This window comes from Musca vetustissima, unplaced genomic scaffold, assembly GCF_032173495.1.
Source record: "Musca vetustissima isolate MV318-11 ecotype Yass unplaced genomic scaffold, APGP_CSIRO_Mvet_v1 utg26128, whole genome shotgun sequence".
Taxonomy (NCBI): domain Eukaryota; kingdom Metazoa; phylum Arthropoda; class Insecta; order Diptera; family Muscidae; genus Musca; species Musca vetustissima.
In genome coordinates this window covers 112983-185071 of record NW_026875694.1, presented here as the reverse complement: position 1 = coordinate 185071, position 72089 = coordinate 112983, and the positions used below count along the sequence as shown (strand labels likewise).

The window sequence follows — 72089 nt, the reverse complement described above, 5'->3', positions numbered from 1 at the left end:
TCTATATATCTGTAAAGAAAATGGAGGAAAAATTACGGATTAGAAATACAAATTTATATAAAAAATTTGATTAGGGATTTATGGAGGATAAAATTAGAAATATTCTGCAAAATTTTATTTATAGATTTGTGGAGGATATACTCCCTATTTTAATAACCTCTATAGAATATTATAATATTGTGCAATGGCATTTATATCTCCAGTAGTGAAATCAATATAACCTGGCTTACATTTATACAAACCACCTCCAAAAATGAGCAGTAGCCAAACTCGGTAATGAATTCACAATTTTTTTGGAAGGAATATACCCATCTAGTTTTCGGTATAGTTTTTCATGTTGGTTATTAACCATCTACAGCCCCCATTTACTTGTATCATTGAAATCCTTCCCATCCACCTTCGCTAATTTCTGCAAGTATGTGCTGTTGCCTCTATGTTGTCAACAAAACTATTTGTGTTCTAAAAAAGATTAAACTATTTTTAATAGACCTGGTTATAGAACACAAAGAAAAAAGCAACAACGCACGCTGCTAATGACATACACCATGTTAAAGATGTTTCTTTTTAGATGTTAATTATAATTATGTATATTTGATTACATTACAACAAAAAAGACGATAACAACAACAACTGCACCCAAAAAAATTATATATATTTAATGGCATTCATTAAATAAACAAAAAACTATAAATTTTATGAATTTGCTTTATGTTGTGTTGTGTGTGTGGTTGTTGTCTTTGTTGGCATTCAATTATTTAGCATCAAGTTTGGTGTTGTTTTCTTTGCTCCTCTTCAGTGAGCAGAAACCTTGCAATGATGCACAAAATATGCAACTGCAACAAGAACAAAATCGAATGAAATATATAACAAATATTAAGTGTGAAATATAAAACTCAGTAGCCGCGCCTTTACGCGCCAGATGCAATAAAACAGCTGCATAAATACACCTGTGCCGCATCATTGTCACACACACAAACCCACACATCTACACATAGAAATTTATATTGCATTCGACACGACAATTGAGAAGGACATTATTTTTCAAATCTATGTATATTTTTTATTTATTAAATATCAAGGTATTTTAATAAAATATTTTTTCTTCTTTTTCATATTTTCAAAGAAATATTTTAAATAAAAAAATTTGAAGATTTGTTTGTAAGATTTTTAATTGGTTTGTGTGTTACGTATTAATGATTTTTAACATTCTTATAGAGGCGTAATGGAATCTATATTTCTTGCTCACTAAGATTGTCTTTAATATTTATATCAATATATATTCTTATTTGCCAAATTAAACTCATAGATAAGAGTCACCGACAAAAAAGTGTCACCGACACACTTTTTCACTGGTTTCAGTGCAGAATTTTTTTAAACCCATTTATAAAACCACGAATACATCGACGAAAAGTGTTCAAAACATCTAATGGCTTAAAAAATAAACTGTAATTTTTTGGATGGTCAAACCCAGGATGTATCGTTGCAAATATCAAATAATATATCAAACACCAAATTCAAGCATAATGGGTTAGAAAAATTCAGGTAGATCCTTATTTAATATTCAGAAATATCGGAAACCCATGCAAAAACATACGTTTTTTGACAAAGGAGATATGTCCATTAGTGAATATGAAAATTACATATGGAGGAACTTCGGGTAAAGTGGACCACCATTTTCCATTTTTTGATATACATATAGTTAAAACACGTAAAACGGCGAAATAAATTCTTGGGCGGGTAATGTGAAGCAGTAAATGCGCGTAATGTGGGCCCGTAAGTTAAAAGTTATTTCAATCTTGAGTAGCAATCCGGAGAAATGAGCTAAAAATCCACCATAAAACTGTTTTAAACCATTTACACAAAGCTGGATTCAAAAAGAAGCTCCATGTTTAGATGCAACACCAATTAACAGAAAAAATAGGATGGATCGAATTTCCATCTGCGAATTTTACATGGAGAAGGTGATCGGGCCAAAGAATAAGCATGCCTGTATTGATAAGGATCGGTCAATTTTTAGCGGGTCAAATGGGCTCTGACTTTTGTTTGAAAAATTACAAAATTTGTATTCTATTGCCTATATACTTGCCCCTTTAAATTGATACCAATTATATGGTCGTACGTACTCAGATGTGGGAGTTACACTTAAATATTTAAAGGTGCTTACGTATTCATATATTATATAGTAACCTATTACCACATTAGAATCCTTTGAAATTTTCCTTGACGATCCTGGTATGGTCAAGGACAACGCCTATAATTTTCGGTGATGATCAGAAAATAATATTGGGTTGAAGTGGAACGAAAACTTAATTTTTGTGTTTTTTTCGAGTCGATATATGGGCCACAATTGAAAGCCAAACAACACAACACAACCCACGGCGAAGGAAATCTGAACAAGTAATTAGAAGGGCTGTACTGAATATTAGTCATAATAATATTTGTTGACCTCTAGTCGTCAAGATGTAAATATCGTGAAGTATTGCCCAAACTCAGAATGTAGTACCAAAGAAAGTTAGATTTTCGTGGAAGTTGTGTAGGGTATCATATGGTCGGCCACGTTCAACTATACTGCTCCGCTCACAGGTTTGGATTTGTTTTTCCCCAACCTAATATTTTATGTAATATATTATAATGTATATATGGGCAAAGTTGTCTTAAATTTTAATTTCGGAATTTTGCACATTTGTTTTTCAGGTATTTAAGGGAACCCCTCTATTTTCGATTTAAAATTGCAGAAAAGTCTCTCTTTTCGAAGGCTAGCATGATTTCCGATCACTGGAACGTCCGCGTCCGAAAATTCCAACAGCATTCGAAAGGGTACATGTCTGGCTTATACCAGAGCGAAGGATTATTAACATCGCACAAAAATTACCAAAAATATGTTGTTGTTACTTGATTTTCCACACTAACTTTTTATTATTATTTCAATTTATTTATTTATTTTATTTTTATCTAGTAGTACGTTTACATTGTTCCGAATTTCGTTAACCCAGTGGGTTTCAATTATCAATTCCCTTGTATACATGTCAAATAAATCCTCATAGAGTAGGTTTACCCGACAAAAAGCTCTAATGTAAATGTCGTTTACATCTCTGGCACTTTTTAACTAATATTGGAAATTTAATTTTTAAACACTCTGTACGGCAAAAATGTGCTTCTTTATACAATTTGGCGTCGATTTATTTACAAATATCCATCTTTCTTTCTGACTAGCTAGTGTGCACGATGGTCAAAATTTTGCCAAAAATTAATATTAAAATATCGGGCGGACTATCCGATATGAACTAAACTGCCTGTATAATTTTTGAAGATGTTACTTATTGGTCCACTCTTTCTAGTGCCTCTTCCACAAAGGATCAATATTTTGAAAACTTGTAAATCTCATATTAAGCGAAGGGAATATCCACGTTCATCCAAACTTTGCACACAATAATATTTTCACAAGGCAAGGCCTTTGGTGCAATTAACGACTATATAAGTCCATCATGACCAGTGTTGCCAATTAAGCACTTTTAGTGCTAGATTAAACACTTTTTAAACTTGTTTAACACAACAAAATTGATCTAGCACCTAGAATATTTTTTAGTATTTTTTTTTCTGGCACTCTTTATAATTTTCGGTATTTTCGGTTTCAAATATCTGCATATAGCCAGTCTCCAAAACTCCACAATGTGAAATTGCAGTTACTTTGGTGGGAAGCTGTGGTTATATCCTTCAAAATACCGCTACCGGTATTAGCTTTTTGACACCTCATAGAATCAAAAGTATAAAACTATAGTCAATTCGGTTAAAAAAACGTTCCCGGCGATACCGCTCTGTTGCGCTACCCCGAAACATGGACCAATATTTATAATTCATTGTGCCAATAAATGTACAAAATATTAAATTGAAACAACTTTGGTTGAAAATCGTGCCTAAAGTTACCCAAAAGCGAATAATGGACGTACCGCTTTATGGGGACTTCGTCCTATAATGATAATTTTGTATAGGGAAAATGTTTACCCAATGAAAATCCGGGTAAAAAATTCAGTTGTAAAACATTAGCATAGTTCACGTTGAACGTTCACAAATATTAAAAATTTTTAGTAGGACGATTTTCTACCCAGGGAGAATCCAAAATACCAAATTAAGGCACATTAGATTTAAAACCCTGCTTATGGGGACCCGCCCCATTTTCGGGTCAATTTTTTTTTTTATTTAATTCAATTCTACACTAATTCAAGAATGTCCCTACAAAATTTCAAGTGAAAATCTCAAGAACACTTGAAAATATAGCCGATTTATTGTGTCAGCATCAAGTGACGGTTAAAGGGCTTCTCAAACTTTAAACGCGTTTTTCTCTTTTGCGAATGGCGGGCACGATAACTCAAAAACTAATAACCCAATCGATTCCAAATTTTTACACGTTTCTCTGTGAGTGTATAACTATCGTATGAACTAGGATCAAGCCAATCGGTGAAGATCTTCCTTATTTTTTAACTTGGTATTTGGTCAAAAGTCGGCGATTTTCCAAAAATATTTTTTCAAAGGTCCACCATTTTGTTAATTTTAGAGCGAACTCAATAATCCTAGTTCATACGAGAGCCAGACATGTACTCTTTCTAACACCGTTGGAATGTTCGGATTCCGATGTTCCAGTGAGAAGTTATCATGTACGCCATCAAAAATAATAACAAAATTTTTTGTAAATTACACTGCGCTACAAAATAACAAAAAATTTTTTTTCATGTGTTCTAATGTACCAATTCTGTTTAGTTGGAGTCCCTGGACCACGAAAATACCTTTGGTCTTTCTGAGACACTTCGAAAATTAATTTTATAACGGTAAATATAAAGAAAAACGTGGTTTCATGGATTTGCAATTTGAAACTTGAATAACTTATTTACTTTATAATGGATTTATATTTTTCTTCGAAGAGTTAAATTTTTCCTTTCAAACAAGATATATATTTGGTAAATCGGTTGTGGATTGACTGAGTTACAGCGGTTGAAATGTAAAAAAATACGCATAAAATGACAAAATTTATTTTTCTTCGGACTGTACGATGAAATTATGATATCAAGCCATATAAGTTTTATTATATTACGGGGAAGAAAATTAAATTAGCTTTCGAAAATGATAAAAATAAAAAAAAAATCGGTTAAAAAATGTATGACTTATACACATTTTTGTATTGATTCTATGCATACTCTCTAAAGGAACTATGTGTCAGTGGACTGAGTGTATATCAGTTTAATTTGGTACTATTCAAAATTTTTTAGCACTTGCTGTCATTAAAAAAATCGATTTTTTATCACCAAAGTTTTGGCAACACTCATCATGATTATATAGGTCCATCATTATAAATGTAATAAAACACATCGACACATTATATATCAATTCCGCACACCACCGGAAACCATAGGCTTGGCTTAAGGTATATATACATTTTCTATGAGAGACAGACTATCGGAAACACAGACACTTATTAGGTATATCACCGGAAATAGCACTGTCACTGACCTCTTCCACTTATCACTATTATAGCACTTGATTATTTTTGTTCACCCCTGGTATTTGTAACAATTTTTTGGTTTTTTTCTACAAAGGGGTAAATTTAACTGTGTTTACTTTTTGTGGCGGAAGTTGCACATTTCACTGCACACTTTTTAAAGTATAAGTGCAATATTTTAAAAAGTGTGCAGTGAAATAAAAAATAATTATTTTACTATTCTTTATGCTCATGTAAAAAAACCTATTTTTAACATTTTGAATTATTGCATATTTTTTGTCGACGAATTATTTTCGAAAAATGCCGCTTTACTGTAAAACGGAGTTTGTGGAGCTTCTCCTATGTAAAAATAGTTTTAATTTTTATTTATTTAATATTTTTGTTGTTACTGGTAACCTGTAATGTATTATTTTTCTTGTTGGATTCGTTTCGGCTTTAGGTTATATAAAAATCCGTATTTTATTTTCTGTTTTTCTAATATCTCAATTGTCTTCGACAGACATCTTATTTATTTGAATTTGTAAATTTTGACTACTTTTGAAAAATGTATTTTGTTTCTAATTTTCGTACCGTATTTTGATTCTAAATCCGTTTCACTGTTAAAAGCTGCCAGTAGTCGCTGTTGTTGTTGTTGTTAAATTAATTCCGACGGTGAGAATGCATTTCATGCATATGTTCGAAGTTGATGCAGCTCAGCTGCAGTTCAAAATCAATTTGAATATAAAATTTCTTTTATTCCAAATCATATTCAGCATCAAAATAAAATTGAAACCGAAAGAAGTAACACGCACACACGTAGATTATTGCTGCTGGGGGCACTATGATTCCATCAAGTTGTTTTTGTTTTAAATTTGATTCATCATCTTCTTCTTTTCATACATTCTTTTAATTTCTGGATGAGAAATTTGTTTTTGTTTATAGAACTGGTATTTTCTTCAATACAATGAAAGTTCACATACGCACTCACGCATAGATCACTGACATGATTTTTTTTTTCAATATTTTCTTATTTTTTTTCTTGTTAGTACGTTTTAACAAAAATAAATCAAATTTAATTTATATTTATTTTTTATATAAATAAATCAATTTCATTCTTTTATTTTGACTTTAAGAGATTTAAGTTATATCCAATGTGTTCTGGGTGCAAATTTATTTAGCATCTCAATTCCACAGATTATTTTTGCATCATAAATTTCCTTTTGTTTTTTATTTATTTTCTATTTATTTAAAGAATAACAACTTATTTCACATTCCCAATTGCACTTTTATTCAATTATTTTTTTATTAAAAAAAATTCCATTATTTTCTTGTATTAATCCTTATTCTGTTAAAATTCCTTTGAAGTGGTCAGTCACATTGTTTCCCGCACTTTTTCTTTTCTATTTTTCCGCCACGCTATGTTATGTTCTCTCCACGAATGTTCACGTTCAACTGAGGCTGTGTAATTTTATGTTTTTGGCTATTGGCTCTCTCTGACAGTGGAGCTGCTGTTGCTGCCACTGCTGTCATTGGCAAGCAAAGCAAGGTGGTGGTGTTTTTGTTGTTGCTGTTCTTTTTTTTTTGTTGGGAACCATACCATTCTTATATGCAGGGCTGCCATATTTGCCGATTTATCGGCATTTTGACGATTTTTCACTCTAAAAATGGAAAATGCCGATTTTCTGATTTTTACCTCAGAATTGCCGATATTTCAACAATCGACACAAATTGTCTAACTTTATAATTTAATACGGCGTTACCATAAAAAACATATAAAATTGGCAGCTTTAAATCATTATAACTATCGGCGACTCGCCGCAGCCGTTTTCAATGGCTTAGATATCTGCATTTTTTGTCAGATATATTAAAACGTTTTGATTTTAATTTACATTCATTTAAATGCTTAAAACTTATTGATCCTGGAAGAGTAATGAAGAAGGGCAATAATTCTTTTCTAGATATTTTAAAAGAATTCCCCGATTTTATTTTTGAAACTGAGAGGCAATCTTTAGACTCCGTGTTTAGGGAGTTAAACTTTCTGAATTTTGAAGAAATTTTTGAAAATGCAGAATATAATTTAAAAAGTTTTTGGAAAAAATTTTCCGAAATTAAACGTGGGGACTCCAATTTAGCTTTTCCAGTTTTGTCTAAATTTGTACAAAGAATTATGGTTCTTCCGTAAATCTGAAAGATCTCACTAGTGTACATAATAATTACTATATTTTAGAAAAATCTACAATTTTTGTAGAAAAATGAATCTTTTATGTTATTTTTTTATACAGAATTGAATTTGTTATATTGTTTAATGTAATAAACAATATTGATTTGTTATAAACCAAAAAAATATGAATTTATTTATAAATTATATGCTGCCGATTTTTAAAAATACAAATGCCGATTATGCCGATTTTTTTCTGAAAAATTGACGATTTTTCATGAAATTTAACTGGCAGCACTGCTTATATGTCTCTGTTGGTGGTGTTGTTTGGTAGGGGAGTGCGTATTTGTTTTCTCATCACCGTCATCGTGACAATATTTAATAGGGTTGCCATTTAAATGGGGAAAAAATGCCATGTCATTTAAAAGGGATATTATATTTATAAAAAATTAACAATAGAGTCTTAAATGCGTCTGACAAACGGCCTTTATCTATAGAAGACATGTAAAGGGTTTAGTAAAAATCAAGGAAAGGTCTGTAAAAATCATCTATATAGAAACACATTCTAAAGCTTTTAAGTAGTAGTCATTCTATATATTCTATATATGTACGTCCTGTAAGAGACTTTTTGTAGAAGGTATTATATTGATAGAATATCCGAAGAAAGGCGTGAAGAAGACTATATGATGGGTATTCATCCTGAAGAAGGTGTTCAATCTGTAGTAGACCCAGATATTCCTTTATCCGAAGGTAAAATATGTAAATAAGGACATCTCTCGAAAAAAATATCTAGAAAAATGTATATCTATAGAAGATAAATTAAAGATAAATAAATTATTTCATCTGATAAAGACCTGATGAAAGTCTTCCACCTCAAGAATATCTTTGAACCTATAAATTTCAATTAAACTACTTTGTTATTGTAAACAAAAAAGTGTCAATCGGTGTTGACGACAGATATATATCGATCAGCCCCAACTTCGTATTCGATCTAGGCTAGGTAAAAATATTACGATGTGCATGATTTAGATAAATTGGATATTTCATTCGTTTCATATGAGATTTATATGTTTCAAATATTGACCCTTTGTGGGATAGGTAATATAAATAGTGGACCGATATGTCCCATTTCCTAACGCTATACAGGTATAGTTAAAACATTGGTAGTGCAAAGTTTTGTTAAAATCCGATAGTCCGATCGCATGATATTATACAATTAATTCTCAGCAAATTTTTGAACATTTTGTGTGGGAGGTATCAGAAGGAATGGACCGATGCGTCTCATCTTCGAACTGTGTTTAAGTTTGAAAGAAAGAATCTGATGCACACATGTTGTATAGTTATTGGATTACTAAATTTTCAAAATTGTGACCCTTTGTGAGGAAATACTAGAAGGATTGCGCCGATAAGTCCCATCTTTCAACACTATACTGGCTTGGTAAACTTATTAGATAGTTTGAATACAATCGGATAGTCCGTTTCCATGATACAAATTAAATTTTCAGCAAAATGTTGACCATTTTGTCTGGTACGTACCAAAAGGAATGATCTGATCCACATCTTCAAACTTGAACAAATTTTGGAAGAAATATTACAATGTGCAAAGTTTGGATGAAATCGGTTACTGGCCAGACAAACAGATGGACGGACATTTTCTGTGTTTTTAAGGTATTGGCCGTAATTTACCACCAAAGTGGCTTTATGTCAGCCTCCAAAAACCCGGAATGTTTTTGGAGGCTGACATAAAGCATACATACATCTATGCAACCTTTTCTGCAAAAGTGTCCGATATAGATACAGTGAGTCACAGTCAAAAGTGAATTCAACAATGCAATTATGTGAATTCAATAAATATAATAATGATTGTTAAATAAAGTTTTTTTTTTAACAAACGGATCTTTTGGATGGTTAATGCTTAGTATGTTATCTTTTACAGCTTTCAACTTTGCATCGATTTTACCAAGTTTTAAGTGTAAAATGTCAAAATTTCCCCCATTCTACTAGTAAAACCTTTTTTAGACTTGGTTCTTGAGATGTTATGGCTTCTAATAATTTCTTCAAAATACTTCACCTGAGAAGGTGTTTGAATCACTTTTGGACAATTATAAAATATCGATTCTGGAACGAACTGGGGCTTGTGTTTTGGAGTCACTATTTTGATAAAATTGAAATGTCCGAAACCCCAATTTTCCTGCACTATATTTCCAATGAAATTTTAAATTGTTTATATAAAAAATCTTATCCATAATTCCTTCAATAAAAACGAGATTTCCTACTCCGACAGCGATTATACAGCCACATACTATTCCTCCGGGATTTACGGTCGGAGTTGTGTGCTTATTCCGATCTGCGTCATACGTTAAATGGTCAATCCGACCCAAACATGATAAATTTGCTTTCATCAGCAAAAATAACAGATTTAAAACCCAGTAAGGAAAGTCGGACGGGGCCGACTATATGATACCCTTCACCACTTTGGGTATATTCAACAGATGAAACCTAACAGACGTCGCATTTTTAAAGGACCAGTAAAATGAAATTGGATCCGTAAACATGTCATTCCGCAACCTATGCTAAATTTTTCATTTGGTCAGATATAGAAGCTATATCTAAATCTGAACCGATTTCAATGAGTTCAGGAAACTTAACACACATCATTCTAGACCTAATTGATTACGCTGTGCCAAATTTCGTGCAAACCGAAATATATTAAGGGACTTTGGTACACCATTTACCTTAAATCGGACGAAAATATATATGGGAGCTATATCTAAATCTGATCCGATTTTCAGGAAACTTAACACACATCATTTTAGACCTAATTCATTACGCTGTGCCAAATTTCGTGCAAATCGAAAGATATATAGGGACTTTGGTGGACCATTTACATTAAATCGGATGAAAATATATATGGTAGCTATATCTAAATCTGAACCGATTTTCAGGAATCTTAACACACATCATTCTAGACCTAATTCATTGCGCCGTGGAAAATTTCGTGCAAATCGAGAGATATATAGGGACTTTGGTACACCATTTACATTAAATCGGACGAAAATATATATGGGAGCTATATCCAAATCTGAAACGATTTTTCCCAATTTCAGTTGGGTTTGTCCTTGGGCCAAATAAGTGAGCTATGCCAAATTTCATCCTAATCGTATCATAAATGCGACCTGTACTTTGTTCACAAAAATACATGGACGGACGGACATGCGTAAATCGACAACACTTCCCACAACTACCTAGCAAATGATAAATCATTCATCTATCGCTATTCTTACATTTATATGGACCCCCTTCACATATTGGAATTAATGCGAACTAGCGTGCTGATAAATTTGCAAAACACGCAATAAACCCAGGATGCAGTATTCAATCTCAGCTATCAGTCAAAGATGGATCCAGACATATTTACAAAATTCTATCTGATGAATGGACTCACAATTATACGGAACTCTTAAAGACAAAAGGAACCTACTTTTTCCAGTTTTTTCCTCAAATACCTAAACTCCATTGGCATTCTTTAACTCCCATTTCGCCAACAGATATCAAACTCATTAACAGACTTTATACAGAACACACGTATGGTAAAGTCTATCATCACCGAAAGAAAATATCAAGCACAAACATCTGCGAGTGCAGCAAATATAATACAGTCAGGAACGATTTTACTTCTTCAGAGACTTTGATAACTTACCCAGTCTATTAATCACAAAATCAACTAGTTTACTACTTTATCTATGTAAATTCATACACAAAGCTGAAATTTGGTTATAACGTTCACTTTGTGATATGCCGATTAGCAGAACCCTACTAACTCAACCTAAAACAGTTGTGGTTCATGATTACTCTTTATTTATTCTTGTTCCCCTATATTTTATGAAATTTCCACTTATTGGCAACCCTAACTGATCGCAAGCACCCATAAGAGACCGCATTTTTGCAAATCCCCAAATGGGGGGTGAATTTCCACTTTGATGTCACATTGTGTGCGTCGTACGTCGTTTGAGATCCGCAGCACTAAATATCTATTCAAAATTGAGATCGTTCATCATTGTTGTAATAATAGCAACAACAAGAATAATTACAAATAAAACATGTGGTGGCACCTACAAAAAACAATGCGAAACAAAATACCGAAAGATTTTCTATTGTCCTGAGTTCTTTTATTATTGTGGAATTAGATGCCAAAATTATAAGGGCAAAGAAATCGCTATTATTTGATCATATGGTGATTATTTTTAAACGGGCACTGTCTCCTATTCATCTCAAATTATTAACTATTACTTTTCCATTGTTTTCTTTTAAAATTTCTAAACAACAACTAAAGGAGATCACATTTTTCCCGCCAAAACAAAAATCAGAGTAGAACTACATATGTTTTTGCCGTCATTGTCTCGGAGAGGATGGGGAGGTTAATACCGTGTGTCATTATTTACTCACTTGACGACTCTTAGGGGTCGTGTTTTGTCTTCGGTGTATTTACCGCTCCAATTAGCATCTCTCTGGAGAGCAGAGAACTGTCTGCATACAAAACGATGAAGAAGAATAATCTTATAAGAACAACATCCAGCTGTAAGGAATTTTCAAGTAAAATATTGACAGTGACACTTTTAATTCAAATAAAATAAAAAATATATATAAAAACAAATTTGTGGCCCGGTGTTTTCAAATTGTTCATAGGGCCAGATTCAATACTTATTGGTGGTAACATATAAGTGTTTTTGTTTTTCTATTTTTGGAAACCCAATGCTCTTGTTCTAGTCTAAAATTGGATGCTATTTAGGTATGTATGTATGTATGTTGTTGTTGATGGGCATCTTTCGAACATGTTGTAAGTGGAAACATACATCAGCATCACTTGTTGCATCGATAGTTCTCCAAGATCAATGAACTCTTGCATGGTTCGAACAAAAACAACAACAAATAGGCAGGTATGGTAGGGGATGAAAGGCTAAAGACAATTTTTGTGACGAAAGTTTTGAAAATCAATAAATTCGAAACGCGGTGCTTATATGGAAAAATTCAGATACGGTAAATGCTACATTAAGAATTTGCGCATTTGAATTTTCATTAGGGGCATATTTAAACAAGTAACAAGACTCGTTAAGTTCGGCGGGGTCGAACTTTTTGCCCTTCACTCACTATGAGGTGAACATTCAAAATACATAAAATCGATCAGAACTTTTGTAGAACGATTTATAATGCAAAATTATAGCCACCCACTTCGGTCGAGAACATTCCTAAAACACCGAATAATATGGGGCCTACTCCGAAACATGAGTCAATATTGGCAAGTTTTTTGCCCACTTAGGATCCAAAATACTACATTACAGCTATGCGAGTGGGACCCTAAAATGTGAATCAATGTTGATAAAATTTTGGTTTTGAAAACCCAACATACCAAATTACAAACAATTCATTTAAAACACAAGCCTAAAATACAGAATACAGGTGAGATAAAAAACACCATAATTTTTACATTTTATTTTCTCATTTTATTGAATTGTCGGAAATATCATTAAATTTTAGAATACGTTTTCATGTGTTCGAATTGGTAACCTTTGGCACGAATTATGACATTCAAACGGCCAATGAAACCGTCACACGCTGCCCGAATCTTGCTCTGCAGTATTTTGACCTATTCCCGACGAAGCGCTTGCTTGAGGTGATCGACACTTCGATATTGTTTAGTGACAACCATTCTTTCCAAAATACTGCAGACACAATAGTCCAACGGATTGGTATCCGAAGATTTTGTTGGCTATTGTGCGCTGGAAATTAAGCGAGAACCTCATTTTGTAACCATTTTTGCGTGTCGCGTGCTGAGTGCGATGGTGCTGAGTCCTGTTGGAATGTCCAAGGTCTGCGGCCAAAATGTTTGCCCGCTGTCTGAGGCTTTAATACACCCTCCAGAATATTTTCGCGATAATATTCGGCATTTATTCTGATGTCACGGTCGATTAATACGAGCGTAGAGCGACCATCGGCTGTTATGGCGGCCCACACTTTCACCATGGCCTGCGCTTGGAGGTGCCGAAGGTGCAGATTTTCAGCTGACCTCATTTTGTTTGTTTACAAACTGCTGGACAACGAATGTTTTCTCATCGGAGAAAACCAAATTCGGCAGTTCACCACATTCGGCCAAGCGATGCAACTCTTTAGCTCTTTTGCGGTATTTCTTTCCGTTGCGGTATAAGTTCTTGCACTTTTTGGAATTTCAATGGCTTTACCCCGAGCTCACGTTTCATTATTTGCCGAATGGCATATTGCAATTTTGTTCAGCTCTCGAACCATGTCAATTCCTACACGATCACGTAGCCCCAACAAAACTTGGGTACCAAAAACCACCACCAAGAAACCCATGGTACGATCAGGAGTGTCGTAATGCTACTGATGTGAAAAAACGCAGCGTATAGGACAACACTGCAGACAGTAGCAACACGTAATGCGATGGAGAATTATCGGGAGAAAAGGAGAAAGAAGAAACGTATTTTCAGAAAAAAGAGAAAAAACAAGAAAAACATGAGCGTGAGCAAATCGAGATGTACAGGAATCAGAATTAAGTCCGCAAATTTTTACCAACGAGTAAAACACCAAACCGAAGGCTTTGGTGCAGGCACATTTTCCTGTAGAGATGAAGAAGGTAACAAATACAGACAGCGTGTTGAGGATCTGGAACTGAAGTCAATGGTCAATGACATTGGACCATACCAATGCAGCTTCAGGACTGGAAAATCCACCATTGACCAGATTTTCACTCTGCGCCAGATCCTGGGAAAAAACCCACGAAAAACACATCGACACATACCACCTATTCATCGACTATAATGTCGCATTTGACAGCCCTATCCGTTCAAAGGTGTTTAAAGCCATGTCTGCATTTGGCATTTCTGCAAAATTAATTAGGCTATGCAGGATACCTTTAACTGGTACAATATCAGCAGTTAAAGTAGGAAAGAACCTCTCGGAGCGCTTCAATACCGAACGATGATTCAGACAGGGTGACAGGTTGTCGTGTGACCTGTTCAACATCCTGCTTGAAAATGTCATACGAGATGCAAATGTGAACAGAAATTGCACTCTGTACACCAAACAGCATATGTTACTCGGCGACGACATCGACACCTTTGAACGAATTGAGAAGGAGTCTGCCAAAGTGCGACTGGCTGTAAATGGCGAGAAGTCCAAGCTGATGGTATCAACGCGCAAGACGTATAGTAGACTCGGACCAACTGTGGAACTTGAAAACTACAGCATCGAGGTAGTGAACGATTTTATATACCTCGGTACCGCCACAAACAAAACGAATGACATCAGTTTTTTTTTTTAAATTCGGAGAAGGATAGTTATGGCCAATAGATGCTACTATGGTCCGAGCAAACAACTCAAAAGCAAGGCCACCTCTTGTCATACCAAACTCACACTCTACAAGACGCTGATACTACCCGTGCTGTTATATGGATCTGAAGTATGAGTACTTGTGCAAGCAGATGAGGCAGCTCTTGCAGTGTTTGAGAGAAAAAATCTCCAAAAGATCTATGGGCCGATCTGCGTTGACGGTGAATCATGGGTTGTACCAGCTATTCTCGTACATTGACATTGTTAGACGTATTGAGCTGCAGCGACCTAGCTAACGTAGGTCATGTTGTGAGTATGGATGAAGAGGCCTCAGCCCAGAAGGCATATAAAAGCGAAACAGCTGATGGTTTACGCAGGAGGGGAAGGCCAAGAATATGATGGAAAGACCAAGTGGAAGACGACATTGCCGAATGTGGTCTTTCAGATTGGCGCAAAAGACCGACGCGCCTAGAAATCTTTTTTAAGCTCGGCTTATGGAACGAACGTTCTGTAACAAGCCAGCTATGTAAGTAACTATCCGGTAACTAACAAATTTCCAACTTCCTGGCAATTTTCTATAATTTCAGTTTAATATGTTTAATTAACATCCATCTAAGCTATTCAAAAAATTTTAAAGAAAAAATAGAAAAACTGTTTTATTTCACGACTTACATAAAAATGTACATAAAATTAATTATTTATAATTAATTGTGCACTCAATATTTTTTTCTTACTCCCGAGAGAAAATTTTTCGAACAAAAGAAAAACATAACATAAATCGGCATTTAATTTGATTAACTTGTATCATTGTTCAAGAATGCTTCACCAACAGCTCAAGAGCATTGTGTATGCCTTAAAAGGAAAAAATAAATCTCAAATATATGCTATCCACTTAATAAAAATACATCAATGATCCCACTTAATGAATCTGAATCTGCAGGTTAATTCACTCGGTGTAACAATAAAACAACAACAACAATGAACAATTTTTGTTTGTTTTCCAATACTCAACACTAATTGAGATTTAATTCAATCATAATAACGAGCCCCCGCAGGCCAGAGGGATGAAGATTGGAAATTAAAATACACACACTCTAGGAAAAACAAAAACAACAAAAAGAAGAGATCGGTAGGGAAAAAAATCTCTGAGCTCTTGACGTTGAATGGAATTTTTTTTTTCACTGTACTAAATTAATTCTGAATATACCAGGGATGGATCTCCAATTGATTTTGTATACGTACAAGACACCATTGAATTTTTGGCGGGACTTTTATTTTATTTATTTTTTTTTTGTCGACGACCTGTTGTGAAAAATAAAACCTTGCATAGAGATACGCATACCTATGTATGTATGTACTGTTAATCTCCTTTTGAATTTGCAATATATTCCCTATGTATATTCCGGTATGACATCGTCGGGTCATTGTTCCCAATAGTTGCTGCCGCTGTTGCTGCTTTTTTTCTTCCTGTATAAATTTTGTATATAATTCTTTTGCAAATTTGTTGTTGTTGGTTGGTTTTTCGCATGAGTGGAAATGTCAAATTGGACCCTTGTTATCATCGATTTTGAGTTCTTCGTTTTTGTTTTTTCATCTGTAGCCATGATGACAAGGTTTCAGAAATTTTATTTTTTTTTATTTGTTCTAAATTTATTCTGCCTTTTCCAATGATTAATGAAGAAGCTCAAGCTTGTCTGTCTGTTATCAGCAAGTGGTATGGCTTAGCGTTAATATGTGTGCGTCTGATTGTGTGTATACCAAGTAATTTAAAATAATTTCAATTTCAAATCGCTGTTTTGAAAATAATTAATAAATTCAGATTAAATGTTAGTTTTTTTTATGAGAGATGCTCTAATCTGGAAGAAATGAAAAAAACTTACACAAAGTAATAAAAAGTATGAATTAATATTATTAATTTGTTGTTAGGTTAGAGGGTCACACAAATCGAATGTAATTATTATAGTTTTTATTATTATTTTTACGATTATTTGTTCAAATTAAAATGTAATAAAAAATAAGAAATTGACTTGGGCTACGAATAGTCAAAGATGGAAAGCATTCTAATCAGAAGAGAGAGAGTGTCTCAGAATTATCAAGTGAAATATACCACCATAGGTATATAGACACTTAGAAGGTCCCAATCATACGTGGAACAATGCTACACCGAATGAGTTTGGAAAGAGTGGCTAAAACCTCTGACTATATGATACCCTTCACCACTTTGGGTATATTCAACAGATGGAAGCCTAACAGACGTCGCATTTTTGAAGGATCATTAATATGAAATGAAACAGGTCTTTCTGCAACCTATAAATTTTGGTCAGATATAGAGTTGCTTCTTACAATAGGACAAAATTATGTAAATTAATTTAAAGCAAAATATCTAAATGTAAACCGATTTTATCGAAACTTGTCACATTTTAGGTTACACTTATTTTTTATGTTTCGCGCATTCGGCCACATTTTGAGTTCTTTATTCTATATAAAAACATATAGGGGCTTTGGTGCACCATTTATTTAAAATCGGACAAAAATATATATGGGATCTATATCTAAATCTGAACCGATTTTTACGAAATTAAAAACACATATTTCTAGACTTAATTCAGTACGCTATGCCAAATTTCGTGCAAATCGAAGGATACATAGGGACTTTGGTGCACCATTTATCTAAAATCGGACGAAAATATATATGGGAGCAATATCCAAATTTGAACCGATTTTCATGAAATTTACAAACATCATTCTAGACCTAATTCATTACGCTGTGCCAAATTTCGTGCAAATCGAATGATATATAGGGACTTTTGTACACCATTTACCTTAAATCGGACAAAAATATATGAGAGCTATATCTAAATCTGAACCGATTTTCATAAAACTTAACGCACATCATTCTAGACCTAATTCATTACGCTGTGCCAAATTTCGTGCAAATCGAATGATATATAGGGACTTTGGTGCACCACTTACAAAAAATCGGACGAAAATATATATATGAGCTATATCTAAATCTGAACCGATTTTTATGAAATTTTACACATATTATTCTAGACCTAATTCATTACGCTGTGCCAAATTTCGTGCAAATCGAATGATATATAGGGACTTTGGTGCACCACTTCACACATCATTCTAGACCTAATTCATTACGCTGTGCCCAATTTCGTCCAAATCGAAAGACATATAGGGACCGTTTACATTAAATCTGACGAAAATATATATGGGAGCTATATCTAAATCTGAACCGATTCGTCGTCCTTGGGCCAAACAAGTTTGGCATAGGTCAAATTTCATCCAATTCGGATCATAAATGCGACCTGTACTTTGTTTACAATTTAACATGGACAGACAAACGGACATGCATAAATCGACTCAGAAAGTGATTCTATGCATATTCTATCTCGTTTCCTTTTGCCTGTTACAAACATATGCACAAAGACATAATACCCTGTACCACAGTGTGGTGAAGGGTATAAAAAGGCAGGAGGGTATAAAAAGTTAATTATGTACACACATTACGGCAAATGCAATGAATTTCGAAGGTTCGGCGAATACAAGAAATTAAAAAAGGTATTTCTTTCTATTTATAAAAAGATTTTCAGGCCTAAACCTGTTGTGAATAGCCGCATTTTCCAACCGAAGTTGGCGTAGTTCGCCTTTCCGGATTCTTTGAGGGTGTAAAATTTGTTGCAAACAATGTTTAATATAGGTCGATTTTTCACACAGTCAACATATATAAAGGTTCCTTCCACTTTTGGCCACTCTTTCCAAGCAACTTGGCTGTATTTCCAATGTATAGAGGGAGTACAATGTTCGTCCGACTGAACTTTACATCAAATTTATTCTTTTTTCCTGAAATTTCGAAGTCGTTATTAAGACACCGGTTATAACGAGCATTTATTTATAGATAAAATGTTCCTAGTCCCGTGGTTTTAAGACATATTTGTCATACAAATTTTTACTCTTATAGTGAACTACGGGTATAGCGGATTTTTTTTTAATGGATTAATTATTCGGTTCCAACTTTCAGTTTTCATTTATTTTAATGATGACAATGAAAAGTTCATTTAACGCTGGCAACCATTACCAAAAACAAAAATAAAATATTCAATTGTAAGAAATAAAATATTCCAAAACCCAAAAAACAAAAACTAGCAAAACATTTTTGAAAAGATTATACCCTGTTTTTGTTGTTTATGTAATTTAATGCCAATAAGATAAGACGACAGCTGTCATTCTTAGCTACCTCGTTGACAATAACAATAACGCAGAGACAGACAACCTCAAAATGCAGCAAATTCATATTTCTAAATAAACACAATTACTATAAATAAATATTGAAATATGAAAATAATAGAAACTATTTCAACACCATTTCCGTTTATAAAAAAAATACCCCCGATTTTTTTTTATAAAGTAGTATAAAGTATCTTGGGGTATTTGGCAGTCGGAATATGTTCTCTTAGCCGTCGAAGTATGGACAAATTGATGTCGGATAATTTAATATTCTTCAGATAGGATAAACTCCGAATATTAGCTATGTTGACGTGTATACCCTCCCATAATTCTCATTGATGTTTGAATTAAAGCTACAAAATTGTCTATCAGACTTTATGTTGTGTAGAAAATGAGGATGAATACTCTTACACACTCTTCGATTGGAAATTTAAAACGCATTTTAGATTTTTTCATTTATGGTCTTGCAGAAAATGAATGAATTTTTTGAATTCTACATATGTTGTTATAGTACTGTGCATTTTACGGAATCAATGTTGGTGTTGGGCTGCCGGAAAGCCGGGGCTGATGCAGTTGCGCTTAAGCATTACCATTAAAATTGCGTTCAGATTGGATGGGAGGCTCCAACATAGTACACTCCTCTACGACCTGCCACTCTAGGAATGCTTTATAAACTGTCGATTAGTATCTGGAACTATCTGACAACCTTGCTGGATTCCATCCAGGATTCGAGAGTGACACGACCGTTGCCCTTAATTTACAATTTTGCATTGCTTCAGGTGGTCTAGCCACTTTTTTCTTTTTTTGTACTCGCACCTTGACTGTTGCCTTTTAAGTTCTGCTAGATTAAGTTCTCTCACTCTTGGGTCTTCAGGGGTCATGCATCGATGCTCGTATCGTTCGTTGGTCAATATCATAGCCTCTGCTGTAAGGCTTGATCTTACTTCGGTTATTCGTCCAATATTTTCCCGAAATACTTCTCAGCTACCCGAAGATCGGCTATCCGAGGATCTGCCCGAGGTAGCTCTCTGAATTAGTGATTGAAAATTTCTCTTAAATCGTGCCAATTTGTATTCTCATGGTTCAGGGAGTATGGCGATCAGATATTATGAAGTCTCTGGTGATCTATGTCGCAGCAACAAGAAAAAAAATTCGACTCATAAACTCCACAATTTCGCTGATTTTGTTCAGGAGACAATCGCAGTTAAACTGCGGGAACGATGCGTATTCGAGACATTGAACCGGAAAATGTGGTGTTGCATATGTAGATGATGATAAGAAGTACATGCTGATCTTGAGGAACCTGCTGCATTGCCTCCTATTCCCTCCGACGATAATTAAGTCACACAGGGAGATGTACTGGGGCAGCATGCTGCAACACAACTCCTATCACAATGCTCCTGTATACATTAAAAACGGGAACAGCCTCAAAAATGCACGCGTTCGCCACATCCATTGAGGTGGAGCGGTTCTCACAGACTATTCAAGAATTATTTACGTACTTAGTTGGCTCGAGACAGAAAATTTTTTCCATAAGCCGATTTCCAGTCGCATTGATCCTGTGCGCAGTTTTTCCAATTTAAAAAATCATGTTCGGCCGAAGATCTTTCGTATAATTTTTCTCTCAAACATCCCAAGAGCTGTCTCATCTGCTTGCGCAAGTACCCATCCATATACCAGCACGGCGTCTTGTAGAGTGTGGGTTTAATCTGGCGAGAGGTGGCTAAGTTACACTATAATATCATATTTTGGCAAATAATATAATTCTCCGCATGAAAAACGAGACTAGGCCTTGAAATACCTAAACTTTATGTGGGGCAAAGCATGGACCTATATTGAAACGTGGAAATTTTGGATGAAGTAATCACTTTCGAAATGTTCTAAATTTTTCCACATTTGTGGAAACTGTGTAGTGTTTTCGTTATTTAAATTAAATACGTGGAATACTAAACCGTCTTTTCATAATTACAAAAATTATGTTTGACACAACTGTCAGCACCATGAAAGTCAACGGTGGCGGCGACGGTGTTGGTGGTGGTGGCATAATTTTTCCGCCTGAACTCATTAACCATCAGCTGCTAGCTGTAGGCGCAACCACAGCCAATGCAATAGATTTCTGGTGCAGTAAAATACCACAACCCTGCCTCTCAAAAAATATGATTTTCCTGCTGTTCTTCGACATCGTACAATTAAAATTGTCGCATGAGTGCAAGATAAATGCAAGAAGATATCAAAAATTGTGTTTGAACAAAAACAGTACCATCGAAATTTTAATATTTCTTTGTGAGTTTTTGTTGTTTTTGTTCTTTTTTGGCCACCTTCGCATAATCATAAATTAAATTTTTAATAAAGTGTGAACAATATGTGCTATAAATTTACAATGCCATAAACTAATCTATGCTGGCATGTCTAAGCAAAACTATTTATTTTAATTGTTAGAACAAAGAGGCCTAAGCGATGTACGAACTAAAGACTATAATAAATAATTCGAAGGGAAGAAAATCGCAATGACGTATATAAGAGGTGAATTGCGGAATGTGTCCCAGAATAATAATGAAAATACTATATTAATTAAATCGGGAAATGATTTTAAAGAGTGATACCTCCATTTTGCAAGGTTTGTGTATTCCTAGAGATATTAAGTTAATGCCATGAGTCCAATTAACAGGAAATCGGTTGGGACTATATATTGAAGCTATATTTAAACTGAATCGTTTTTCACAAAACTTAAACACCACATTCTAGTCTCAATTGGGAAGATAGTGCAAAGTTTCGGGTTAATTGAACACACTTTCGGAGTCTACACTCAGTAGAAGAAGTCTGCGTACAAAAGTTCTATTAATTAAAGATATGAAGGACTTTCTATGATATCCAGCTTTTTCAGAATTTTTCGAATTGCGTCAGGGCAGATGGCCTTGTAAAACGTTTTTTACGCGTTCATCAATTTGCGATGCTGAAGGAGTTGGATTTTGTTGCACACTTGGCAAAACTTTGCACGTTTCACGGCTTGTATGTATTGGCGGTCCGCCAGAACGTGGACAATTGGATTCGATTGGAAATTTTTACCACTCTTTGTATTGAAGAATGTGTTCTACCAATAATTCGATCAATTTCACGGCATGTTTTTTCTTCGAGGGCATCGTTAATTTTCTTGTTATAGAAAGTTTTTAAAAACTCAAGAACTTCTTAAAATAGTTACTTCTGTAACATCGAACGAAGAAAATGCGCTTGTTCAATAATTCGTGTAACTACAATGCGGGGAATCACTATTTCACTCTTTGTACGCAGACTTTTTTCTATGCAGTTAACTAGGATTTTTTTCATAAACTAATCGATTTAAACAGTGTTGCCAGATCTACAACTATACAAACGCCATCGATTTTTTTGAAGACCTAAAATCAAGCGTATGATAAAATTTTGTATAGAAACTTGGTTTTCGAGTAAAGGGTAAGGTTGTACTCAGACTTATTCTACTGAGTGTATATCAGAACTATATCAAAATCTTTACCGATTTTTGTCGAAACTAAGGCTACTTTGGAAGCTAGGGAGCATTTCAGTATAAGTACTCAGCTTATCGCCCTTGTAATGCGTATGTTGTGAAGAAAACAGGTGTTGCTATAAATGAGTTTTATTATAATAGGCTGCGAACTATTCAATTGATCCGTTAGAAGGTTGAATTTCGGAACTAAAAATTTCATGAGTTTAATTCGTTGCAAATCTGATTTTGTATACCAACAAGACAACTATGTTGTCAGGGTATTACAGCTTTATATGGTCCCAAGAGTTAGTAACGTCTTGAAATATTGCTCCTAGACACACCTTTTAGTAAATCGATATAGACATGTGTGTCCGTCCGTCTGTTCATTATAATTTGTAAACACGATACAGGCCACAGTTATGGTCCAATCTTCACGAAATGTTGGATGTAAGACCGTTTCCGGCCAAACAAGACACCTACTGGTTTTTTGTTAATGATCGGTTAATATTTAGGGGTCATCCCAAAATCGTTATTTTTGTCTGTTTTTCTGGTCGCTCTAGAGGATACGAAATTTTACACGAAGGCTTGAATCTGGCCAAAAGAAAATGTATGACTGATGTTTTGATAGAGATCGGTCAATATTAAACGGGTCAAATGGACCCAGACTTTTTTGTGAAAAATGAAAAAAAAATTGTATTCTGTAGCGTATATATTTACTCCTGAAGGACATAGATCCGAGGAGTTGATAGTATATCCAAGGAGAGTGGTTCACCTTTAAAATGATACCGGCGTAAATTATGCGCTGATTGCTAGGATACTTTGCCTAAGGTTCCGATTATGGTCAATGTCGAAGACTTTAAATCGGTAATGATCAGATGGTATTTAGGCGATAACATTGAGGGAACATAACAAATTTTCCATGTCAAAGGGAATCTGGACAACTAACTAGAAGGGCTGTTTTGATAATAATCGGCCAATAATCAGCGTATCGAATCAACCAAGACATTTCTGTTTAAAATTAAAAAAAAAATAATGTTATGGCGTAAATATTCACCCCGAGAAAACTAAATTCGGTAAATATGCCAGGGTAAGAAAGAGGAGCTCTAATCAGTCAAGAGGGTGCAAATATCGCAATCACAGATCTTCAGGATTAAATCAGATAAATTTGGCAGGGCAATTGAATGAGTGCAGTGTGGTATGAGGTTATCAATCTATGCCCAATCCGAATTGAAACGAATACACCATCCTTAACGTAATAGGGTCAAACAACGGTATTCACTCTGTATTCGTTCAGCGCTGCGGCAACTGCATTAATATGAATGCTATTCAGACCTGCACGATTGGTAACATGATCTAGAACTCCCTTTTTAACGTTCGACCTCTCTCTCTCTAAATCATGCAGATCCTTTCTGACGTGCCTGGGTGGAGGATTCTTATCCACCATATGATGGTTAGGATGATTGTTCCTGAAGCAGCCGAGCAGGAACTGCCATGTAAGCATATTGCTATGCTGATGTAAGTCAAGGACCTTCCTCTCATTGTGAAGATGGTCCACTGGTGTTATGAGCAGGCACCCTGTCGCAGTTCTCAGGGCGGTGTTCTGACAGATCTGAATACTTCTCCATTGCGTAACACTAGTATTCGCAGACCACACTGGTACCGCACAGCTAGACCGCAAATCGACCTATAGCTTTGTAAGAATTCAACAAGGTTTCCATATCGGGTTCCGTGATAGTTACGTAGGGTATCATATGGTCGCCCCCGTCCGACAATACTACTCCGCTCACTGGTTTTTTAATATTTTCAGGGACCTAATGTAATGGTGGATTTTTATATATGGTATTTTTTAAAATAATTTTTAAGGACCTTATAGCCCAGCCAAATTTGTTTTTTAAAGACAGACGTAACTTATTAAAAAATATATTTTCAAGGACCTAACACTAGCGAGAATTTTTTAAATAATTTTGCAAAGCCCAACGGGGATTTATTAACATTTTGTTCAAGAATTCTGGATTTATATTTTTAAAATACATATATTTTTTCAACGACTTAACATAAAAATTGATGTTGTTTAAAAGAATACTTTTCAAACCTATCCAACAAAAACGTGAATTTTGAAATACCTATCATAAGAGTAAAGTTTTTAAAAATGTTTCCTCAGGGACTTTAATAGGTCAAATATTTTTATATATGACTAATTATATGCGTGGAATCTGTAAACATATTAACTCAAAGGTTTAACAGAAACTTGAGTTTTTAAAAAAATATATTTTCAAGCACACACAAGGACCTATAACAAGTTCGGATTTTTTAAAAATACTTGTTCAAAGTGGTGATGACAGCGTGGATGTTTAAAATATATTTTTTACAGATATTAAAAAAAATTATTGTCCTTCGTAACTATGATTTTTAAGTAGGGGAGACTGGGGCACCTTCGGCAATCGCGTTTTCGATATGAAGCTCTCACCGTACACCTCTAGTTTCGATACATAGGTATCGAATATCGAAATAAATAACTGACACAAAGTTTGAAATTTCTAGCTAATAAGCTTATTTAGATACAGTATTTTTCATTGAACCTACGGTTGTTTGTATTTTTATAGATATTTCTGTAATATTTTGATTTCCATTTTCAAAATTCATGTAAGTATTTCCTTTTACTTTTCACCGGTTAATTGCATAATAATATAAAACTTTTTAAATTTTAAGACAATATTATTAAAAAGTGGTTTTGTAACATTAAATTTTTTTAAATCATTAGTAGTTCCAATTATACGTGATGTGTATTATTATAGAAATATTTAAAAAAAAATATAATGTTTTTATTTTTATAGATATTTCAAAACTGATCGAAAAAAAAAAACAATGAAAAAAATAGAAATATTTAAAAATATAATGTTTTTACAAAACTATAAAAAAAAAAATGTACATTTCGGGGTACATTCGGCATTTTAAAGTGGGGCACATTCGGCCATATAGAGATTGTGCAATATTATTTCCTTAAAATGTTTTTGAGTTTGTCTTTAAAACTAATCCTTTACTATGGCTCGAAATTGCATATATATAAGATCAAACGTGCTTGTATTGACGAAAATGCGATAGAAAACCCCTATTTCTGATGGTGTGTGCGACCTTGAGATGTAAACGTTCGCCGCTAGAAAATAAAGCCCTATAATTCATAAATAAAGCCCTACATTCAAATTTCAACCAGACGGATAGCGATGACAATTACCCGGCTATGACTATGGTGCCGAATGTGCCCCATCAAATGCCAAAGCTACCCCGGGTTGGGGCACATTCCGCGAATTTGACTTTTTTTATAAAACTGTAAAATTTGTTAACTAATACTATTTTTTATATCTTTTTGGTACTATTTTTTATAATTAAGTGTCAGAGGGCAATAATCAGCTATAAAGTTGTTATATATGTTGAATAAGTACTGAGATATAGAGCTCTAAAAAAAAAGTGCCGAAGGTGCCCCAGTCTCCCCTACTTTCCATTTACAATTTATTTTTTTATAAGAACAATGACAAGCGCCGATTTAAAAAAAATATGTTTAAGGACAAACATTAACCTTTATATTTTTAAAATATTGTTTTAGAATCTTTATTAATTTTTATTTTTTTCCTCCACAACTTCCCACCCACATAGTGTATACATTTTTCTTTCCCCCATTAAAAGTTTCTTGTCTCACATCTCCTCAAATATGAGCAACTAGTCAATCGGAGGAATCATATAATAAATGTTTATTATAAACTAATACAATTTTATGAAGGGGGATGTTTGTATATTTCAAAACTACACATAATAATTTATATTTAGTTTGAAAACTTTTAAAATAAGCTTCAATGTTATTGGAAAACAATCTAAAACTACATTTACTAAAATATTGAGTGTTAAAAGTTTTTAGAGAAATAGTTTTGAAATAGTTGATGTTTATTAAACATAATATACCCATTGGAAGGGGCGAAAGGGAAATATTTTGAAATCATTACACTAATTTTATGACGAACAAAGTTTTTTTTAAATTGTTGAATCTTCAAAATAAAATACATACCTGAGTATTTTAAATGAGATCCATTTTATTCTATCTGCAAATAAAAAGATTTTTTCCATTAATAAATCAAAACTTAAAATTTCAAAATTGTGCGCTTGAAGTGTTGACAATATTTTTCTTTTAAGCTATTTTAAAAACAGGAAAATCATCCCCATTTCTTCTTTGCTTTTAATGACGATAATGACAAGAAAATGATAGAAAAAGTAAATCATGCAGAACAAAAAAAAAAATGTTATCGAATGAAATAAATTGCATAAAAAGGTCTGCTATTGTCTAAAAAATTTGAGGTGAATTCGTATTCTTTTGGAAATCGTATATAAAAAAACTTATTTTGTTCTTATACCATAAACGATGCCCCTTCTTAAAGACTTCCGGCTTTTAAAATATTTTTGGGGAAACAAAGTATTTGAAAATTTTCAATAGGACGATTTCTAAAATCATTCAAGCGTGAATTAACAATAAAAACAGAACATATCTCAAGCAAGGATTAGAAACAAATTTCCAAATATCTACGCTTTTACCAATAACAATAACAATTGATTACATATTTTTGGCCAATACAATAATAAAAATTTCCACAACGTCCTGACTCTACTAAAAAATTGTTTAAAAATATTCTTTGAAAAATTCACATTTTAAACATATAGTGCTGCAATCGAATACCACAAAATCGTAATAGAGTTGTCATAAAAACATGACATTTATGTCTTTCAAAATGTAGCCCCGGCTGAATGCTAACTAATAACATATGTCAGAAATCTTTCAGATTGCCAGAGATGAGTTGCGGTAATGAAATGAAATACAATTTACAGTGAAACCTGCAACAACTTGACATATATTTTGGTCTAATTTTCTATGCATATTATATAGTCCTTTAAGAAATCAAAATCCTATCTAAAACCTGCCCATTTGTAGAGCAGTAATTGCTCATATGTGCATTGCCCCCTTTGTGGGTGTGTCCAAAAAAACAAAAAAGTTTTACTGTTTATTGTTGAGAAGGGAAAATTGTTTGTTTTCAAACTGGTTCTGGAATTTTATAATAAATTTTCAAAAAAGCAAAAACAAAACTGGCTTAACTTGCATTTTTAAAAAGGGAGGAGAATGCAAGCCATTGCAAAACCTGAAAGGCAAACAGAAAAATTAAAATTGTTTGCTTTGCTCATTTTTCCTGCGCACACACACACGACGTCTAGTGTTACGAAATTCATATCTAAAATTGCATATCTTTTTTTTTTTGTGCCCACCCTGGCCAACGACAGCCTGCCTGTGCCCAAGATTCATAATGTTCCACATGAATGGTTATAAAAGCTGTTGCAAACAACATCAGATATTCTGATGATGACGGCGGTGAAGATGTGGTGGTGAGGTGTCTTCTCGTCCTCAGAAAGAAGGGTGCAAAATATGAAAAAAAAAACAATTGTTAAACGTCAATGTTATTACTTTAATGTGTCTGCTTTAAGATGGTTCATGGCAGGGGTTAAATATCCTGGGAAATGTTGATAATTTATATATGTTTTTAAAGCTTTGAAAACTTTATGTAGAAATTAACACTTCTAAATAAAAAAATATTGTGGGTTGCATGTATTAGATCTTTGACAAAGATATTCTTAAAAAACCATGCATGTTTCATATGTCCTTAAAAAATCTTCTTCAAAAAATTCAAAAAAAAAATCCCTCAAAAAAATTGAAAAAAAAAAATCTAGGTATTTGTTTAGGTTGCGGAAATATTCTCTTCAAAATTTATTTATTTAAACATTTACGCCTGTAATAGGCTATTGAAGAATAATATAATAAATGAAAAAGCAGTAAGGAAAGTTCAAAAGTCGGACGGGGCCGACTATATGATACCCTTCACCATTTTGGATACATGCAAGACATGTTAATATCTACATCCTGTGGATAGAAAGGTCATAGAATCTTTGGAGGACCATTGAGATAAAATCGGGTGAAATCAAATGTGCTATCTAGGCAAATATTTGAAACAATTTAAAAACCCCATACACATACCATTCTGAAATCAATGAAAAATTGCATGTCAAACGGACAGACTTGGATTCTTTGGTGTACTATATATCTAAATCTGAACCGATTTTAAAAAATCTTCTCAGACATCAGTCTGGATCTAATGCAATACTCTGTGCAAAATGTTGTTCCAATCGGACAAATTTTTGGGAGTTTGGTGTATCATTCACAAAAAATCGGACAAAACTATATATGGGATCTATATCTAAATCTGAACCGATTTTTCCCAATTTCAATAGGGTTCGTCCTTGGACCAAATAAATGAACTGTGCCAAATTTCATCCAAATCGGATCATAAATGCGACCTGTACTTTGTTAACAAAAATACATGGACAGACGGACGGACATGCATAAATCGACTCAGAAAGTGATTCTATGCATATTTTCAAAAAGAACCATGTGTCTATCTGGTTTCTTTTTGCCTGTTACAAACATATGCACAAAGACATAATACCCTGTACCACAGTGTGATGAAGGGTATAAAAATCGAAGCAAGTGATAGGTCACTCATAAAATATTAAAAAACCAGTGAGCGGAGCGGTATAGTCGGACGGGGCCGACCATATGATACACTACACAACTTCCATGAAAATCTAACTTTCTATGGTTCTATATTCAGAGCTTTGCCAATATTTCGCGATCTAATTCTAATATTCAGTATACGTGTCCAAATTCTCTTTACCATGGGTTATGTTGTGATGTTGGGCTTTCAATTGTATGCTATGGGTCGAAACGAATAAAACAAAAAAAAATAAGTTTTCGGTCCACTTCATCCCAAAATTATTATGTGATCATCACCGAAAATTATAGGCATAACTGGAATCTAATGGAAAATTTCAAGGCGATCAGCGCTATATTTCCGCCTTCTAGTGTGGTAATGGGGTACTAAATAATATCTGAATACGTAAGCACCTGTAAATATTTACGTGTAACTCCCACATCTGAGTACATGCGACCATATAATTGGTATAAATTTAAAGGTCAACCACTCCTCTTCAACATACGGTCAACTTCTCGGGTATAGGTGCTTCATTAGCAAATATATACGCCATAGAATACAAATTTTGTAATTTTTCACACAAAAGTCAGGGTCCATTTGACCCGCTAAATATTGACCAATCCTTATCAAAATAGGCATGCTTATTCTTTGGCCCAATCCCCTTCTGGAGCGACCGGAAAAACGGACAAAAATTAAGTATTTGGTCCATTTCATCCACTAAATATTAACCGATCTTTATCAAAAACAATAGGGGTTTTCATTAGTCAGAATCCATCCTACATGCAAAATTTCGTGAAGATTGGTCCATAACTGTGGCCTGTATCGTGTTTACAAATTACGGACGGACACACATGTCTAGATCGACTCAGCTAGTCGAGATATGACGATCGGTATACTTAAAGGTGGGTCTAGACCCATATATTTCGCGGCGTTACAAACTCTTGGGGCTGCACAAAGCTATAATACCCTGACAACATAGTTCTGTAGGATATAAAAACTACGATTTAAAATAACGGCAATATTAGTTTCATAAAAAATATTTTTAAAAAATCTACGTCAGTCGTATGTCATTACAAAAAGATTAAAAAAAATACACGTCTGTGAAGGATCTCGAAAAGATATTAAAAAAAACATACTCTTATGTCGAAACTTTGAAAAAGTATTTAAAAAAATCATCATCTCTCATAGGGTATAGAAAAAATGTGTATATGGGCAATATTGCCAATTTTTTAACATAGCTGAAGCGGAGGTTCACTCCTTTATAACTCGGGAAATACTTAAGTATATGAAAAAAGTGAATAGTTTTGGGTTAATTGAACTGTCGTTGCAAACTGTTAATGATATTGACCTCCTAAGTGTATATGCGTGGAAGCTGTGTCTACTTCAATGTAAAAAAATGTGAAAAAACAGGTTGAGGCGAACCAGTTTTTTTAAGGTTCTCTATCGATTTGTGATTAAGCCACTCATTTCAAAGTAAAACTAAGAGCTAACAAAATGGGGACTACGTCCCTTTTGTATCATTTTTCAAAATTTTAACTGCATCTACATTTAAATGATGCTGACATTTTGAAGCTCGATTTTGACTGTTTTTGAATTTTACTTCTAGTTTTAATGCACAAACAGGAATTTCTATAAATCGATTATAAGATTATTGTAGTCGCGAATCTGAGTAATGTGATATATATTTTGTGTGTGTATTATGCACAGCTTCAGAGTAATACTCACCGAAGGTGGAAGTTTTGTGCGATCAAATTTCTAAAAAACCTATTTTTCGGGCCAAATTTTTAGATCTGTCAACTGAATGATATGGGTACCCGCGATCAATAAGGTTTTTTACGTTTCGGATGATATAAAATCTTCTTGGTGAAAATCCATCTACTAGAACGCACTGTGGGCGAAATGGACGATCTAGCGTCGTTTAATTCAAATTTCAAAGTGTTTAATTGCGCCAAAATTGTATCTCTATCGATTACTACTATCCCACTGATCTAATATATCGATTCTATTCTGATTGATATGATCTAGTTGAACAGCTGTGAGCTGTCAAACACAACATATGTTTCAGCCAATGCATAACTAAGCTTCAACACGTGTTTTCTTTGCATTGCCAAATTTTCTCTAAAGTTGCATTTGTCTCAATTAAGTGAATGCAAAGTTGATTTATTTATTGTTAGAGGTATGTATTAACTAAAAAAAATTTTGTTTGTGACCTGTGCTAAAGTGTTGTAGAAAAAATATAGTTCAAGTGTACTATACCACTCATCTGCTTGAAAAAATCCAAAGTAAGACTTCCGTAGACCGGAACTTCTGATATTCGTGTGTATTCGCGCTAGAATGTGTTTTTTTTAATTACTATGTCGTCTTGTGATTGTAAAATGTCCAAATGATCTGCAGCCACCTGCAACTTTACATGATATTGCATTTTTTAGGAAAAATGTCGATGCTCAGACGAGAAGTTTATTTACTATGGCGCAACGAGCCTATGTCTACTAAAAATTTTTCTGTCATTGAAACTCATATATTTAATAATATTATTAATATTAACATGTGCGATGCTAATAAATTTCATCTAATAATAAAAAAATAGAAAATTTGTAGCAAAATTGGCTGAGAAATGGAAATTCCATCGTAGAAGCAGCCACAAATTTGAAGAAAACAACAAGTAGTGGTTAGACGGATAACTTTTATTAGTTAATCCACTGACTAATCGCGGAACACCCGATAAGAAGTTTGACGAATATTCCATCAAAACGAAACTAACATGTTATCCAAATGGAGTCCAATTTACGAACTATTCAGCTCAAGTGCCTTTAAAAGATATGGTAGATCATATTGTTACGCGCCTCGAAGAAGCTCATTCTTCTATCAGAATTTAATGTTGGTGAACGGAGTGAGCAGAATCTCATTTTTTGCGGGCTCAAAGTCGATATTGAATCTTTTAGGCAATATGCTTTACAGACCGCAGAACTTACTGTATCCTTGGTTTTATATGCGGTGTTCCATACATAAAATCTTAATACATGGAGCCGATATAATTAAAGTATCACCACTTCAATTAGGAAAAATGTCGGAAGAAGCGTTAGAAGCCCGGAGAAGATTACCGCAATTTCCGTGAGCACCATACGCGAAAGACATCCCGATTAAATAAATGAAAGACTTAATGCATCCGCTTTTGTGTTTATCAGATCCCTTGATTTCAAACTTAGGCAAACCACAAGGCAAACAAAAAAATGTGTATCCAAATCGGAATAAGAAACTATTATTACAATAGTAATAATAGTTTCATATTTCGATTTGTATTTTTTCCTTTTTTTGTATTTATAATTAAATGTTTGTTATGAAAACAATTGAAATGTATGAAGTCTGAATAAGGCCAAAAATATTGTTAAAAAAATTAATAAATAAATGTTTAAAAAATGTTTTTATTATTAAAGTTTAATATATTTTTAGCCCCAAAGAATGAGAAACATTAAATATTCCAACTTAATCATGTTTTCCTGAATGAAATAAACAATGTCTAAAAAATTAAAAAATTGCAACTTAAAAAAAATAAAATTTAATATATATATATATATATAAATTAAATTTTAATTTTTTTTTTTGGTTTAAATCTGTAGCTTAATCTATTTTCAACTAAAAAAAATATTACAAAAAATAAAAAAAAATCAAAATCCCTAAGCGCTAACGGCGGGAACTTTCCAAAAACACGAAATTTAGCAAAAAATGTTTTTGAAAATATCGCGGATTTATTTGCGTTTTCTGTGGATCATTTCCGCTTCAATAAATGACCTCATACGGATTTTGATCTTTTTCGAAAAGAGAACTTTAAAAACTTCAGCCGAAAGATAGATGTACCCAATTTATCTCAAAAATAGTGCGAGCTGGCACATCCATGGTTCTTAATCGGTATAGATCGATGTATTTTTTTGGTGCAGACCGAAATCGGATGCGCTTTAATGGCATATGGTATGGAGTTTTTGGAAATTATGTATTTTTTTGGTGTGTGTGTGTGTGTGTGTGTGTATATCATTAATATAATGAAAATATTGATGTAATCTCCTATATTTTTTTATTTTTCTCATATTTTGCGAAGATGTGCAACTTTATCGCCATTATTATAATATATTCATATTCTTATTTTACGGATGAAGATATATATCAAAGTTTTTTTGTCAATATAATTAAAAAATAAACGCCAGCGTTAAATGTTTGAAAAAATATTTTTATATATTATGGCCTGTGTACCAAAAGAAATATTTAAAAAAATTTACGCCGGTAATAGGTCTTTGAAAAAATATTAAAAAAAAAACCAGTGAAAGGCCCCTGATGAAATATTAACAAAAAAAAACTACGTATATTTTAGTCACATTAAAAAAAACATCATTTTAAAATCCAGAGCTGTATTAGCGCTTTAAATAAATCATATGTGTTTTAGGTCCTCAAAAAATACAACCAAGGTCGTGCCGCTCCTTAAGGGAACCCCACCCATTCTCGATTTTAATTTTTCAAGATTTTCAATGGGCTGGTAAATCAATACCAATGCTTGTTAAGGTTTGTAACTTTGCACATATATATTTGAAGATTTAAAAGAGAAGAAAAATAATTTACAAAAAATTTTTGTTATTGTTTTGTTGTTGTTTTTTGTAATTAAAGAAAAGTCCTTATTTTTGATGGCGGGCATGATAACTTCTCACTGGAACATCGGAATCCGAAAATTCCAACGGTGTTAGAAAGAGTACATGTCTGGCTCTCGTATGAACTAGGATTATTGACTTCGCTCTAAAATTAACAAAATGGTGGACCTTTAAAAAAATATTTTTGGAAAATCGCCGATTTTTATCAAAAACCAAGTTAAAAAATAAGGAAGATCTTCACCGATTGGCTTTATCCTAGTTCATACGAGAGCTATACACTCCCAGAGAAACGTTGCAAAATTTTGAACCGATTGGATTATTAGTTTTTGAGTTATCGTGCCCGCCATTCGCAAAAAATGTTGAGAGAAAAACGCGTTTAAAGTTTGAGAAGCCCTTCAGCCGTCACTTGATGCTGACACAATAAATCGGATATATCTTCAAGAGTTCTTGTGATTTTCACTTGAAATTTTGTAGGGACATTCTAGAATTAGTGTAGATTCGAATTAAATCAAAAAAATGTTTGACCCCGAGAATGGGGGGGTCCCCTTAAAAAGCTATTTTTCCCAATTAATAAATAATTTTGGACTAATTTGGACTTAAAAAGAGTGTATTTAAGAGCAGTATTTTTACGCTAAAATAAAATTATCCAAATAAATGCAAAACTCTGTTTTTAACAGCTAATAATTTATTATTTTTGAGGTCTATCCTTACACACGTAAAATGTGAATTTTTTCTTATTGAAAAAAGAGCATTTCTTTGGGCGAAAATGCAAAGAACAATAGAAGTTGAATGTTGTAGCGAAATACTCTAGGGATGGGATGTTGACGACATTGTGAGAAAAAGAAATGGAAGAAAAAAATCATCACCTCCTGCTGAGTATTTATTTTTGTCATTACTTGCACTTCATTTATTCATTGACATATTTTTTTTTTTTGTAATCATTTCAAAAGAGAAGTACAAAAAAAACGGAATTTTAAAAATGTGTATGTACCACCAAAACTCAGATAATAATTAAGTGCAAAATATATGTTGTTCTTATGTGAATGAAATCATTCTGTATTCTCTTTAAAAGCTTCTTCTTAGCTGGCTTGGTACAGAACATTACGCCGAGCTTAAACAAGATTTTCTCTCAAACACTCTGGCTTGGTACAGAACATTAAGCCGAGCTTAAACAAGATTTTCTCCCAAACACTCTGTTTGCGCAAGTACACATGCTTCAGATCCATACAACAGCACGGGTAGTATCAACGTCTTGTACAGTGTGAATTAAGTCTGGCGAAAGGTGCCCTTGTTTTTCAATTGCTTACTCAGACCATAGTAGCATCTGTTGGCCAACACTATCCTTCTCCAAATTTCAAAACTGATGTCATTAGTGTTTATTTATGGCGGTACCAAGGTATATAAAAGTTTTGACCACCTCTAAGCTGTAGTATTGAAGTTCCGCAGTTGGTCCGAGTCTACTGGACGTCTTGTGCGTTGATACCATACCAGACCTACTTTGGCAGACTCATTTTCAATTTGTTCAAATGTCAATTTGTTCACTATGTCGAATCCTCGTTTCGTTTCGAACGCAGACATGGCTTTAAACACCTCTGAAAGGGCTGTCGATAAGCGGCTTTATAGTCGACGTATAGGTGAAATGTGTCGATGTGTTTTCCAGCTGAATAGAAAGAAGACTACGACCAAATGTTGCCACCTCATCCAATAGGTGAAAGTTATTTGTATTATGGGGGGGGTGGAATTATATTCCCGAGTGACTAAAACACCCACGAATAGCCGCTGCGATCCAGAAAAAATCTAACCGAGGACGATGATTATAATAGTATGCAGAAGCATCGAACGAGAAGTGTTGTACTGCCATAATAGTGGTGCTTAATGCCGATGTATGGCTTTATTTACCGCATTTAATTATACTGTTAGAAGATAGTAACCGCCAGGGAATATCAATGCCCACCATAAGTTATGGCATTTTGACTAAAGAGGTACAGAAGCGTTTAAATTACGTGGGTTTCTACCTTCCGGTCTTCTCTCTCATCAATAAGCATATAATGCTTCAAATTCCAATATAAAACTCCAGATTTTCTATTAGTCAGACACCCTTTTGCAATTCAATTCCACGCCAATACAATCCAGCAAGATTTCCTCTACGGGCGCAAAATCGAAACCTCTGGCTAGACTCGTAGACCTAGGGACCGACCCTTGACACCTGTGTTACCGAAAAGCTTCTGTGAGGTTAATACTCGGAACAGCTCTACTTAATAGCCGAAGCAGACCAGAAGGGTACAACGCTGGCCGAGAACATTTATGACCTGGCAACTCAACCAGACCAATTTCCTACAATCATCTTAAACAACAAACCTCAAGACTTTAAACACCGTACATTCCTGAACCATGAGATTGACATGCTGATTGACAAAATATCAGAGATCGGATGAGAGGAATTTCCGTAAAATCATCACTACTGCTGCCCCTAAGAAAAGAACAAACTCATCATCGATCGTAAGTCGTAAAAGTGTTTAGACCACAGAGTCTATACAAACTTGTGGAGAACGGTTAAGTCTCTCTCTCTCTCTCGAACCATGGAAGAAGATCAAAATGACGACTAGAAGGCCTTCGATAGGAGATTTTAATGCAAAATATTTTTGGTCCCATTGTCGGAAAATTCAGCCTCCATGAAGAAACATCAGACAACGGCATGAGGTTGATTGACTTCGCGGCAGGAAAAAACACCGGATTCAAACATCTCGATATACACAAGTCCATCTGGATTTCTCCCGACCTATAAGGAATATTTTACAAAGCTTCTGGTATAGAGGAATTAGCCTTCTTCTTATCAAATATAAAGTGATATCCAGTGTGCTGTGTGAACGGTTGAAGCCAATGTTCAATGGCATTATTGGACCATACCAATGCGGCTTCAGACCTGGCAAATCCACCATTGACCAGATTTTCACTCTGCGCCAAATACTGGAAAAGACCCACGAAAAACATATTACCACATACCAACTGTTCGTCGACTATGCATGATAACTTTAACTGACACAAGGTCAGCAGTTAACTTGTGGAACTTAAAAACAACAGCTTCGAGGTAGTGAACGATTTATATACCTCGGTACCGCCATAAACAAAACTAATAACAAAAGCTTTGCAATCCGTAGAAGATTGGTGTTGGCCAACAGATACTACTATGGTCTGAGTAAGCAATTCAAGTACAAAGCCACCTCTCGGCAGACCAAACTCACACTATACAAGACGCTGATACTACCCGTGCGGATTTATGGATCAGCAGAATTGGTACTTTTGCAAGCAGATGAGGCAGGTCTTGAAGTGTTTGAGGGAAAAGAAAAGATCTAAGGGCCGATCTGGGTTGACGGTGAATATCGCCGTCGAATGAACCATGAGTTGTACCATCTATTCTCGGACATCGACATAGTCAGGCGTATCGATCTGCAGCAACTACGTTGGCTAGGTCATGTTGTGAGAATAGATGAGGATGTCCCAAATCAAAAGACATATAAAAGCGAACCGACTGATGGCTCACACAGAAGGGGAAGACCTCGAATTCGATGGAAAGATAAAGTGGAAGACAACATTTCGGAATATGGTCTTTCAAATTTAAAGAGCTGCGCACCTACGCGCCTGGAAATCTTATTGAAATAAAGCTTCCACTAAATATAATGGTTGACCACACATTACCCACGATATGGGGTGTAACATTCGTCATCCTTTTACAATTTTAAGTCATAAGATGTGAAATAGGAATACACTCATCATGTCGCTGATCGGCTGTATTGGGAGGCTGAAAAAGAGATATTGTTATCCTCTTTTAGAAAGTAATTGGCAGCTCAATGGTAAGCTATGGGGAGCCAGTGTGGTTTACTACTGTAACTAAGGAAATTGTGTACTCCTGAGTACCGCCCTGAAAAAATCAACATCTCATGATGCCACTGCGCCATCTTCAGGAGTTGCCCGTAGACACAACCAAATGTTGTCAGCTCAGAACCAATTTGCGCATTATTTTTATTTTTTTGTCCCATTTTATTGCACTATGATGTCCCTTCGAGTGGATCATTACGAATCTTCTTGGTTATTTTATAAAAGAGGTTTATCTGGCCAACTTCTTCTATTACAAATAACTTCTGCTTCATCTAACAATATATGGCCGGATTTTTACCTCCTCATTTTCCTATGAATAAACATATAATTTAATTTTAGAATTCTGCCCTTAATTTATCTATATTAAATTTATGCAAATTACGTCAATAATCATATTTGCCAGACATACAAATGCAACAAACAAATCACATGATATACCTTGAAATATGAACAACAAAAATACGAAGCAGATGCAACAGTAGCAGCAGCAACACTTGATCACTCATTTTGCCATCAAATGAAATCCCAAACATTGGTCATGTTCCACTTGGTAGGATCTATATGGGTGGTAAAGGGTAAAGGAGGAAGAGGATGATGATTCCTCTAAAGATGTAAGCATTTGTTGTTTATAGTTTTTTTCGTCTTCTAAACAAGTGGACCGCCCAAGTACCTAATCAGAGAGTCATCTGCAGCAGCAGCAACATCGTCATCATTGGCCACCATATGCATGCCTGAGTAGCAGCAGCCAGCCAACTTGTCGTAGAAGCATTTATGTGAAATCAATTTATGAATTATAATGGCCCAAAAGGTACCACACAACAAATACATAAATCACTCTACCAACAATAAACCTAATCATGTAATTTAGTCGTGTGCCAAAAATTTAGACCAACCAGAAATCAACCAGCCACCAACAACAACATAAAAGAAAACCCAACAAGAACTAATCTTTTTTTGAGCGTATTTTTTCGCATTCGGAATATACTAAAGCAAATTTAATGAGGACTCTTTTGAGAATATTTATTTTTTTCATTTTGAATGTTACATTGAATACCTATAAATTACAACATAAGTGGAACAAGGTAATACATTGAAGAAAAAATAAAAATATTATTGTAATGATTGCGGAGTCGACCATTTGATACCCTATAACACCTTTTAAAAAAAATCACTTTGATTTAAATAAAAATCCAGGATGGATGGTCTTCTGGCGTAGTACAGGAAATAGACTACAAACCGATGTGTCCCGGTTTCAAATCCCAGCGGAGGAGAATAATTTTCGGATATTTGTAAAAATAGACTTACATCCTACTCTAGCTAAAAATCGTCCGAAGCTTCCTGCCATTCTAATACCCAACCTCGGCTCAACATAAACATATGATGACAATATCAAATAGGAATGACAAGGAATAACGCCAGCAAGAGGAAAATTGCAACATTAAATAAGCAAAGATCTCAACCACCGCACAATATTCAAATTTGTGTTGACTCTAGGCAACGATAGATCCATCAGTCCATGATATGACTAAATAGCCAATGACTCCAACCACTGGATAGCTGACCAAGCTGGAAAACAGCTGAGTGAAAAACAGCTAAGTGAAAAATAACTCACTAAGCAAGGACCCTAACCACTGTAGAATATTTAAGTAGCAGTTGTCTCTAGGCAAGGTTAGGTGGCAGCCCCATCATCTGGGATATGCTACATCAAACCGATAAAAATACAATGAATAACGAAACTAGGAATGACTGGAAATAGTGCCAGCCAGAGGAAAATGACAATAATAACTAATCAAGGACCCTAACCACTGCAGAAAAATTAAGAAATATTTTTTTATAGACAACGATATATGTTAGTCCTATTACCTATGACAGCTAATCAGGCAATCAAATTGTGGTGTGCCACTCAAAATTGACCGCTATATGCTCAAGAAAAACATGCGACAATTTGCTTCATAGAGCTTGTTACATGAAGAAGTTTCGTTGGAATTATCTCGTCTTCGAAGACATAAGCCGTAAACGCCTCCAATAGGGGACTTTTTCCCTGTTGTTATGATATCGTAACAATTTTGAGGTAGACGGCGTTCAACACAATGCGCCTTATCCTTAGTCTTCTCCAAGCCAACCACAAAAAGAGAGTCCTTTTTTCGTTCTCCTCGCTGTGGAATACTTTTAATTTCTTTACCAGAAGTGTCCTGTTCTGCAGGCCAAATATTTGGAGCATGCATTCTTTCGTGAAATCGTGTCCCAAACTCTAACGAAGATCGTTGTCTTTTATAGTTGAATAATGTCTCTTTTCCTCACCTGCTTAAATTTAGTGGTATCATTTATGGAGACGATATTTTCCTAATGGTTTCTATGATAATTGATGACTCAAATTATGGCATTAGATAGTCCCCTTTGAATTTGCAGCTATTCAGATCGATGTGCTCGACCGCATCCATCATATCCTTATGGATCTATTTTTTTTCGGATGAACTTCTCTCGTCGATCACTACATAGCATAACTCGTCTCTGTAGCGCCTCCCGGGAAGATTGCCAATTATTGATACCCTCATCCTTACTCGGAAAGTCTGGTTATTCGTTTTGGGATTCCCGGTCATTAATGAAGAATCCGATTCAGAGCTTGTCTTCTTGATATTAGAGTCAGCTTCGCCGCCTTCAGTCCATTCTCGAGACCATCTACTATAACGTTGGTTGCCACAGCTTTCTCTTTATATCAGCCGAAGGAACTTATTTATATTTTTGCGGGCTTGGCACTCGTCTGCTCTTTCGGAGACCTAATCCTATTCGCCGCTTCCGAGGAACTGTAGGGAAGGTTAGGATTATCTTATCAACCTCTCTACCATCTTATCGGCCTCTTCACTCCTCCGGAATTCTGAGTTTGTGTCCTCGCCTGTCACAAAATATTGGATTGAGATTATTCATTCCACGTGGTTCTTAAACTCGGATACATTTTAGCCCGTAAGCAGAATGGTGAGATTAATGTCAGCACTCTGCAGCTACGATTTCCTAGATCGTTCTGACGATGGACTTTTAAGATGCTTCAAAGACCAAAAACGTACACTACAACTTACATGATAATGGACATATGCGGTGATATCATCAGTTATGCAAGCGTAATGTCTATATAGTCACCAAAAAATTGAATTTTTTCGATTTTTTCTGTTGATATATAAAATCCACCATTATGCGAAGCATTTCGCATGGTGGATATGTTATCAGGCATATTGGGCAATGCCTCTTTTTATATCGAAGTTATTGCGAAATTACATCTGCAAAGTAAACTCCAACGTATAAAGGTTCGACATTAGCCATCATACCCGATCATATATTTCCTCCGAACAGATTTTTCATGTAGTGACGGAATTTTTGTTCCCTGGCGTACACCTTCGTATGTTTCATAGATGGCGTTGAACACAAATGACGCCTTACATTTTAGATGCCATAGAAGCAGAACTCATATGTGTCACAAACAGCTATAAGGTATTTAGAGTATCATTCCTTCTGTAGATCTATGGCAAAACTAATCTCAATTGTGCAAATATGATTTATGTTAGAGATTTAAAGAAAATATGAGTTTTTTTGCTATATCTGCAAAGATTCTATTTTCTATACTATTTTACACATTTGATCAGTCTTATGTCCAATTTAGTTCTAATTAATTTCCTAGTTGGATTAAAGATTGGAATGAAAAACAAATGAAAGAGGAACTCTTTGTAGAGTAAACACAACAATGTTTTGTATTTTTGTCGAATATGCCAGTACGTTTGTTTTTGAAATTTTCATAACATGTGTTCAAATTTCACATGTCCTCTTCTGTTGGTTCCGTTCTCTCTCACTCGCTCCCTCTTCCGTCCTTTCTTGCAAATAGCTAACAAACAAGCATTTAATGAAATCACACAAATTAATTTAATTTGATTCGGATTATGGATGTATGCCAGTGGTCTAATGATAAAATAGCTAAATCATCAAATTTTCTAGTTTATTGTAGCAGTCAGGGGGAGGGAAGGTTGTGTCTTTTTTTATTGTGTCAATCTAATTGTGATCATTATAAAGAAATTAAAAATAATACGAGAAAAATGGATCGGATGTGGGGAAAAATCGAATAATACTGTGGGATTCAAAGGGAAAGAAGGATAACATACATTTTGGGAGATGATGAGACCATTGGGACCAATGACTTATTCAAGAATTTATTGAGTTTCTGAACCCAAGGTACATCAAATTTTATCAGCATAATTCATACATTTTCGTCTGGCTCTAAAAGGCTACAACAATTACGACTGCCATTTTGTTAAAAATATATTTAAATATATGCGCATATATTTCTTTTTATGAAGAGCGATAATACATTTTATTGCACATATGGACCATTACATAGAATACAACCTGCGGAACAGGCAAAACAATTTTCCATTACAAAAATGTCATCAAATAGCTTTTATTGAATCTGATATGAATTTCCACATGGAATTACCCATATGAAAATAACTTTAAGCTATTAGCTACCATCTCCCCATTTGTCCATACAACTAATTCCATATAACTACTTTTGACATATGTTTTGTAAAAGAAGGGATGAGAGGGGAGGAGGAGGAAACTGTGACACATAAAACAATTCCCTAGAGTCGTTACATTTGCGGTAACGATTGTTATGTGTAAGAAAGACAGGAAGTGGTCAGATTTTTTACATATATACGGTAAAACAACACAGAGCGACAGGAAAAATCAAAAGGCAAACTCAATGACCACTATGAATTGGAGATTGAGGTGTGGGGAAACAAGAAAGTTTGCCAGACAATTGAAAGCTAATATAATAGTAGAAAAAGACAATCGCAGGGGGAGACAATCTCAAAGGTGTTTAATAAACATTGGAATCTGTCACTTTGATGGATTTTTATAGACACCTTCAGTGAATTGATTGTAATGTGATAAACAAATGCCGCTTGAGAATTTTTTTATATAGGCTGACTACAAATGGGAGAAAGGAGCATTCTAATTATCGGTATTAAAGATAGTATTGTTTTAGATATTAGTAACTGAAATTTACAATAAAATGCTATGCGATTTTTTTTATTCAGAAATGCTGAACGTATGATAAAAGTATTGTAAAAACTAGAGTTCAAGCAGATAATGAAAACAAACTGAATTGGATTCATGCCCGACTCAAAGAGATCACACGGTGCCACTTTTTGTCGTAAGATAGCAACCGGCTTACCCGGTTTGATAAATTACGTTAACTTGGATTGGATCACTTCCCTACAATTATTTTCATCAGAACTTTCCCTAACCATAGAAAGGTTAGCTTTTACGGAATTCAGAAAACTTATCATCCCATCAGATGTACGGGTACAAAAAAAGGATATCATTACATAATTTAATATGGAATACCTTAGATGATACCTACTTTTTCAGCAGAGGCGCTTGTATTAGCAAATTAGCGCGATGAATTACTTGCATCAAGCATCCCGAGAATGACAGAGCAAAGATGCAACCTCCGATATACAGGGTGAGATAAAAAAACTGCAACAAAATCAAACACCATCATTTTAACCTTTTTTTTTAAATTTTATTGAATGAAAAATTTTAGAATAAATTTAGATTTATTCGAATTAGTAACCTTCGCTGCCCGAATGTTGCTCTGCGGTATTTCGGCCCATTGCCGGCGAAGCGCCTGCTTAAGGTGATCGACACTTTTGTATTTTTTAGTGCCAACCTTGCTTTCCAAAATACTCCAGACACAATAGTCCAACGGCGGATTGGTATCCGGAGATTTTGGTGACCATTGTGCACTGGAAATTAAGCGAGGAACCTCATTTTGTAACCATTCTTGGGTGGCGAGTGCGATGGTGCTGAGTCCTGTTGGAATGTCAAAGGTCTGCGGCGAAAATATTCTTGAGGGTGTATTAAAGCCATACACCCTCCAGAATATTTTCGCGATAATATTCGGCATTTATTCAGATGCCATGGTCGATTAATACGAGTGGAGAGCGACCATCAGCTGTTATGGCGGCCCACACCATCACCAATGCTGGCGCTTGAGTTCTGGTGGTCAACCGAAGGTGCTGATCACTTTGGCAAGTAAACATGATCATATTGTTTGTTTACAAACTGCTAGACAACGAATGTTTTCTCATCGGAGAAAACCAAATTCGGCAGTACACCACTTTCGGCTTTAGCTCTATTTTCTTTCTGTTGCGGTGTAAGTTCTTGCGCTTTTTGGAATTACAATGGCTTTACCCCGAGCTCATTTTTCAATATTTGCCGAATGCAATATTGCGATATGTTCAGCTCACGAGCCATTTCTCGGCCACTTCTTTACTTTTCGAACCATTTCTGCTGATGTTGCTGTTCTTCCGTCCACTTCCTTGACGTCGGGGTACGCCACCAGTTTCAAGGTAACGAGCGATGGTACGAGACACAAAAGATTTATTCACATTTAAATGCTGGAGTGCTCTAACGATAGCCACTTGTTGTTTTCCATTTCTGGAAAATTCTCAACAAAATGCTTTTGTACGCTTGTAAACAATATAATGTGCTGTCACTGGAATAATTTTAACAGCTGTTGGTGGCGTGGCTTAGAAATTACAGGAGTCTTAAGTTGGTTGCAGTTTTTTCATCTCACCCTGTATATTTATTGTAAGTCTGAAATTGCCATATGAAGCTGGAACCTCAATTGAGTCTTCAAACTGCCGGATGTTCGTTCCCACAGATTGGAAAGTCTATAGCTTGATGTAAGATTTTTTCCTGACACATCAGTAAAGGAGTAAAATAGAGGTTGTAGAATGCGTTAAAAGCGTTTAACTTATTAATATGAAGAATATTAATTGTATGTATGGATCCCGATTTAGAACGTGGAGTCCTAGAATAACTTCAGTTTATACTGTTTAACACCTATCTTTCAGGAATTCAACGCCTAACAGACGCAACAAAAGAAATCTTGACGTACACTTATATAGTGATAGATCGATTTGTGAGGTACCAGTCGTCTGTTCGATTTTTGCCTCTGACCAAAAATTCGATTTTTAGTCTTTTTAATTTTTTTCTCTTGAAAAATCGACATGAAATTAGATTTTTATATGAATTTTTCTCAATAGTTAAAAAAAAGTTCTGAAAAGTGTAATTTTTGGACAATTTGGGCTATATGATAATAAATTAATCATTTATGATGATAAAACTAGATTTGACTTTTAGCCTTTTCAATACATAAAATCGATTAATCGTTTTTTTTTTTCGAAATTTGATTTACTTATACCTAGCGTCAGTATAAGTAGAAGAACTGTAGTGGGATATCCGCTCATAACTTCAGTGAATCATTGAGAAGCCTATCAATATTTCAGTGCAGAGCTTCATGATCTAGAAAGAGAGGTCCAAGAAACCTATCAAACAGGTTAGAATGGTAGTATTTATACTAATGTCATCAATATTTAATGGGTATAAATACTCAAAAATCATTTCGAATTTTCGTGAAAAATATATTCAACTTTGTATATAAAGCAATGTCCAAGACCTAGAGCTTTTAAATATATTTCAAAACACACATTTTTTGTATGTCATTTAGAATTAACTTGTCCGATATGATTTTGCATACATTAAAAGGTCGGTGTCACATTTCACCTGTCATGGCATTATTTTGGTTATTTTTTTTTTATTTTTTATCATTTTTATTTAGTTATTTACACATGATTTGCTTAGCCCAACATTATGCGACAGGCAATTCAAAACGAATAATCCATCTCTAGCAAAATCAAAATTTGGAGAATTTGAATCAAATTTTGGAAAACAGGTTTTTATTTTCAAATTTGTTATATTCATTCATAAACGAAAAAAGACAACTTCTCTTCTTTCAAAGTGATGTAGGTTAATATTTAACCGAAAAGATATGCTGCCCTGCTTTCATATGATTATGTTAATAAGGCAAATATTTTGAGTTTTTGTATTTTTAATTTTCTTATGGACAGGTTTTTGTAATATGATAGGCAGATTTATTTGTATAAATGACAGAACAACAAAAATATGAGTAAGTAAGCAATTAAAAAAAAACAACAGCCAAAATTTATAAGATGAATATTTTTTCAGGACCTAACACAGGCCTAGATTTCAAGATAATTGTTTACAGAACCTTACAGGCATGTATTTTTTAAGCATATTCTCCTCAAAAACCTAAAAAGGCGTGTATATTTAAAGAATATTTTTTCAAAAATCTTAAACAGGCGTGGATTTTTAAAGAATATTTTTCCAATGACCTAAAAGAGGCGTGGATTTTTAAAGAATATTTTTTCCAAGGACTCAAAAGCGGCGAGGATTTTAAAAGAATATTTTTTCCAAGGACCTAAAAGAGGCGTGGATTTTTAAAGAATATTTATTTAAAGACCTAAAACAGGCGTGGATTTTTAACGAATATTTTTTCCAAGGACTCAAAAGCGGCGAGGATTTTTAAAGAATATTTATTTAAAGACCTAAAACAGGCGTGGATTTTTAAAGAATATTTTTTCCAAGGACTCAAAAGCGGCGAGGATTTTTAAAGAATATTTATTCAAAGACCTAAAACAGGCGTGGATTTTTAACGAATATTTTTTCAAAAAAATATTTTTTATTTGATAAATGAAATTAAAATTGACCGATTAAAAGCTTCTGATAAGCATTAAATGATTTAATAATAATAATTTCTCATAAGCGTTTAATAGCAACAATGGCCATTATTTAATAGTCCGTTCGGGTACAAATAATAACGCTTATCGTCGAAATTAAACGAAGTCTACAATCATTGACTGGCATAACGCAGTGACACGTGCCGAAAGATAACTTCGAATTGTTTGAAAATCGTTACTTTGCTTGTTGTTTTGCTTCAAATATGTATTTCTAGTCCTGTTCGGCGGGGGGGTTGAGATTTATGAATTATGTCCTTATCGTTCAATGGAAATGATGTGTTAAGTGTTTAGGAAAGTGGTTGAGTATTTATAACAAGGCTAAACATATTTCCGATTCCTGGCACACAAGCTGAGTATAAATAAAAAATGAAATGCATAAAATTTGTTAAACGATGGATGGATATCATTATTACAACGGGTACCAGTCACTAGGGAATTCTTAAGAGCAATGCTGGGACTTTTTTTTGCATTTGAAAGTTTTGTGTTATTATTTTCAGCCACAACGAAGTAAATATTTATTTTTCTGATTTATGTTAAATTCATATTCGTCCTTCATTCTACTACAACTGCACTTTAAGAAAAAATCTATATTTTTTTCCTATTTTCCTGCAAACCAAATACAAGGCTTTAACTTCCATAACAGGCTTTTAATAACTGAACTCTCATTCCCCTTCTTTGTTGTGTTTTTTTTTTTTTTTTTTCTTTTCAATTTTTTATGTTTGGAATGTTTTTTTTTTCATAAAAGCCAAAATCAACATTTTTGGTCTACCACCTTAACAAAAACCGGCTTTGATCTACACCTCCTCTAAAAGCCGGACAAGGCGAACATACACACGCACAATGTTTGAACGAGAAAACCGCCATAACTGGGCGATAATACGAACAAATATCCAATGTCGATTGGTGGTTACAAAAGTCAACGCCAGTCCTGGTTAAACAGAAAGAGATGCAAGATTTCGGTTGTGTTTAGAAATATACATTTTTTAGAAGAAATAACGTCTTTTACCGTCGGTAAAAAATTAATGAAAGTAATCCCAAAAATATAGGAGCTAACATATCCTTAAAAATTAAAATCCTTAAAGTGTTGGGTCGTTGAAAAATATTTTTAAAACCCTAAGCGGGCGAAAACAGGTGTGAACGTTACAAAAATTCCAAGGACAAGGAAAAACTGGTGAATTTTAAACAAAAATATTTTTCGCGGGATTTAAAAACGGGCGAGGTTTTAAAAAATTTTGTTCCGTGGATTTAAAACTGGTGTGGATTAAAGCATATTTTTTCCAAGGACCTAAATCAGGCGTTGATTTTTAAAATACATCTTTCCAAGGATCTAAAACAGGAGTGGATTTAAAAACAATACTTTTTTCCAAGAACCTTAAACAGGCGTGGACTTTTTAATTTATTTTATCAGGGACCTAAAACGTGAATTTTTTAAGGTATATTTGCTAATTCCCTTACTATCATTGATTTTTCCAGGAACTAAAATATGCGTGGATTTTTAATGAATATTTTAGTCGAACTGAAACATTTTTTAAGGAACTAAACTATTTGTTCAAGGACCTCAAAAAAATATTCCAGTGACTCAACTAACAGCGAAAATTTAAATAATATTTTTTGGACCTAAACAGGAAAACACCAATTATTTTTGAAGAATATTTTTTTTAAAGACCTACCACAGGGTTGGATTTTTAAAGAATACTTTTGTAGGACCCACACAGAAGTGGATTTGAAAAGATATAAGAGACCTGAAAAGATATAACAGACAGGCTCCACGTAGGGCGTCAATGGAACGTTGGCTATGTTGGCCTGCAAAACGGCCTTACTTCGTAATTTGTAGCAATTCATAAATAAAGAAACGAGAATTTGGTTATTTTTTAAATACCGACTTTATTACTACTCTGCGCAAATTTATCAGATGGATACAATGTATCGTGTTTGAATGGAGATTGCGGAATGTGTGACTTCTTGTGTTTTCTGCGCTCTTTTATACCCTTTTCTGGGTTACAAAATTGGTTTATCTTTATCGATAATAAAAAATCTGCTTTGAAAAGGACTGTTCCTAGAATGAAGACTAATGTCGAATTTTGACAAATTTGAATTTAATTCGCATATGAAAGTTTCGCATCAGGGCGGAATAAATACAAGTTATCAACGTACGACATTTGTAAAGCCACAAAATTAATATACCAGCCCTAAACAGCCCTGAATTTGAAAGGCCCTATAACAAGCGTGTATTTTTGAGAAATATTTTTAAAACATAATACAGTCATGGATTTTAAAACAATATTTTCCCAGGACTAAAAATAATTAACGTATATTTTTTACGACCTAGCAGGCGTGGAGTTTCAAACCAAATTTTTGACAGGTTCTATAATAAAGTTCGATTTTTATACCCTACACAGCTATGTTGTATTATAGCTTCATGCAGCCCTAAGAGTGTGTAACGCCTCGAAATGTTGGTCCCAGACCCACCTTTAAGTATACCGATCGTCATATCTCGTCTAGCTGAATAGATCTAAACATGTGTGTCCGTCCGTCCGTCTGTCCATTATAATTTGTAAACACGATACAGGACGCAGTTATGAATCGTCACGAAATTTTGCATGTTGGACGGGGTTTTATCCAAGAGGAGTGGTTGACCTTTAAATTCAGACCCATTATATGGCTGTGTGTATTGTTCATATTTAAAGATGTCAGTGTTAATATTGTTTGATATTACTAATACCCCACCAGAGGGCGGGAATGTCGCGCTGATCGCTTTAAAATTCTGAAGTTCCCGTTATGGTTGTCGTCCTTTTTGGTGAGGTTGAGATGACAAAAATATGCTGGTTTTAATTGGAGTTTTTGTTTTTTGGAATATAGATTTTTTTCGCGGTATTTATGTAGAGTATCATATGGTCGGCCCTTCCCACTATGCTGCTCCGCTCACTGGTTTAATCTACGCCTGTATACGATAATAGAAAAACAAGTAAAAAAGTGTCAGTCGGTGTTGCCGACAGATATATACGCCCAGCCTATGGTTTGTGGATGTCTTCGGAATTAGACACAGATATTATTATTAGCTTTATATAAGAAATATGTTTTTATCAAAGAGTTTTCGGATTTAATGTTGATAATATTTTATAAAAAAAACTGACCATTTGTGAGGGAGGTACCGGCAGGAGTGGACTACTGGGTCCCATCTTTGGATTTCACCCAGACTTCGTAAAGATAATGGGTTGTGCAAAGTTTGGTTCATATCGGCATTCATATGGCATTTTTTAACCATTTGTGCGGGAGGTACCAGAAGCAGTGGACCAATGGGTCCCATCTTCGGACTTAATCTAGACTTCGTAAGGATAATGCGTTGGGCAAAGTTTGGTTCACATCGAATCTTCCATTCGCCTGATATTGGATTTACAAATATTGAAAATTTTGACCCTTTGTGGGTGAGGTACCAGAAGGAGTGGACCAATGGGTCCCATCTTCAAACTTGATCTACTCTTGGTAAAGATAATAGGTTGTGTAAAGTATGGTTAAAATCAGACATTCCATTCGCCTGATATTGGATTTACAAATATTGAAAACTTTGACCATTTGTGGGGGAGGTACCAGAAGGAGTGGACCAATGGGTCCCATCTTCGGACTTAATCTAGACTAATGGGTTGTGCAAAGTTCGGTTCACTGCGGACCTTCCATTCGCCTGATATTGGATTTACAATTATTGAAATGTTTACCATTTATGGGGGAGGTACTAGAAGGAGTTGACCAATATATCCCAACTTCCTTCGACTCCAAATTTTCTAAAACGGATTTGGTCCAAAGAAACATGGGGTATAAAACCAATATTTCGATGAGGCACATTTTCTCCGTATCAAAGTGTATATACCCTCATTAGCCTTAAGGCTGAGGGTATACAGATTTAAATCCACGCCTGTATTATTTAAATCGCCTATTATGGATCCTTGAAAAAATATTTTTTGTTAAACCACTCCAGAATTAAGTCTATAAAAATATTTTTTCAAAAAAATTAAAGCTTGTGTTAGGTCCTTAAATAATATTTTTAAAAACATCCACGCCCGATTTTGGTCTATAAAACAATATTTTTTAAAAATATTTAAATCCATGACTTTCTAGGTTTTTGAAAAATTATTTGTTAGGTCATTAAAAATTATATTTAAAAAATCCCCTCATGTGGTCCGTAGAGGGGATATTTAAAAAAATCCCCTCATGTGGTCCGTAGAAAGATATTTAAAAAATCCACGCTTAATCTGTCCTTAATACAATATTAAAAAAAATAAAGATCTTTTCGGGAACTTAAAAATATATTTTTTAAAATCCAAACTTATTAACGACCTCAAAAACTATTTTTTTTAATTCACTCTTATTAACAGATATATTTTTTAAAAATCGACTCTCTTTTGAAGACAATATATTCTTAATAAATTATTATTTAAGAACCACCACACGTATTTTTTAACAAATCAAGGCATTTTTGTTTTGAATAAAAATCCACGCTTGTATCAAGTCCTTGAAAAAATATTTTCAGTCTATACTTCGTCCAAATTTTTCTCCATATCGACTATTTTCTATACATTTTCCCCCTCAAAAAAAAAAAAAAAAAACTCCTAAACAAATTTGCAAATCATTAAATTTCACTTTCGTATATCCATAAAAAGACCATAAAAATTAAATTTATGGTCCAGTGATTTTCCTTTACAAATCAGATGCCACCACCATCACCATCCAGCCAGCCAGTCCTTTACATTTTTATCTGTTCAATCATGCGGAACTCCTCCCATGGGAAGAGCTTTGTTTTTCAACAATGAATTACAAGAGAGCAACAACAAACATGCGGAGATAAAACTTTTCACAGTAACACCCACAACAAGTTTGGCAGTTTGGTGGCAAACCAAACAGGACAGGATTCCATTAACACCAGCTGAATAACAGCAACAACTACAAGCGGAAAGTTCAGTCAGCTGTGCTGATTGGCTAGGAGAAAAAATGCAAAAGCCTTGACTCTGCGGCATGAACAAATGAGAGCATGAAAAGGACATGGCAATAGAGAGTACTTTGACATATGAGAATACTTATGCAAAAGTCATGAGAATATAGAGAGTTGATTATTTTGTTGTTGTTATATTTTGACGAGGGAGTATTAAACATCCCTTAATGTTATGCTCATATTTTTGAGAGAGAAAGCTAAACATATAGAGTGTGGGGAAACTGTTTAAATATTAGAATGGGCTTATCTAGTAACAAATGCTAAAACGATACATTGTAGTTTGACCTGAGGCCTTGTCAGGATGTCATCCACAGATCAAATCGCCGTTAAATTAAAATCGGATTTTAGGCTTAAAACAAGTCGAACGTGGTTTGAAAAGTAAACAGTTTTATGTTGGATGTGTTCAAAACAGATAACCTCAATGGATTTTTTTTGAAGCTAAAATATTTTTTTTTGTTTTTTGAGGCTTATTTGTATAGAAAATCCAATTCAGCCAGGCTGAATTGAAGATTTCCTATAGAAAATCTTATTCAGCCAGGCTGAATTGAAGATTTCCTATACAAAATCTTATTCAGCCAGGCTGAATTGAAGATTTCTTTTAGAAAACCATATTCAGCCAAGCTGAATTGAATATTTTACTTAGAAAACCATATTCAGCCAAGCTGAACAGAAGATTTCCTACAGAAAATCTTATTCAGCCAGGCTGAATTGAAGATTTTCTATAGAAAATCTTATTCAGCTAGGGTGAATTGAAGAATTCCTATAGAAAACTTGAATTGAAGAAGAAATAAAATTCAGCTAGCTGAATTGTAATTTTCTGTATGAAAAACATAATACAGCTAGCTGAATTGTAATTTTCTTTGTGAAAAACATAATTCAGCTAGCTGAATTGTAATTTTCTCTACGGAAGACACAATACATCTAGCTTAATGGTAATTTTATCAATGGTAGGCACAATTCAGCTAGCTAAATTGAAGTTTTTCTTATAGAAAACCTTATTTTTTTAATCATAATTTGATCTCGAACCATAGTGAGAACTGTTCGTATGCGTTATCTCTTTGACAAAATATCTCCTCAATATTTAATTTTTTTGGTTATCTGTCGACATAGACCTTCAACATAACCTTTAAAATCTGTCTGTGTCCTTAACTGCAAAGAAATTGTGCGCAGACCTAAACTATTCATGCGTAACGGTTACGGTCTGTTTACAGTTTGCAAACAGGGTTGCCAAATAAAGGATAACTACTAATGATGATGTTAACAGACTCACTTGAAATTTAGCGCGCAAATAAAAAATAGGGGAAAAATACAATAATAAAAAATATGAGATTATGCAAAATTGACACCAGGCAAATGGACCAAACGATTTTCCACTTCCCCCTTATTCATTATTTGTGTGATGATGCATAGGGATGCCACTATGATGACACTTTTCCCATTCAAGAGAATATATTTCATTTTCTCACCACAAAATGTCATTAATTGACAACAAGAACACATTAAACAAGGGAGGAGGAGGGGGAGCAAAAAATAAACTTTATGATAATTTTTCTGTTTTTTTTCTTCTTCTGTATGGGAGCATTGATCCAGTGGTGGCAGTACGTGTGTGTGAATGTACCGCATAAATAAACATTGGTTATTTTTACCCCAGTTACTTTGTGTGTGACAATTTCCTTTGTCATCCGTTTCAGACCGTAAACAGAGAGGTTAGGGGAAGCATGAAAAGGTAATCATCTGAGGGTAGTAACTGATGCTGTTATCTTCGGTTGTCATCGCTTATTCGCACATTTACAATCCAATTTGTTGTTGTTGTGTTTTTTGTTCCTCTCCCTTATAATTATGCATTTAAATGAGTCCATTAGAATAGCCAAAGTGAAGTGACAACAGAAAACAAAGTGACATCAATCAACTGTTGCCTGTGATGTGACAACTTTGAAGCTGTTGCAAAGAACTTCAGTATCACTGAGAAGATAATTATGCAGGAGAAAGAAAAGTGTGAGGGTAATCAAAGTTCAATGAAATGCACAAAATTTGTCTAAATATACAATAAAATTCTATTCAGCCAGCTGAATAATAATTTCAATAGACAAAACCTCTATTCAGCTAGCTGAATGATTTTCACAGAGAAAATTTATATTCAGCTAGCTGAATATAGTTTTAATAGAGAAAACTTTTATGCAGCTAGCTGAATATTTTCGGCACGGAAAACTTATATTCAGCTAGCTGAATAATTTTTCCGTACAGAAAACTTATATTCAGCTAGCTGAATATTGTTTTTCATAGAGAAAACTTTTATTCAGCTAGCTGAATAATGTTTTCCATAAAATATCTGTTATTCAGGCAGCCGAATAATGTTTTCCATTGAAAAAACTATTATTCAGCCAGCTGAAAAAGGTTTTCTATTGTTTTCAGCTTGGCTAAAGAAAATCTTATATTCAGCCTGGCTGAATAATGTTTTCAATTCAGTCTGGCTGAATACGATTTTCTATACGAAATCTTCAATTCAACATGGCTGAATATGGTTTTCTTTTGTAAATCTTCAATTCAGCCTGGCTGAATAAGATTTTCTATAACTAATCTTTCATTCAGCCTAGTTGAATGAGATTTTCTGAAGGAAATCTTCAAGGTTTTCTATAGGCAAACATTAATTTTCCCTAGTTATTTTGAAAAACAACCCTAACAAATAAATCATACCTTTGCTAATCCCTCTCACGAAGTGATACAATTTCCGCCAACAGAATTGGTAATGATGATTCCCTCAATTATCTAGCGTGTCCCTTTTTTATTGTTGCACATTCATTACGATTTGCTGGTACTTAGAAGAAGAACATAAAAAACATTTGTTTGTATGTGTGTGTTGATCCCTTATTATGTCTGTCTAACAATCAGATTACAATGGTTTCGGAAACACCCGGAGGGAATCGAAACAAATTTTGCTTACCACAGGCATTTAATATTCAATCAACGCTCAGTCGGTTAGTGTTTCACGACAAAATGTGGATTATTTGCTTAACGAAGGATAATTTGTGAGGGCAAGGGTATGGAGAAATGTGGGAAAAAGGTTGACCATCATGCAGTGCAGTTGATTGCAATTAGTTGGGGGGTAATCTGTCAGTATTTATTTTATGTAACAACAACAAGCATGGAGGCCATCAGAGCAGCAAGTGAAAGACTTCCGTGTCCTCAATTGGTGATGGAATTATTGCCACAAATTATCGCCAAGAACCCTCTGAAATTCAAAGAATGGGAAGGGATTCGTTGTGGGTTTTGTGGAAATTGGAGCAACGAGGAGAACTTTTAACTTTCCTTTCAGCTCACCAAAGCGCCTAAGACAAATACATCAGCAAAGAATACCTACAAATGTAGAGGTTAGAAAACTTCCTGGTTTTTTGAAAAAACTCCATTTCCATACCCTCACCTCCTTCCATTCCCCCTTCTCTCACACACTCAAATCCGCATGAAAATGCGTCTAGACATTTATAAGTCGCAACTTCGCATTGGGTCTTGTTGCATGGCATTGACAGTGGAACTTCAAAATAAGCAGACTTTAAAGAAACAACAACAAAAACTAAAAAGAAAAACAAGAACTTCGTAGACATAGGACCTTGTAGTAATCCCTTTCAGCCTTGAAACGCATGAACTATTTTTTTCCAATTTCGGTTTTTCTGCTTTTGTTTTTCGCTTTCTCTTTATCGGTGTAGAAATTGCATTCAGGCGTAACAATTTTGTTGTGGATACGCAAAATACACCCACACAATTACAACATACATACATCCAAGAATATAGAGGGTTGAATTTATGCGCCGCCTTAAAGTATACACTAACATACATATTAACAACAAATGACATTGACAATCACCATTGAATATATTTGCAAATATTGTTTAGTCGGCATTTTTCGATCAAAATTATTTTGGTCGGAATTTATGGTAGAGTATTGTGTAAAAATACAGAAAATAAGTCCATAAACTATTTCGAATGTATAACCTCACATTTATCCGATAGAAACGAACGTATTCCAAAATTAAAAATAGAATGAGATCAGCTGATCATCGTTATCAGCTCGGTCAATGATTCCCACTCGTAGGTCTTCCCTGGTTGAGCAACAGTGTCGCTATGCTTCGGTATCGGATTTTGGGACCCTTGCTTCAAAGTGGAAGGTTTGGCTTTATTCTCTGGCTGGAATCTTTGTTGACGTAACGGACGCCTCCGAAGTAGTTTGTGGAGCTTCAAGCGACTGCGTGGATCTCTTCGCGGCTGGTTGCTGCTCATCCGAACACAACCACCACTGGCTATGTTGGAAGTTTTGTTCCCAGAGTGTCGCGAATCGGAGTAGCGAATGCAAAGAAAGTTGGCACTTTGGTTTTATCCAACAACTGCCCTATTGGTTCTGGTTCTGGATTTTCCCAACAGAACTGGTTGGTGGTTTGGCAGTATTGTTCTGTTGCTCAGAATAGTGTTGTTTCTTGGTCGCCTTTACGCAGCTCCTTCTAGCCGACATAGACACTTCTTGGCCTTCTTTCGCAATGATAGATGATGTCAAGGAGGTCAGGACCCTCGGAGGTACTGATGGAGCAGAAGTCCGTGGCAACATTTTCCCAAGCGTACTCAAAGTTGTCACCTCCATTGGAGGGTTAACTAGAGCCAATAGAGGGTTAACTAGAGCCAACTTGGGAACTATCGCGATGAAACAGTCTCTCCCAATATCATTCGGATGTTTCCGTAAGAAGTTGCGAATTTTGTGGTTCCTCTTGATTTGAATGAATTCCTTGTTGGTAATCGAATTCTGTATTCTTTAATTAATTCATCAGTGTGAATACAATTCAATTCTGCAAAAAGACCTCCTGATCTAGAGGTTCCCTTTTAGCATATCATCTTTTCTCTTCAAGACTCCCGAAAGACTGATCGACCTAGAGATTAGGAGTCGTGTAGACACCATCTCCACCACCATGAGGTGGTAAGCTATATTGAGAGGAATGTGGAAAACTCGAACTTTATGTTGACTGCCTTCTTAAATATAGAAAGAGCCTTCAACAACTTTAAACTTGAGTCCGTAAACCACTCACAAAAAAATTCCTATGGTTCTCTTGTTTGATAGCACTGCTTGCGCCACAAGTCGATATTCAGCAAACTATACAAGGTACAAAGGGCCGCCTCGATTCTAATAACTGGAGTCGCGAGAAGCACCCCACAAGCAGCTCTGAACTCAATGCTGAACTTAACGCCTCTGTGTCTCAGCATAAAGTGTCAGTGCTGCCTGACAGAGCCCTAAGGCTGCATGAACAAAATCTATGGCGAAATTGTACCTTTCGGGCATGGATGTATCCTGAACGAACTAGGTATGACATTGGACCAACGCGTAAAACTAAGCGACTATATATCACCAGTCCTGAGATTTGACGATATAGATGTCGTTATCCCTAGTAGAGACGACTGGAAACGTAGCAACCCTCCTCTGGACGGTCTGGCTTTCTATACAAACGGATCAAATATGGAAGAAGGTACAGGCGCAGGCAAGGCTAGGCCTTGAGCTTACCTACAAGCTGGAAAGCAACTGTAGTGTTTTCCAAGCTGAAATCTTCGCTATTTGGAAAGCAATCGATTTCTCAATCAAACCACACATCTGTCATCTTTTCGGACAGGTGGGCCTCGTTCTTCGACGAACGAGCCAATGAACTTTGTCACAACGAACCTCGGTGAAACGTTTCAAGATCTATCTGGCCGACTCTGTCAATCAAGGGAACAAACTCACTGTTGAACTGAGCAAAGCTGAAATTAGAGTAATGACAGGAGTCATTGCAATAGCAGGGCCTTTACCACTAAATGGGACCATGATGTTACTGATTACTGCAAACTCTGTGTTGACGAGGAGGAAACGGAGACAATTGAGCATCTCCTGTGTCACTGTCCAGTTCTGACCTACAGACGACACTTTCCACCGTGTCTAACTATGGAACCTGTTCTAATCTACAGCATCATTAGAAACCTTAAGTGGTTGGGAAAGTGCAACCTTAGCACGTAATACGTTTTCTGCCCAATTTCTATAGCCATCAAAACTATCTTATCTTTTCTATCCCCCCTTTCTCTCCTACATATCTCTCCATATCTTTCATGGTTGATCACAATGGACCAGATGATCTCAGAGTGCTACAGCCACATTAGTGACTGCACATCCCCAAACCTAACCTAACCTAGGTCAAGAGCTACCAACACTGTACTATGGATGTGTTGCTTACGAAACCCATGTTAATGATTCGGTACTGGATAGCTTTCCTTAATGATGGGAATCAAAAGTGAAATCGGTCGGTATGATTCACCTTTGCGGTGTGGAGTGGCTAACGACAAATTGAAAACATTGGTTAGGTACTGTTGGCGTGATACCGATGAGGGGGAGAAAAACCAAACATGAGAAAAAACTAAATTAAACAATGTTTGTGTTAAATGTATTTTCAAACTTTATTCAACAAGTTAGTGAGTTTCGAAAGAAACAAAACTGTAATGCAAGTGTTTAATCTTCGAAAGCGGGAAAGCAAGTGAGTCGCGGTGAGCAAATGTGGCGTAAACAAGGTCGAGATCACATCGACGACCGTAGCACTGGAAAGTCCTCTCTGCATTCGAACCAATGTGCTTTTAGAGAGCGTGTGATCCTAGAAGAAGTGACTCCTAGAAGAAGTGCAGATTCCCCCATTGACTCAAATGAGTGGCCAAATAATGTGAATAACAATTGGAATTCTATGGAAGGGATGAACATCATATCGAACATATACATTGCCGTAAACAATACATCGAACCTAAACAGGTACTTTACTCCCTCGAATGATTTAGCACTTCTAATGGCACTTGAAACATCCAACGTAAATTGTTGTAGTTCCTCTTACACTTGAAAAGGTCGTATACGGCACGATATTCTTCTCTTCGCCCTATCACTCTCGACGAACTCTACAAACTATCGGTTAAAATAAAACACGTACATCTTCGGATCTTTCACCATAGATTTCTGATCAACCTTACTGGGTTCGAGAGGGGCTTAACTGTTGCCCACAATTTACTCACTCCGGTACTGATGTATATTTTTGTTCGAAATAATGTTACACTGTTCCGCTTACCTTAATAAATCCTAGAATTGTATACCATAGTAGTATGTATCCATATTGAGTATCTGAAAAAAATGAAAGATATCATTATTATTTAATTAATAGAATATGTTCATATATTGGTCTATTGTGTCTAATACTATTTATTGAAATGAATACTCATTCATAGTAACACATAATTTAGTTTCCTTCAAAATAACACACACTACCCTCACATTCTGGGATGCCACCCTTATCAGGGTAGATTCAATGTTATTTTTTCACGAATGTGTACAATAAAATTTGAAGTGCCATTAATCCTAACAAGTATTTTGAATAATAATCGTTTCGTTATGGATACAGATTTGTTTTTGAAAAGCGAAAAAATAATAAAAATACAAGACAATAATGGGAGACAATGGTATGAGAGCAGGAAGGCTATGTCTAAATGGTTTGCTGAAAATAATGGCAAATGTTGGCGGAATTTAGAAAAAACACAGAAATATTTTATGTGAGGAAATCGATTTCAGAATGTAGGAGGAATAATGTTATTCTAAGCTATATTCTAAAGTCTAATATCAAGTGCTAGGCAGCTGTGAATTTTAAACCCTGGCCTATGAAGTCAAATTTGAGGAAATCATTTCCAAATCAAAGAAAAGGTAATACAATCTGACAATTGTTGATTCCATTTATATGTAAATGAAAATGCTCATGACTTGATAACTGTATAGATAAAAGGGGTAAACATTTCCATCACCATGAATATTTTATTTCCAACATAATTACATACATATTACAAAATCAAGATAACCGAATATATAAATGAATCAAAGCAAAGATAAGTAAAAATATTTTGTGATGTCTGCTTTTACAAGTTATAAGGATTGGATTGTTAGGTTAGGTTTGGGGATGTGCAGTCACTAATGTGGCTGCAGTACTTTGAGACCGTCCGGTCCATTTTGATCATCCATGAAAAATATGGAGAGATCTGTAGGGGAGAAAGGGGGGATAGAAAAAGATAATAAGCTAACAAGTATGAGGAGGTAGGTTCCTAGTTTCGATGGCTATAGAAATTGTACAGAAAACATATTACGTGCTAACGTTACACTTTCCCAACTACCTTAGGTTTCTAAGGATGCTGTAGATTAAAGCAGGTTCCATAGTTGAAAAGAAGCTTAGAGACGGTGGAAAGTGAGCACCCACTAGCCTGTGCTGTCTGTAGGCCAGGACTGGACAGCGACACAGGAGATGCTCACTTGTCTTCGTCTCCTCCTCGTCAACACAGAGTCTGCAGTAATCAGTAACATCATGGTCCCATTTACTGGTAAAGGCCCTGATATTGCAATTACCAGTAATGATTCCTGTCATTACTCTAATTTCAGCTTTGCTCAGGTTCAACAGTGAGTTTGTTATCTTGGTTGACAGAGTCGGCCAGGTAGATCATAACACATTGCACTTAGGTTGGTTGTGCCAGAATTCATTGGCTCGTTCGTCGAAGAACGCCTCAAAGTTCCGAAAAAGATGAGAAATGGTTGCTTTGATTGAGCAATCGAATGCTAGATCGGTAGATTGTGATCCTCGTCTAGCTAATTCGTCTGCTTTTTCATTACCCATGATGTCACAGTGTCCTGGTACCCGACACAGCCGATAGCTGTAAGAAAGTGTTTGATGTTAAAGGATTTGATGGCTTTAAGAGCCGCCTGACTATCAAAAAAAAATTGTCACCGGTCCAACAATCACTGCATCCATACTTTTTATAAATTCCGCTGCTTTCCAAATAGCCAAGATTTCAGCTTGGAAAACACTACAGTTGCTATCCAGCATGTAGGTAAGCTTAAGCACTAGCCTTTCACAGTGGACACCAGCCCCTGTATCTTCCTCCATCTTGGATCCATCTGAATAGAAAGCCAGACCGTCCAGAGGAGGGTTACTACGGTTCCAATCGTCTCTACTAGGGATAACGACAAATCTCAGGGCTGGTGATATATAGTCGCTTAGTTTTCTGCGTTGGTCCAATGTCATACCTAGTTCGTTCAGGATACACCCAAGCCCGTAGGTGAAATTTCGCCTTACGGCTCTGCGCGCTGCCTGACACTTAATGTTGAGACCCAGAGGCCTTAAATTCAGCATTACGTTCAGAGCTGTTTATGGGTTGCTGCTCGCGGCTCCTGTTATTAGAATAAAGGCGGCTTTACACTGTCTAATTTGCTGAATGTCGACTTGTGGCGCTAGCAGTGCCACCAAACAAGAGAAGGGGTGGGGGAAGGGGTGGGACTTACCACTGTGTTATACAACCAGTGTATAGTCAATGGTTTTAGCCCCCAAATTTTCCCAATAGAGCTCTTGCATGCATAGAGAGCAATCTGCCCTCTCTTCGACCATTCCTCAGCGTTTCTGTTCCATCGTAATTGAAAGTCCAGGATTGTGCCAAGTTATTTTGACACAATCCTGCGACAGATGAAGCTGCACTTCATGCAGTGTTGGTGGAGCAAATACGCCGAGCTTACGTTTCCTAGTGAACAGTACCAGTCCTGTCTTTGTTGTATTTGCTCCAAGGCCGTTAGCCTTGGCCCAGCGTGACAGCGTCGATAAGGATCTTTGCATAAGAGGTTGAGTGTCATCACATTCAATATTGATGGTATCCACATCTTTGCAACCTGGGAAATGGGTTTCTGCTAGGAGGTTAAGTCTCACAACCGGAGTTCGTCCACGCTCCATCTTGTTTCTTGATACTCCCGATGGATTTCGGATCCTTAAGTAAATATACAGCAAGAATGTACAATTTAATATTTTTTAGGAATTGTCTGATCTCTACTTTTACAAGTTATTTTCTTCATTGGAATATTCTCTTCATTTAAAACAAAGGTTTACATTTCAAAATTCAGCCGAAAATTTGTATTAAATAACTGTTTCTCGATCTTAAAATTATTTCTAGTTTTTTTATTGGCAGATTTTGTGTATTTTGTCCTTTAAACACACAAAATAAATGGTAAACAAATCTGCCATAAATACTTTACAAATAAATACACCATAACTTATTAGATCCTGAACAGGCACACGTCAGTAATTTGTTCAAGTGCTGTTACCATCCCCCTTCATTAGCAAGCAAATAAATGCCAATGTTTATACATCGCCACACAGCATCATGTCCTTTCCAACAAAACACCACACCACTCTATGTCTCCAGGGAAATAAAGAAATTTGTAGACATATTCTCATAGCATACTGAGTAGCATAGGGGGTATCTTGTCATAATTTTATTTTGGCAACTAAAAATAACTTAATGATTATTAATATAATCAAATTATGTGTGTGTGTAATGAAGATGTTAAATAAATTATATGATGATTTCTAATAAAACGGGTTAAGCGTCTTATTAAATAATATACATCCTGAACACTTCATTAAGATTTTCTTTTTCTCTTACTTATTGCAGGAAATGTAAATAGTATTGTGAAAATGATTCTAATTTTCAAAGAGAAATCAGTCGTTATTAAGACGAACAAAGTACGACGTATCCTGCCGAAAATTCCTTTTGCGTATGTGTGCAAATTCTTTATTCAAGTGGATATATATTAAAAAATATATGTTTTTCATCTGTCTATTTTATATCATCCCAAAAGTGTGCTTTATAAACAATTCATCATAGAAAAGTATTTTTTCCCTTAAATAACTCAAGATCGATAGACATACAGATTCGTTTGAGCGACAATTTCTCGCCGTCTTGATCAATGTAACGACGAAGAAGAAATACAGAAAATCAAACCTGTTGTATCATTGCTTAAGTACTTATTAAGGTCTATTGCAGTAGAAGCCTGCACCGTCATTAAGGAAACTTTCAGTAAAATCCTGTAGTATCCTTGCTTGAGTACTTATCATGCAGTAAAATCTCTTGCCTTAGAATTCCATCCTTTATTGAGTACTTATTAAAGTATATCGCAGTAGGACACTGTAGCAGGCAAGCTTGAGTACCTCTTTAGGTCTCTTCCAATTGAATCATGTCTCTCCTTGCTTAAATAACCCAATAACTTATACTACATGAGGTACCAAAGCAACTACAAAGAAAACTTCTAGTACAGGTGGAGAAGTGCGGACCCTTCAACGAGTGTTTAAAAGTGTCTGTTTCTTTGGTTATATAATCTTACACTACTATTGAAGTTAAATCGCCTAAACAAGAGACTCCCAAAAAGATTTAATGATGTTGCATATGACATAGTTCACCTCGAAAGGTCGGGGTCTTTAGCGATGTTGTCTATGTCACAACTAACTTCCAATAAATGAAATACAAATTTACTGGAATCTACTACAAACCCCTCAATCGGGATTATTAATGAGAAACAACTGTTGAATATCAGTGACAGCAGAACTTTAGATCTGACATAAAGCAATGAATTCCACCATGTGTAAGGCTCAGCATTAAAACCTCCGCTAAAAAATTCTGGATAGAAAGTTATAGACTCTGAAGTAAATATCTTATAAATGATTATATTATGTATCATCGAAGTAATTGGATCCACTTCGAATCCAAATAATTCGACCATTCATAATTCGTCATTAACTTCTGAGTCTTTAACATCCTATGCAGATTTTTTTATTGGACGTCAATGTTCATAAAGAAAGAGTTATTTGAGAATTATGACTCAGCGCCAGTTTCAAGCTCCAGTTTCAAACTGCAACATCTGCACTACCCTCTGCCGTATCCAGTATATCCGTGCCGTATATAAACAGCCATATGCAGAATAATTTTCTGGACAAAGGGGTATCGTTTTATCATCAACCAACAGGAAGAATTCGAATTGCAGCCAGAAATTAACACCAACAAGAAGCCAGTACAAAAGACAGATTTCCAAACCGTCCGCATCCAATATCAAGGAGTCTCTGGAGAGATAGGAATTCAATCGATCGGAAGTTCAACAGAGTCCTTGTGGGAATAGTTATTTTCCTACTTCCTCATAACCTTTAGGTGTTTCTTTATCCAGCTGAATGCCTTCTAGATGATTATGTTGGGGTCCTTATCTACGTATCGCTGGCAATAACAAATTGCTCTTCGATACGTCTTTCAATCCATTGCTTCTTTTGGCTTTGGCACTTCTGGGTGCAGGATCCGCCAGGGAGTGTTCCAAAGTTTCTATGGATCACTGACTTTATACTTTTATCGCTTCAGTAGCCATTTGCCGCAGAAGTGATGGCCTGACGACTGAAACCGAACGATAGAAGTTTTAAGTTTTTTTTTTAAGATTGTATCAGAATAAGTTGTCAGTGAAAATGGAAAGTTGTCAATGACATTGGTCTAGGAAAATGTATGGCTCGCGAAACGTATCATGGTGATGTGGACGAACTCAATGAAAAGTTTATTAACGTACCTTCTCTAGACACTGACCCGTCTTACTATGGATTTAACTCAGGGACATTAAATGATCTATCTAGTGATGGGAATTTTGAATTTCACGGTGTTTCAAATAATGAAGTTCTTAAATGCTTTAAGGAAGTTACTTCTAACGCCATTGATCCTGACGGAATTGACCCTAAGTTTGTACGAATACTACTCCCTTCTGTACTGCCATACATAACATATCTCTTTAATTCCATACTCACTTCCAGCGCATTTCCTAGTCGTTGGAAGCATGCAAAAATCATACCTATACCAAAATCAAATTCGGAATTTCGAAAAAATCGTGCAGGAACAAATGTCCGAGTATCTTCAAAGAAACTCACTGCTCAGTAATGTTCAATCTGGTTTTCGTGCGGGGCACAGCTGCACCACTGCTCTTATAGAAGTTTCAGAGTCTATAAGGTGCGAGATTGACGAAAATAAGATATGTTTTCTTGTTCTGCTTGATCACTCGAAAGCATTTGATACCGTCGACCATCAAAACTTGTGTTTTAAAATTCGTCGTTTTTTTAATTTTTCCACAACTTCTAAAAAACTAATTTCGTCCTATCTCTCAAATAGATCTCAGTCAGTTTACACTGGAACCTTGATCTCTAAACCTATGGCTGTAAAAAAAGGAGTCCCCCAAGGATCCATCATAGGTCCACTCCTCTTCTCCTTATATGCGAACGATCTTCCTGATCAACTTCACCATAGTCAAGCACACATGTACGCAGATGATGTGCAAGTATTTTTGAGTAGCTCCCTAAACAATATAAGTCAGTGTGTAGAAATTCTTAATCAGGATCTCTCTAGATTATGCGAGTGGGCTAAAGCTAATGGCCTATTATTGAATCCGCTTAAATCAAAATGCTTGATCATTCACAAAAACAGAAAAATGTCATTGCAGCATACTGACATTCTTGTCAACAATGAAAAAATCGAGCTGGTATCCAGCGCCAAAAATCTTGGAGTAATTTTCAACAAATCATTAAGCTGGAACAACCATATCACTGCTATCGTAGGACAAACCTACTCAAAATTAAGGGCTCTGTGGCTAACACATTCATACACACCTCCAAATATTCGCTGTCTGCTGGCCAAAACCTTCCTAGTTCCAAGCTTATTGTATGGTTGTGAGCTGTTTGCCAATTGTGATTCCCTCTGTCGTCATAAATTAAATGTCGCATTTAATAGCATAACACGATACGTGTATGGCCTAAGTAAGAGACAAAATGTCTCACAGTATTCTAAATCCCTGTATGGAGTAAATTTCGACTCACTTCTTAAAATCAAATCTCTACAACTCCTTCATAGAACTATTCTCAAACAAAAACCAGCGTACCTGTTCGAAAAAATTACATTTGCAAGATCACATAGGGGAAGAAAAATTATACCTTTTCGTCGGAAGAGCCTGGTTTCTGAGAGACAATTTTACATTGGCACGATACGCGATTGGAATGCTCTACCATCTGATTTGCAATGCATTAACAATATAAGTAATTTCAAAAAACGGCTTGTACAACATTTTTCATAATTGAAAACGTTAGGTTTGATCATACAATTTATTTGATTTACTAATCGTTCTTTTTATTAACAATTGTAATAGAAACATTTTTTTATTTTTTATTGTAGTTCAATTTTTTTTTTAAATTATCTCAACTCAATTAATCATATTTATTATTTTTCCATAATGTATCCTTTTCCATTCTTACCACTTTTATAATATCTAAGATACTTATTATTAAAAAATTATGGACATGTGATTATATATATATAATTCTGTACTGCCACTTATAAGACTTTTGTCTTGTTATACAGGAAAAACATTAATTAACTTAATAAATAAATAAAATAAATAAATAAATGTTTATTTCCGTTCGACTGTTGAAATTACAATAGAGCTCAGATTGGACTTTTTGACATTTTAGCAAACAGTGCTACTACTTCTGGAATGTTTGATATTGTAAATTGGATATATCGCTAGACGTTTTGCTATAGACCCCATAGACAATATTCGACATTTTTGTGAGTTTGGACACGTTTATTGGCCAAAATGGTTGTAACTTGGTATTTCCAGTTTTCTTTGCAATCTGCATAGCAAAAAATTATCAGCATTTGAGTAACCCCCATACAACTAAACATCAACAATTTCGGTGTTTTAGGATCTTAGGCACATTTTTCAACCGATTTGTCTATAGTTAAGGTTTTAGGTTTTCATTGAGTTATTCGATTATCTGGTTCCTACATTAGTTATTATATAGGTATTTATTTGTGTACCATTTTATTTTATACATTAAAGCTTTCTTTTCCATTGGAGCTTTGTTATTTCCCCACCGCCCACTTAGTGCTTTTTTGCATTGGTGTAAAAGAGAAAGAATGAACAACTGTTTCTCGTTGGTCCTTGATGTGGGGATGAAATCTCTATTTTCAGCAGCAAATCAACGACCTTCATTTGTGCAATGAAGTGTGATATGGCGACAATGAATATTTTTTACGAAGGTCACTGGCAAAATATTGAGAAAGGGCAGGATATTTTGGATTAGAACCTCTTTTTAGTTCCGATGGAGAACTATTAAATTGATGTTTTAGCATTAAAATAAATTAAGAGAATATTAGTTATATTTTCGTAGTCTCTAGTAGAAAACAGAGATATAATGAATATCTATAGTTAGTTCATTATAAAACAATTTTTGTAATTTGTATTTAAAAAATCAGTGGCGTTATAAGGCATAACCTGTTTTATAAAGAGGCTAGGTGTGTATTTATACCCTACACAACTATGTTGTCAGGGTATTATTTTTAGAATATTAATCATTTTCGCACCGTGAAATGGCATCCAGTAGTGAACTTATTTGTTCCTGATATTATTCAATTGAAATAATGCACTTTGCCTCTATGAAATGTGCAAATCCCAGGTGGGATGGTATTGAAGCATTTATTTATTTGATGTCCCCCATTTAACAACGCAAGAGGTAAGGCTATGAATGTTATGCCATATGTATATACCGATTAACCCTCTCTATTTGAGTTGAAAGGGTTGAATTTATCACAGCATGTTGTCGCCTTCCTATGCCTATTGTTGTTTAACATTGAATGTAAAACATTTATGGATTTATTAATCACGTCATGCTTACAGAGGTGATTAATTATTTTTTAAATATGTGAAGATAAACATACATATTTCATTTCATTCCAAAATGCATGATATTTTTCTAACTAAGACGATCAAAAGTTTTTTTCGAAAAAAAAAATTGCTTTCTCTAAACCTAAAATGTATTCTCTAAACCTAAAATGTATTCGAACGGTAGTTTAATTGAAAGGTAGACATTTTTTCACAATTGGGTTTCACTGGATTCCATAGGTTTTGAATCGACGCGAATTGACGCACCTTATATTCAAACACGAAGCCCTGTTAACAATACCTGCGAACAAGTTTTTTATGCTTCAAGAATGAGGAATGCCAAATTACAGTCACTTCGTAAGAAAAGCGCGGCAAGGTCCATAAAAATACCTATCAATGGGGTGGAAAAAACATTATATGAGGACAACCAGGGATGGTCCGTGTGACGAATTTTTAGGTTTTCGACTGTCAAAAAGGTGTAAACGTCGAAAACGTCATATACCTGTATAAAATGTAATAAACGTAGTAAACGTCATTTATATCAATATTATCAGCATATACAGTTATTTTCAAGAATATATATTATTTTTACATATATCTGACTATTCCTTACTAGAACTGATAAAAATTATCAATTTTTTTGAGAAGAAAATTTTGAAATTTTATATCGATTTGAGTAAAGCATGCGTAATTCCCAAATTTATTAATGGAAATAGCTATTTTGTCAAAAACCTAATAGATTTAGGTAGGTTTCCGACGTTTCTGACGTATGTATTATACGTCGGAAATGTATGTCATTTACGTCACTGTTTCTGACAGGCCATCTCTGAGGACAACACCTAACCTTTATTACAATTGTCTGTGAAGTATTTTTTTTACCTTCAATGAATCCGGAATTTCAAATTACAACCCTGGTAAAATGTAAACGCCGTATTACCGAAAAATACCGATCAATGCAGGATAATGTTTTGTTATAATACTTTCAGTTTTTGTAGGTTTACTTTTTCACATGGTACAATTATAAAAGGTAACAGCAAATCCCACCTGATTTGATTCCAACGTAATACTAGTGTAAATATGAATTTGACAAATTATGTTTTTAAAAATCACACAACAGGAAAATTGGGAACGCATACAATTTGAAATTGTTCTTTATTAAATGTGCTCCCGTATTCAATTTACTCAATCTGCCTGCTGGGAAAGTTTGAGGAAGCAAATCTTTCTTCATGGAATATAACTCGCAATTCCCTGCATTTTCATATGTGTTACACATGTAAGTGGCAATGGCTCAATTATAGGAAAGATGTGGAAGCGATAGAAATATAAATTTGATAGATTTTCATTCATGTTTCTCAAATTTTATTTTGAGGATTCGAAAATATTTCATTTTCAAAATAAATATAATTTGTATCATTGTTTACATTTTTCTGTCAAATGAAGTTGACTACACCTTTTTCAAATGTTATTCAAAACATTTCAATTGCAATTCGAGAATTTCATTTGTAATTCAAAAACTCAGTTTGCAATTCATAACATTTCACTTGTAATTCGAGTATTTAATTGGTATTTCACAACATTTTATTTGTAATTTTAAACTTTTAATATGAAATTCAAAAAATTCCATTTGAAATTTAAAAAAATGCATTTGTAATTTCAAATTACCATTTGAAATTCGAAAAGTTTCATTTGAAATTTAAAGAATTCGACTTGAAATTTATAACGTTTCACTTGTAATTCAAAATATTTCAGTTGTAATTCGTAACAATTCATTTCAAATGCATACATATTCCTTGTATGTTACCATTAATATTTTTCGAATTTAAAATAAAATGTTATGAAAAACAAATGAAGTGTTATTTATTTCAAATCAAATATTGAGAATTTCAAATGGAATTATTTGAACTTCAAATGGAATTTTATGAATTTCAAATGCATTTCTTTGAATTTCAAATGGAAGTATATGAATTTCAAATGGAATTTTATGAATTTCGAAAGATATTCTATAAATTACAAATGAAATTACAACTTATATGTTACAAATTGCAAATAAAATTCTCGAATTGCAAATTGTATGTTGTGAATTTCAAATGGAATTCTCGAATTACATTTGATATGTTTTAAATAACATGTGAAATAGGTGTATTAATACTTACACAACAAATTTCCATGTGGTTGTTGTATCGTTTGTTGTACAACAACACTTGCTGTTACCTTCTATTATTATACCACAACTTTATCAGAACCTCAGTAAGTTTTCTCTATCCTCGCACTTTATATTAAATTGTATGGTCTGTGCCCCTTGCAAAAGGTCGAAGTGGAACTTTTGCAAGGTAGAATTATTTCTTCCTTCTAACACCTTTAAATGAAGTGGCATATTATTCACATTCACATTGCAACAAATTGAACCTAATTGCTTACTACATGCCATAGATCAAAATCACATCGTTAATGTGATGCGATATAGGAGTCGACCCTAAGCAAGAATTAGGGACGAATGAATATTCAATTCCCAATTGTCACACGGTTCCCAATACAACATATCGTCTGATTTAGATGCTATCCGGAGCGGTGCCTTTACTTTCCAGTTCCATTAATGTCCCAATTGGAGGTAACACTGCAGTAACGTATTTGTTATGATGCTTACTATGAGTTTGATATATTTTTTCGAGGTCCAGCTGATATTCTAGTGTTTTAAGTAGAAAAGGTAGATGTACTAACAGACTCTATAGTCTTTTGGTAAAATGTGACAGAAAAGCTTTAAACGCCTAATTTAATATGACCAATTCTCGGCTGGTATTATGCCGTCTGCCCCTCCTCCCTTCTCGGCTAGGAGTCCATTATGACGTGCTTGTTGTACAACGCTATAGAAGTCCATCTGTCCATCTATAGAAGTACCATCTGTTCATTCATATGTGATGCTTAAGTATTACCTAACGAAATCTGGCCGATTCATAAACTCTTTCAATCGTAGCACTCAATCATACCCAAAACTTACGTTTAGACTTCTTTATGTCATTTTTGTACTCATTACAAAGCTTTTCTCAGTGATAAAAGTCCTTTTGACAGGACGGGTGACAGCCAAATTTCCGTTAATTTGCACACTGCTATCTCAACTTCTTGGTTTAACATTAAACTTATTCCAGTTTGTCTTTCATGAATTCCTATATGGATAATCTTGAAAAATATCCTATGATCCGAGAATGAATATTTTTCTGGTGGAACCACAAAGGTTTTATCATTATTCATAGCTCCAACAAATACCTTTCTAAAATGATTTTTGGCTTTATCTCTTCTTATTTTTATCCTGGTATATGATTGAATATAGAACTTTCGATTGCGGATTTCTTTGAAATAGCTAACAGCTGCCTAATCTATACTTTCCGTAAAATGGAAATGTTTAATTTTTTCATTGTCTATCCACATATATAGTCACCGGTACTACATTGTCAGCGGTGTCAGCTGCTTCCTGATTGATAGGATTTTCGCCTGAAAATGTTACACAGATCTTAAATTCATGAGTTATTTCTAGGCAATTCCTCGCAGTAAAAAACTACTCCAGTGCCTTTCCCATCTTCGATCCGTATGCATATATCGACAGACCAGCCAGAGGTAAAGGACCACTTGCCCAGGGTTTTCATATTAGGAATGTTTAGTCGCACTGTTGTATTAAAATCTTGTCTGTTTCCCGGAGTATCATAGCACACCAAGTCGACTGCAATCTAACTGAAATTTTGTTTTTTGCAAAATAATCAGGCTGAATCCCAGTTTGTTGTTTTCATAACAAAACAACTATTTATTAGTGGGGAATGCCATACATTGTTCGCCGATATATAAGGCAGGGAAGACTATAGTTTCGGATCTCGCCACTGATCCTCATTAGTTCCCTTAGTTTTTTGTTGGGATATTCTCCCCAGAAGTTATTTATTGCTTCTTTACAAAAAACCTTTCGTACGAAAATGTCACATTTAACAAATCAAAGTTCTTACGTTACCAGCGATACGAACGAAATCTTCAAAATTCGGGGTATGCATATATGGAGGCTATACCTAAACATGGACCGATATTGCCCATTATTTATTGTAATCGAATATAGATTAATCGTTTAAAAGCTATGCGGTTAACTGATTACACCATTCCTGAAATTTATTGTTCCTATCAGGCCTAGTCAATGATGAAGTGGTATATGGGCCATAAAAAAAATAAAAACACTGGAAAACATTGAGGCGAGGTGTTGACAATTTGTGGAAGTGGTAGCAGGGGGAGTGGAACCATAGAACCCATTTTCGTAATGAATTTATTGGTCAATTTTTGACGTTTTAAACTCTTTGATGCGTTACAGAAGGTGTGGACTGATATACTGCATTTTCGCATGATCCAGAATTGGTAAATAAAATTTTACTTTGTGCTTTGTATTAGATTTACTGATCCATTTTTTATTGATACATTTTTAAAACATAGACCCCTTGTGGGGAAGGTACCAGATGACCAATAATTCCTACCTTCGAACACGAAAAAATATTAGGTTATGCGAACTTCGGATGCCCACATTTCGGAAAGTATGGACTTTCCCTCCTAATTCCACATATTTTCGTGAGAGGGGTACATAGCTGTGATAAAAATAGTCAAAACATCAACGTGATCCCTTAAACTCAACTTTCTCCTACCACACATTGTTTTCACAGTAAAAAGCACCACTTGGATTAGTATAAAACTGTAAAGAGAATAGAAATATTCTTTCCCATACCCATCCTTTGATGCTATGAAATCTGTTTATGAAACTTTCATAACATTCAACAGCCAACTACGAGCTAAAGACACACACGAAAATTCCGAAAAAACAAGGTTATGTTGATACCCCTTAGCAGGACAATGTTTAGGTCCTTTTCTTTTAATGTTTCCACATTATCAGTGTATCCACTATTGATAGACTTCCTATAAAATGCTTTCCAATTTCATATTTAATTATAAACAAAATCTCTTTAGCAACAAACATAAAATAACATGAAGCTTTGTACTTACCATTTTGTTTGTTGTTGTTGTTGGCTTGCTAGGTTGCGTCGAAAAGGACCAAGACGAACTATGCTGCAGACGACTTTTGTTTTCCCACTC

General features: G+C 34.8%; 1 long non-coding RNA gene across 2 annotated transcripts; it reads left to right on the top strand.

Moving 5' to 3' along the window:
• Window positions 1–13420: 13420 nt before the first annotated feature.
• LOC133338227 (uncharacterized) lies at window positions 13421–44415 on the top strand. 2 transcript variants are annotated; one of them, XR_009754626.1, is made up of 2 exons: window positions 13421–13510; window positions 43690–44415. It is a non-coding gene; the product is annotated as an uncharacterized LOC133338227 (long non-coding RNA). The 2 variants fall into 2 exon arrangements; XR_009754625.1 differs by having other exon boundaries at window positions 13451–13521.
• The last annotated feature ends 27674 nt before the right edge of the window (window positions 44416–72089 follow it).